Genomic DNA, 51,100 nt, shown 5'->3' on the forward strand with positions numbered 1-51,100 from the left:
AAACATTAGTTTCTAATGTTCAAGAAATAACTTTAATTCTTATATTTTTATTTTTTTTAAATGTAGGGACTAAACTTTTAAATGGTTAAAACTACAGTGATTTAGCTGTATTGAATTAAAGTCCAATAACTAAATTTTAACTACAAAACGATTAATTTTTTTTAAAGTAAAAAAAAAATCACTTGGCGTGTTTGTGCTAGTAAAACTAATAATCAATAAATGAAAACTACATCTGATGTTTTAGCTTCTCATTGCAGACCACAATCTGACTTTGAATGCTTCCTTAACATTGGGGTGTGGTTCAAGAAATTCTGCAAATGAACAGGTATTGAACATGTTCAAGTAGCTTTTGCTGTTCACATGTAATCTTGACCTCTCTCTCTCTGCGGTATGATTGGCAGGAGCAACAAGTTGGAGATGAGAAAAGTGAAGGGAAAACTACGTTTTCTGTCACTAAGAAAAGGAAATTGAGGGAGAGTTTTAGGAGAACTCTTCTTCCAAGATTACCCATTGATTTTTTCATTTTCTGCCTGCCACCTCCCTCCATTTGTTCTTATACTTGGTTGTAGTTTTAAAATTTTTATATTATTATATGTTTAACAATTTTATAAATAAAATTTAAAATTAGATAAAATGATATGCAATTATATTTTTATTCCATTAGTAATATATAATGAAAATTATATAAAGAATATATTAAAATTTTAAGTTTTATTATATCTAAATATTTTTTTACAAATATTAAGGTTGTTATTATCCATATAAAATTAACCATTTCTTCTTTTTCCTTGTTTGGCCAAGCATAAGGAGAGAAAGCACACAGGGAACCAAAATGAGCCTAACACTGCACAATGAATTTCAATATAAGCATTTTTTTAATATAATCATATTTGGTTGATCATAAGTATGATTATATTCCCATAGCAATCATGTTCCTTAAATATTGGGAATTTAGATTAATGACTTTATACCTATCAATTCTCATCCCAGGTGAATGACAATTAAGGACTTCATAAAATTACTAATTACAATTAGAAATCTTGAATAATTGAAATTTCAATAATAGAACAAGGTTCTTATTTGAAATTAAAAATATATATGATTGAAATTAACAATAGTCACAACATAAAAAACATTTGATTGAATCTCACTTAGAAAATAAAAAAAAGACATTACTAAAATGACTATTATAGGTTATGACTATTGTAAATCTTAATCACAAACTATAACACTTGAGATCATATTTTTTCCAATTGAGATTTACAATTATCCAAACCCATTATAGTAATTTTAGTAATTTCTTTTCTTATTTTTTTCAATGATTTACTTATATATTGACAAATATAAAAATTCACAAGTGCTTAGCTTCATATTCAGAAGTAATTTTGGTAAATTTTTAATTGACTATCGTATATTTACAAGTGTCTTTCGAATGTTTCATAAGTGAAATTTAGTTTCATATTAGGAAACAACCAATTCTCAAATATGAAATTAGTTTTTCCAACTAAGGTTTACACTATTTCCATCCTCTAATAATTTTACTAGTGTTTTTTCTTAATTTTTCAAATGAAACTCCATTAGCTATTTTTCTACATTTACTCGAGCAATTTTGTAAAATTATATATATTTTAAATTCTAAATAAAGAGCATGATTTATTATTGAAATTTCAATAATTTAAGGTTCTTAATTGTAATTGACAGTCTCATGGGGTCCTCAAATGTCATTTTTCCTTCTCATCCCTTTCTCCTTATTAATCCATTGATTTCTGTTGACAAAAATTTATATATGATCATTATGATTTTGGTTTATTTTATTCTTTATCAATCAATTCAATTCCTCCCAACAACCAAATGGCCGCACAAAATTAGATGAGTGAGATTAAGTTCACATTGATAATTATAAACTAAATATATTTAGGCTTTTTTCAGCTTGATCTTTTTAGGCTTAAGCTCTTAACGGGCTAACTTGTTTTTTTAGCTCTAATTAATTCTATTAGATTTCTTCTGACCCAAATGTATGACATTTTCTAGTAGCTAATATTAGTTCAAAATGTATGACACTTATTAAAAAGTCAATAACATAATTTTTTTTTTACAAATGCCTCTATTAACTACTATACTGTAGAAATAGATTGTATAAAAAAGAAATTAAAAGTAATTAAGATAGGTTGATTTTAATTGGAGGGTAATTTTGAAAATAATGATAATTTTTTACCAACTTAATTATGCAAATCACTTTTAACTAATGTTTTTAAAAAGCTGGATAAGACGCTAAACCACAAAGGTTGAATCTTAGCTTTCATGGTCTAAGTCATTAAATTGATGGTCAAATTGAAGATGAACTAATAAAATAAAAAATAATATTAAATGTATATAAAATATATATATATAGAGGAAGTAAATTACTGTATGTCTAATTGTTAATAAAATATCACCGCATGACAATAAGTAAAAAACATTATAAGTTATAGTTTAATAATTTCTCAATAACAAGTGGATCTTGATTAAATCAAAGGTAAATAAGCAAATTATGTTCTATACCATAGATTTAGAAATGTCTAAAATCCTAAACTCATTTTTGTAAATTTTTTTTGACTTTTGAAAATAGTATAATTTGATCCCTATTATTAATAAAAGTTAACTTTGACTATTAGTTAACCAAAAAATGACAGAAAAAGACTCAAAAAATTATTAAAAAAACCAAGGAATTTTTTGGTCCTTCTCTATAAATTTTGGGTTCTTTTTTTGTAATTTTTGAAGTTCTTTTCTATTATTTTTTAGTTAACTAATAATCAAAGTTAATTTTTATTAATGTCAAGGATTAGATTGCATAGTTTTTGAAAGTTAAATGGAAATATTGCATAAAAGATAAATTTAGGGTTCCTAACATTTCTAAACCTATAGTTTAGGGAGCAATTATTCTTGCTTAAACAAAAATAAGTTCAACCAATGGGCGCTTGACCACAGTGGTTGGAGCTTGGTCAACATTCTTTGGGATCATGTGTTCGATCCTTGGGGAGTGTAGCAGCGATAAAAAAGCCTCTAAAGGGCTTCCCATAGGTACCTGTACCGCTGTAAGGTCCCTTTAAAGCAAGATTCAAATTAGTTTGGGGGTGAAGCGGGCAAAGAACCTAGATTCCCTCTCAGGATACTGGATGATACAATTTAATTTCAACATGTATAAAAAAAAGAATAAGTTCAAAAATATCTATATTTGCACTTACAATTGTTAAAATCTTAAAAAAAATCATATATCATATTACATACACAAAAAAGGTTTAAAAAAAATGAAGTTTGCTCCTAGAAAGGTCTTATTTTATTTTATTTTGGTTTTTTAGGTTTATTTAAACTTTTTTTTATTAGGTTCAATTCTGTCTGCTTTTTATAAACTGGTTCAGTTTTTGACTCAACTGTGAAAATTATTCTAGTCACGATTCAATTAGCCCTTTTTTTTTTTGGAGCTGAAAGTCTGATTAGTTCTTAAAGCAATACTTTTAAGGGAAAATAGCATCTAAGGACCACTATACAATATTTGAATTCCATAAGGACCAAATGATTTGATAATAGCACTGCAGCCCTTTAGTTCTTCTGACATATTAATTCCATAGGCAAAAAAACCTAAATACCCCTTATAGTTAAAAAAATAAAAAAAAGAAACCCCACAGTCGCTGGCTATTGGACCTCTGCCGATAGTGAGGTCACTAGAGCCTCTGCTGCTAGTGGGGTTGCAATCGCCAAAACTCCGGCACTAGTGACATTGTATTTCATAACTAAGGTTTTCAGGTGGTTAAGAGTGGGTTTGATCCCATGACCCTTGGCCACCTAAATAATGGTCACCAGGCCCTTTAATATATATATGGCAAAAAAAATTATAAGTAATAAACCAAACACAAAACTACTTTTATGTAATAGTCTAATGTGTATTGTTAATTTTTGAACAGAACTTGTTATTTAATGAATGTCACTTGTTAATCTGACTTAGACAATTACAAATTGAAGATTTCAAAACTTCACTCATTTTACTTGCTAAACATCCTAATGTATTGTTGTCATTCACGAATAAGTTGTTGTCAAAACCAAACGAATACTTGTCAGTGAATGACTAACACGCACAACTAAATCCTTCCTATCATTTTTTCTAACTTGTTAAAACCATAATAGATTCTTATTAATTTCAAATGAATTATTGTTATTTTACAAATGTCACTTTTTAATCTGATATGGACAATTACAAATTGAGAGTTTCATAACTTCACTTATTTTACTTATTAAACGTCTCAATGTGTTGTTGTTAATCACGAATAGGTTGTTGTCAAAATCAAACAGATACTTATCAGTGAATGACTAACACATACAACTAAACCTTTCCTATCATTTTTTTAACTTGTTAAAATCATAATAGATTTTTGTTAATTTCAAATAAATTGTTGTTATTTTGCAAATGTCACTTGTTAATATGACATAAACAATTACAAATTGGGCGCTTTAAAACTTCACTCATTTTACTTATTAAATGTTTCAATGCGTTGTTATCAATCACGAATAGGTTATTGTCAAAATCAAATAGATACTTGTAATAAAAATTGATAGGAAGGGTTAGTACAAGATGAGTAAGTATTAGTCATTTACTAACAAGTATCCGTTTGGTTTTGACAACAACCTATTCATGATTGACAATAACATATTGGGATATTTAACAAGTAAAATGACTGAAGTTTTGAAGCCCCCAATTTACAATTATCCATATCAGATTAACAAGTAACATTTGTAAAATAACAACAATTCATTTGAAATTAACAAGAATTTATTATGGTTTTAACAAGTTAAAAAAAATGATAGGAAGAATTTAGTTGTATGTGTTATTCATTCACTGATAAATATCCGTTTAATTTTGACAATCACCTATTCGTCATTGATAACAATAAATTAGGACATTTAACAAGTAAAAGAGTGATGTTTTGAAGCCCTTAATTTGTAATTGTCCATGTCAGATTAACAAGTGACATTCATAAAATAACAAGTTTCGTTTATAAATTAACAACGTACATTATGTTATTACATGAAAGTGATTTTGTATTTGGTTTACTACTTATAATTTTTTTTTGTCATATATATATATATATATATATTTTAAAGGGAGCAAGCTTTTTAGATGGCCAAGGGACATGGAATCAAACCCACCCTTGGCCATCTAAAAATCTCAGTTATGAAATAAAATATCATCGACGTTAGAACTCCAGTGACTGGCCGCTAACGACCCTGCCTATAGCAAGGGCTTTGGCAACTTAGCTAGTAACTGTGAGGGTTTCTTTTTTTGTTTTTGTTTTTTAACTATGAGGGCATTTTAATCTTTTCACTTATGAAATTAATATGTTAAAAGGATCAGAAGACTACAGTGCTATTATTAAATTATTTAATCCTTTTAAAATATAAATATTATACAATGGTGTTTAAATATTATTTTCCTTACTTTTAACTACCTTTCTCCATGCTTGGAAAGTACAGTTAAAAAATGTGCCGTATTTTGGAGTGAAGGGATTGTAACAATGATGACTTATCAAACGTTAATCCAGTGACACGTGGCACAAGGAACCTTGCAGACGAAACACACGGTGAGGACGTAGGGGAAGGAGTCAACAATAACAGTACTAGCGGGGGATGAGTCATGAGAGGTAAGAGATGTGTGTAAATATCTACAGGGCAAGGACGATACACTTGAGCATCAGCACCACCGGGAAGTGTTGTATAAGCGTGCCTTTCCTGCGATTCCCTCCTCATTTATTTCATCGCTCCATTCCTTTCAAACGCATCTCTTCGCTCACGTGAGTCTCTTCTCTCTTTCTCTAATATTCGCTTGTTCCGTTCACTTCTATGACTCTTGCGGATTCTACTTTACTCTTCACTCATCATCTGCTTGGTATGTTTCATGATGAATGATATTTTCAGTTTCATTTCAACTTTGAATTGATATATTGATTGCTGATGATAGTGTCATGCGTATATGCCCTTTATTTGTCTTTTTGTATATCACTGAATGGCTTTACCTTGTATGAGTGTTGCTTCACTGAGCCAAATGCGCTTTGGTCCGGCCAATTGGTGGGAGTGTTCTTGTTTTGGCGACGGGATAAAGCAAAAGAGCATTAGAAATATGATCTTATACCCACTATCAGCATTAATGAACTACTCATGAAACACTTACGACTAAATTGTAACAATTTTTTTACCGCTGTAGATTGAGAAGAAATCTATTGTTTTTGAACTGGATTAGTAGCATAACTTTGGTGGACTAATCTCATTTGGTTTAATCCAACTAAAAATAGTATTTTTATTTGATTGATTAATGTAGCACAAAATTATGAAGAAAACTATACGCGGACCTTGTGTGCTGCATGGAGTTTGAAGAACAAGCCCTACCGTAGATAACTTGTAGATGAATTAGTTCTACTTCTAACGTGTGTGCACGCCACTTATTTTATTTTTTAAAAAAGGATGTTTTCAAGTTTAACCCTTCTTTTTATTACATTTTTTTAGTTGTTGATTATTGAAATGCATATTCTTTTTATTACATTTTTTTAGATGTGGATTGTGAGCAGTCATGATATACATGCATGTTTTAGTGACATGGCATATGACTTTCTTTTTATGTTTATTGATGTCAAATTTTTTGTTATGTAATTTCAGAAAAAGATTTCTGGTAGCTTTAGCAATGGATGGTCCAAAAGCTGGTGCACCTAAGGAAATGCCACTGGGTTTTGATGATACGACTGAGGAAGAATATGCTTCTCAGTCTAGTTTACTTCAAGAATTCAATAGTATCTCCAACATTGACAACGCATGGATTTTTAATTCTGACAGTGGTAAGTGCACTGTTTTTGACATTTTTGTTTTTCCTTATGTCAGTCTTCTTTGCATCATTCAAGTTAGATTTATTGCTATTGATTTCATTTCTTTATACTTATATATTTGCCGCAGCACTCGCCTCTCAGGGAATGTTTTGTATTAGCCAACCAAATCTTCTCACAAACAAGAGAAAGAAGTTCATACTATCCTCTACAATATTTAAGGAAAGTAACAGCTCTGTAAAATTTCACTGGGCTCCATTTCCCATAGAGATGTCTGGAGCATCTAAAGTTGTTCCATCACCTTCTGGCTCAAAACTTCTGGTAGTTCGAAATCCTGAGAACGAAGGTCCTTCTCACCTTGAAATATGGAATTCATCTCACTTGGAAAAGGAATTCCATATCCCCCAGTTAGTGCATGGCTCAGTATATACTGATGGATGGTATATTATCATATGTGCTTCTATATTGTTCATAGCCAAACAAATAGTTTTCCCCTCAAGTTAGTCTCTGGTATTACTTGTTTGATTTCAAATGTTCTACCACTTTTTAACTGTAGGGGGGAAAAAGGGCATAGCCTCTGCACAGTGGCAATGTCTAGGAGGTTCTTAACACAAGTCAAAATTTTTATGTCTTCTTCTATGATATAGGTTTGAGGGAATCTCTTGGAACTTGGATGAAACTTGTATAGCATATGTAGCTGAAGAGCCATCCCCTGCAAAGCCTAATTTCAATGATCAGGGCTACAAGAAAGGTGGTTTGACAGATAAGGACAGTGGTAGCTGGAAAGGTCAAGGGGATTGGGAGGAGAACTGGGGAGAAACATATGCAGGAAACAGGCAACCTGCACTTTTTGTTATAAGCATCAAAAGGTTATAAATCATATATATATTGATACAAATTATAAGGGGTTTATGTTTTTTAATAATAAACCTAACTGAAATGATGTTTCTATAGTGGAGAGGTACAACCTGTTAAAGGAATCGACAAATCTTTGAGTGTTGGACAAGTTGTGTGGTCTCCATCAACTGAAGGCTCAGCACAATATTTAGTATTCGTTGGATGGTCATTTGAGACAAGAAAACTTGGTATGAAGTACTGTTACAACAGACCTTGCGCATTATATGCTGTTAAAGCCCCACACCATGAGTCAAATGCTAATGAAACAGAGAATCAGTGAGCTTCCTTATTTTAAATTCCTTTTTTTAACTGAATAATTGTTACATTTTGTCATTCTCCTAAATTGTGAAGTCATGCTGAAGCAGCTCAACTGAAGATTTCCAGGCAGTAAACCTAACCTGGACTATAAATAGTGCTTTCTTTCCACGGTTCAGGTAAGATGGTGAACTCAAATAATTTGTAGAATTTTTAACCATTCTTTATTTGTTGGACTTGATCTCTCTTTGTTTCATATTCTTGATCAAGAAGGGGTTTTTCTTGGAAAATGGAACATTTACATTTTTGTACACCTTTTTCTGTTTTTGTGATTTATGCAAAATATAAATTAATTACAAGATGATATGAAGGTTAACTAATGATGACAAGATCGCATAAATGTATTCTAAAATTGGATTTTAATTTTGAGAAGTAACTTCTTATGTTTGAATTTTCTTTTAAAGGACTTTAAGGTCTATTGCATCAATAAGTGAAGAATATATATGATATATTCTGGTAGCTACTTTTTGCTTAAACAAGCATAGATTCTCTTTTCTTCAGTTAGATAATCTGATAACTCATAAAAAGGGCTATCCTGATGCATGAAACTTCTGCTATGCACAGGGTCTAGGGAGGGTTGGACCTAATTTGAGTCTATTAATATGCACCACCTTACCTTGCATTTTAGCAGGAGGCTGTTTCCATGGCTTGAACCTGTGACCACAGGTCATACGGCAACAACTTTACCACTATGCCAAGGCTCTCCCTCTATATCTAACAAGTCATGCTGATTAAAATTTTTCTGTGTAGTGTAATTTTTTAAAAACTTTTTCCTGATATAAGTGGCCAAAGTGTTACAGTACCTTGTCAATTTACTGTTATATATCTGTGATTCTGAAATAAATGAATTTTAGGTAGTTAGTTACAGTGAGTTAGGGCTGTTACCGTTGCTAGCCGTTAATTTACTAGTTAATTAAACTGAGACATTAGGCTACCTACATAATACCCTATGTAAACATTCTGACTACCACTACCTTAATGAGAATTATTCATGCAGATTATTCAGCAAAGCCTCTGGTTTCCCTATTCTTCTATCTCGTCTATCTGAACCTCTCTTCTGTCCTCTGTTTCTCTTTTCTTTTTCCCCTCTTTCTCTCTCTTTTCTGAATTACAAAGGGCTATATTTACCCTCCGGCTTCACATAGAGTTTGATCCTTTCTTTTCATGGAAGTTAAAGAAATTAATTATCATGATAATTTTATGAACTTTATCATATGCTGAATACTGTGCATGAATGTTATACCAGCCCAGATGGGAAGTTCCTTGTGTTTTTATCTGCAAAATGTTCAGTGGATTCTGGAGCCCACTCTGCAACAAATTCACTCCATAGAATTGATTGGCCCACTGACTTGAAGGATTACAAATCTTTTGAAGTTTATGACGTGGTAAGAACTTCATTTGTGACTAGTACAATCTGTATGTGATTATTTCAATTGAAACTTTTATTATATATTGTTGTCTGTGAGTTCTTAATTTGCTCATATCAATATCAATATATGCCAGTAAATATAAGATACAAAATTCATGGTAAGTTGCAATATTCACAAGTTGTGAATTAACAAAGAGCCCACCTAGTTAATCATAAAATTTAGGGAAACTATAATTGTTGGTTCCTATACTTTTAACGTGTTTTGATATTAGTTCCTATACCTTTTTCTTTGTAAGTCCCTTAAGTTTCATCTATCTGCAATGTTAATCCTTATATTTTTAAATATGACCACAAGGACTTAAAGTGGCTAATATATGCATAAATTTTTTACTTTTTGTGTTGACTTGTTAAAATTATGATGAGTTGTATAAAAAAAGAGTAAAAAGAGGGGGGGGGGAGTAGGACATTAAAGCAAAATCCTTTAACACACGATGAATGAAGCTTCAAAGGGGGGAAAAAAAAACCCAACTAGGGTAAACAAGTAGAAAGACTGGTAATCATTTGATTCATACCATGTTCAATTCATCATAATTTTACCATCTTGGTAACAAAATTAAATAGAGTTATATACACATCAGCGGATTTAACTATCAGTGACGATGAGGACTAATGTTGTAGACATGAAATCTAAGGGACTTGAAGCAGGGGAAAAAGTATAGAGGTTAGGGACTAATACTAAAATATGCTAAAAGTGTAGGGATGGACAGTTGTCCTTTCCTTAAAATTTAGCTTCTTGGACTTTATATGCTAGCAAACTCAAACAATGATGGAATGCTCATATAAGTTGAAAACTAGAGCATGTTGTTACGCCTTACATCAGAATTGCCTCATGACAAAGTGGTATCAGAGCCGGACTTTGGTTTGCTTAGTTGATAGGCCTCTCTAGTGGGCCACCAGTGACAGGGGGATCATGGATTGGTTGGGGGAGCTATTACGTCTCACATCAGAGGAACTTGGGGAGGGTTTTGAGCATATAAGTGGGTGTGCTGCACACCCTACTGAACTAGATTTTTGGGGAGAGAGTAATGGTCTCGTGACAATGTGTTGTGCTCTACTTTGTTTTGGTTTTATACATAATATTCTGATGATAGAATGCACTTGAGTTTAAACAAAATGACAAAGTTTATTCTCTTTTAAGGGTTGATTTTGGGATTGGCCTGGGTAAATTTTACGCACTGATATCATCAGTTTTTGGATTTTGGGCATTGCTTGTACATCTTATATGTCCTTGTTTCTTTTGAGTTTGATAAGGTTGTTTGCTGTGTTCTCGACTCTCTAGGAACCAGATATGTTTTGAAACCTAGATTACTAGTTGAATTGACAAGATTTTTTTCTTCTGCTTGGGCATTGTTCACTGGAATAAGGTGCCGTTGTTTCAAAGCAAAATTAATTAGACTGGTATTCTTCTGTTTGAATGTTGTTCAATGTAATAATGCACCCTTCTTTGGAAAATTAGCTAAGAAATTCTACAATGTGTTGATAAAGATTTTTCATAGTTATGTTAGAAGCTCAGCTATAGGAGAAAAGACATTAGTTGAGACACTTATTTAGTTTCATGTTCATAATTAAATTAGATTCTTAGTTTCAAGGACCCAGCTGGTTTCCCATGAGAATGAAAAAGTTTTTGATCTAGAGAAATGGTTTATTCAATTGTGAGTTGCACTATATTAGCCCAACTCAGCATCAGTAAAGATCAAGGGCTCAAATCAGTGCATGTACTTAGTTCCACCACTCCTACACAGCACACAGTGAGTTTTCAATTTTACTTATTGTGGTTTTCTTTCGTCAATTTTGAAGATCCCTGTTGTGATGTGCGCTGAGGATGGTTGCTTCCCTGGGCTTTACTGTTCAGCTGTCCTTTCTAATCCTTGGCTTTCTGATGGATGCACTATGATTTTACCGTCTGTTTGGCATAGCTGTCAAGTTTTACTTTCAGTGAACGTGTTGAGGTAACTATTACCATAGAATCCAAAAAAAAAAAACTATTACTTTAGGAATGCATTTTTACTTCCTTTGTGCAAATCTTCATGCAACTTTTTATGATCAACTCCATCTATTTTCATCATACATAGTGGAGAAGTATCAAGGATCACCCCTGCTGACTCAAATTTCTCATGGGGTCTTCTTGCATTAGATGGGAACAATATTCTTTCTGGTAACATCAAAAGTTTAGCTTTACTTTTATTTTTATTTTTTTGACTTTCCTATTGAAGTAGGGGAAAAACATGTCACTTTCTTCAATTTTGTTCAACTTTATCCAGTTTTGAGCAGTCCAGTAGATGTTCCTGAAATCAGTTATGGCACCATTATTGAGAAGGAAAATGATGCTAAGGCTTGGAGTTGGTCAAATGTATCAAGTCCCATATTCAGATGCTCTGACAAGGTTTATTTAATTTCCTTTTGGAATTTTATTATTGACTTTTGCAGATAAATGATTTATGATATCCTAAAAAATGTATTATTTGAGTTTACAGGTCAGATCCTTGCTGTCCTCTCTTCAGTTCAGTGTAATGAAAATCTCCGTGAAAGTTGCTTCTGATAACCTAACCAAAGGTGATTGTTGACTTGGTTATCTGGACTAGGATTAAATAGATAGAATTCTCTTATTATTACACTTATGTTTTTAGGGTCACCACAGATAGATTGAGTTAAGAACTGATTGCATCTTGTGGCATTGGATGCATACACATATTTTTGCAATGCTGAAAGAAATCCAAGAAAGTTCTGTTCATTGAGGATTTCAGTTACTTGATTTGGTTTATAAACTTTATATCTGTTCATTGAAATGCTTTGCTAAGTGTAACCGCACCTGCAAGAGAAAACAGTTAACATTGAGAAACTTGATGCATAACTTGTTATGTCTTACATGAGGGAATCAGTCATAAGTTAGAAGCTCTTGTTCATATTTACAATAAATTTGGTGGCTGGGCTGAGTACTTATAGAGCAGTCTAACATATAATCTTATTTACTTTCTTTTTAATTATAGAATGTAAGATTACACTGAAATTTTGCTGGAGGAATACTTTTCATATTTTCCTTAAATTTTTACTTCAATTCAGGTGCTAGGAAGCCTATTGAAGCTATATTTGTGTCATCAAAAACCAAGAAAAATGATACATGCGATCCACTAATTGCAATCCTTCATGGGGGACCCCACTCTGTCTCTTTGTCAAGTTTTTCAAAGTCACTGGCTTTCTTATCTTCTCTTCGATATAGCTTGTTGATTGTAAATTACAGGTAAATGAAATTCTCTTGGCATTCTAGCATTCATCAAGGCCAGAAATTTCAAACATTATCGGTTTGATGTTTTTATCATAATTTATATTCTTTTATTAATTTGATCAAAGAGATGGGTTATCATTATCTCAGTGATGATAGACCTTGAGTTAGTGTCCAGGAAGTGCTGATTGGTAGGCCAGGGGAAAAAGAAATAAAAGAAAAGAACAGAATCCCTTGAAATCATAAATTATCCAGGTCTGTTCTCAGGAGTTTGATGGAAACAGAGCTAGAAACGTATTGTTCAATCACAAAACTCTCCAGAGAGTGGAGATCTAATGGAGGAATATACTAGTCATGAAAAACAATGACAGCTCCTATGCTTTCGAGAGGCATAGGCTGTCCCAGAAACAGGAGACGTTTCAGTCTGTTTCTCTCATATTGGGTTTATCTCAAGGGAATCAATGAAATTAGTGGAGAAGTTGCTAGAGTCTGGTCTATCAAATCCCATGATGAATGGAGTTACAATAACAACAAGCCTTATATCACTAGATAGGGAAAAAAACGCACCAGCCAGGAATTGAGCAAAGAATTCCCCATCACACTCTGTCACGTGAACATGGGATGGGATATAGTTTGGTTTATTTTATAATTCAGTAATTTAGGTTTTAGATTTTAGTAATCATTTTATTTCAAAAGTTTGCTTTAGTCTAAATTATTTTAAATTATGATATTTACGTTATCTTTTATAGAAGTTTAAATTATTTTAAATTTTATTTTTATTTTTAGTTATTATACTTAGGATAGCCCTTGGATTATTTGATGTCAGACCTACAGTCGCCCTTGAAGAATATACCTTTTCTAGGAGTCATTTTTAAGGTACCAAGGATTTATACACTCTTGCAAGTATTTCTCATTCTGTTTGTTCATAAATGGACCGGCTACAAGCACAAAAACTAATCTCTTGTCAAGTTTGAGACAAGTAAATCAACCTTTGCCCAAGTCTCTAACAATTGAAGGATTTTCATATTTAAGTTTCAATTAATAGTTAGCCTACCTTAGAGTGTCTACAAGCACAAAAACACTGCAATATGCCAGTTTCTTCAAGAAGATTCAGAGTATGTTGCGTCCTCACTGCACCTTCATTGTTGTATTTTATATAAGTTTAAATAGCTGTAAAAAAAATGTTGTAAAAAAAAAATGTGCCAGTTTCTCGATTTTGTGACTGCTTGCTTGGTGTGGCCATCTCTGAACTAGTGATATGTGCTTATGGATGGTGGCATAAACTAATCCTTGTACAGAATGCGCTCTATGTTGGGTGTTCTGGTTCAAAACGGTTAATTAGATTAGCAATTATTTACTATTTTTTCTCAGAGCTATAATTTGTTATCATGCTGAATTCTTTTCTTTCAAGAAAGAATGACATTGCACCTTTTATGAGATGCCTGGATATTTAATTATAGTTGAAGAAATGTCTAATATTAGTCCTTTTGCATGCTTCTTACTTAATACTGTTTGTCAGAGGTTCAATAGGATTTGGCGAGGACGCATTACAATCTCTCCCTGGAAAAGCTGGTTCTCAGGTACCTATTTGTTCACTTGTTTCCTGAAACAGGTCGGCAAAGTTATTTGATAGCCATTCTTCTTTCAAAGCTAGTTCTATGATTGGGAAGCATGGACACTAACAGGAACACAGGACATGACACTGATACTAACACCACAATTTGACAATCTAAATATTTAATTTAAGGTGTCATGTATCATCTAACACAAGTGTTTGATGTGTGTTAGACATGGACAAATCTCCCTTTTTAAATTGTGCTTGCTTCATAGTTTTATCACTTTTTGGTTGGTCACTGATGTGTTCATCATGTATAGGATGTTGATGATGTAATCACTGCCATAGATCATGTCATTAACTTAGGACTTGCCAGTCCATCAAAGATCGCAGTGCTGGGTGGTTCGCATGGTGGGTTTCTGACAACCCACCTGATTGGCCAGGTGCAATGTAATTAAATGACCCTACATATTGTGACTTCTGATCAATGTTTTTTTCTATAATCCTTTGTTTTCTTTAAAAATTGTAATTCCAGTCTATTATGAACTTTGACCCTTGGATTTGATTTTCTAGTATATCTTAATCCTTGAATGAGTTTTCATGCTGAAAATTAGACTGCCATAAAAGTGTTAGTTCACAATGTTTAGTGCTGATTACTCAATCTTAGTAGCAGTGCTATTCTTATTGTCATTAAGGTGTTGCCTTTGATACCTATTTAGTCCCTTTAGTGCAAAAGCTGGCAATATAACTCTGATTTTCTAAAAAGATCTAATTTTGGCCCTCTGTCACATCTCCATCCATACAGTCTGCTGACTTGAAAGCTGAAGCCAAGTGAGTTAACGGTTCCACATGAGTGATGTATAAATCAGCGATTTTAAAAATTAGATGTTAGATTTTGGATGGATGATGTGACGCAAGAGGCAAAATTGGATCCTTTTTGAAAAACTAAGGGGGTAACATTTCCTTTTTTATTTGTCCCGGGGGATCAAAATGAAGCTTCTATGAAACTGTAGGACCAAAAGTGTATTTAAGCTTGTAATTTACTATTTCTGTTGATAATTAAGTGTTGCACAAGTACATGTACTAGAAGCAGGGATTTTTAAAGTCTAGTGATTGGCTAATGGGACAAAAATTATTAATATCAAGAATTTAATGAACATTATTAATGATAAAAAAGGATGTAGGAATTCCAGTCAAGAATCACACAAATATTAGCATTAACAGTGAAGGTAATTTTGTCTAACAAAACGTTGTCTTCAGCTGTCAAAAAAAAAAAAGTCTTTCGCAATATTATGTCTATGTTAGACGATGGCTTTTGATTGTTACCATTTTATTTTGCCTTCCTAATTGCTATAGGCACCAGAGAAGTTTGTTGTGGCAGCTGTGAGAAACCCTGTTTGTAACCTTTCATTGATGGTTGGTATAACTGACATCCCTGACTGGTGCTATGTGGAGTCCTATGGGATAGCCGGGAAGGATAGGTATACAGAAGCACCTTCAGAGGAGGATCTCACTCTATTTTACAGCAAGTCTCCTATTGCATATCTCTCAAAGGTTTGTTAATCGAAATTAGCATTTTGATAATTCAATTACGTTAGTAATGCTCCAGTTTTGGAGGCTGTTCCAACGGAAAAGCCGAATGATTGGTATAGTTCCTTGTGTGCTTACTATTTGATTCTTCAACGCACATGTAAACCTGTATGTAATGAGATCTAATCATGTACTGTTATGAAAACACGATGATAAACAACAAAAGGTATTTTTTGTCTCTTGATAATCATGTCTAAGACTATCTTGGGCTTAGTTTTTTGAGCAAACTGCATTAGCTAATATATTTTCTACTTGCAATTAGGCTTCTATAGTTTACAACTTCTTCTTCACTTTCTCTCCTTTCGGACATTACATTTTTTTGTTTTCTGATTATTTGTGTAGGTAAAAACACCAACGCTTTTCCTATTAGGTGCTCAAGATCTTCGTGTTCCAGTTTCTAATGGATTGCAAGTAAGTACTTCTATTCTACCCTCAATCATGTGCTTTATCAATTACTCACTCTATTGTAATGTTTAGTAGGTAGAATTTCTAGAAAGAAAATGAGAAATGTACATATCCCATTTTCTTTTTGGGTACATTCATCATTTCTTTTCTAAAAAAACTTTTCCATATACCAAACATTGCATAAGTGTTTGATTGGTTTTTGGAAAGACATGGAATGGGTTAATAGAGAATAAAATAAACAAAAATAAGGTTATAGATTGATAGAGAGGTAAGAATAATAGAAAGAGAGGAGTCATGGAATGATAGAGAGGTGGAAATAGGGATTGATGACCTTATTCATGTCACACCCTAATTCTGACTCCGTCACTCCATGGCTTTCCTCTCTATGTTATTACCACTTCTCTATCAATTCATGACATTATTTTAGTCTATTTTATTCTCTATCAATACATTCCATTGCATTTCATTTCTTTCTAATAACGAAATGGGTACTAAGGGTATTTCACTTAAATCTCTCTCTCCTCCTCTATACTTTTGAAGGACTAAGGGCTTATTTGATTACCCGTTTTTAGAAAAGTTTTTTTGTTCTGAAAAACAAAAATGTATTTTCTATATGTTCTAAAGAACAAAAATTAAAAGTTGTTTTGAAACACTTAAAAAATCAGAACATCTTTTAGATGTTTTGTTACTTTTTATTCTGCAAAATTGGTGAGAAGGCAAAAATTATCATGTTCTCATTGATGACAATTACGTTAATAAAATAAGTTATTATTTCACCAAGTTAGTTATGTTTTCCAAAATAATTATTCAGATAGATTTTTTTTTTATTTTTTGTTTCCAAAACTTGTTTTGAAAAAATATTCTGCATAATTGTTTTAAAAACATTAAAACATAAAAGAAAACCGAACAAGAACTAAATATGTTTGAGTGACAATTGCTGAACTTTTTGAGGGACTGATTCAATGTATAAGTGTAATGGTTGTAACTATGGACGACTAATTTTAAAATAAGTCCAAGGATTGGAGAGTAAAACGCATATATTTTTGGGACCTATCTTTGTATTATTCTTGAAAAATAAAGGATCTAGGACTGTGCAAGTTAATTTTAAATCCTTATTAGCAATCACTAATTGATTAATCCCATGCAAAATGAAACTTTCCCTTTTCTTGCGTCATGTATTTTCCTTGAAAATATACCTTGAGCTGATTGCATTCTTATTCAAATTGTGTAATGGTAAAAACTTTTTTATGTATTAATTGTAGTATGCAAGGGCCCTAAAGGCCAAAGGAGTTGACACCAAAATAATAGTGTTTCCCAATGATGTTCATTCAATTGACAGGTAGATAAATCCTTCATAAACTTATTTCCTTTCATGAAAACAATCATAAAAAATTATAACATAACAATATGGTTTAACTTTTTTCGTTTTTTGCAGGCCACAATCTGACTTTGAAAGCTTCATTAATATTGGGGTATGGTTCAAGAAGTATTGTAAATGAGCAAGAATTTCCAAATGCCTCCTGAATTTAAATATTGTTTTCCTTGATCTTACATCATATGAATATTTGAATACAAGCTCTTCATTTGTCTTTTTTTCTGCATTGTTATTTCTCTTTCCGATTTTTTCCCCTTTTCTTTGTATGCATCCCAATATCTGCAATTATTGGGGGAGTGACAGTTTGAGTTAAATTCCAAAGGAGTAAATTAATGACAATTAAGTCCTCTACCAATTTTTTTAAATAATGAGTTGCAAGTATTGATTCAAGTAATTCTAAATTCAGAAATTTCAATTGAAAATAAGGTATTTAAGTTTATAAATTTTGTTCATTTTTAAAATTATGTATTTTTATGTCTTTTGTTAAGGCACTTAGGTTTTTTTTTTTTAAATACTATTATTTATGCATGAAGTCAAGTTCTTATATTTTAGTTATTATTTTTGTCATCCTTGCTTAAAATATTATATTATTAAAAATATAATCACAATCAGTTTTCAATCGCTAAGCCAAAAGCTAATGCCCTAACCAGTTCGTGACTCTTTCAGTTTTTTAACAAATACATTTATTATTCTTGATCTTTTTAATGCCTCGAGTCTTAAAACGATGCTGAATGATATCTTGAGAACTATCAAACCCCCTTCATTTTGGGGAGTGTCATGTAACTTCAACACTCAAGTACCAAATTCTACCGATGAGATTGAGAACTATCAAATCCCCTCTTTTTTTTTTTTTTCATGATCGGCGAATTCTTAACCAATGTATACAATATAGAGATATATATATATATATATATATATATAGCGTGCGAGATCAAACTCGCTGAAGCAAGCTAGGTTGGACTTGAGATTAACTGTTCAGCTAATTTTGATGGGGTTTGTTACTTGTGAAAGCCTCATCGGCAATGATCAAGGGAATTAAATTATGAGATTTTTCATATATTTAGGCTATCATCCTAATATAACCGCTAAACTAATGGGTATGTGGAGAGAATTAAACTTTGTTGGAAGCAAAGTTTACCAAAATCAACATCTATTCAGATTCTTTAGAAGTTCTGTCATTGATTATCACAATTTCTATTAGGGTCATCCTCTCTTTAAGACTATTAATAAAATTACGAGAGATTGAACAATAATTTTCTATCACCTTTCTAAATAAGTAAATAAATATAATGATCTTCTAGCCAATGGGCTTCTAAAGACATTATAATGACCGTCGGATGTAGAAACTTTATGATTTCCGTTGTGACCTGATTTATCTTTTCCCTATATGTTTTTGCTGTGGCCTTGTACTTAAAAAGAAAAAAAAAAAACAAATCCCAGCAACTTGATGGGCAAGGATGAACCATGTGGTAGTAGACCATGAAGCCATCGAGAAAAGGAACGTATGTTTTTGTCTATGGTCTTACATGATCATTGGTGGCATTTTGAAGAATTTCCACTCAACTAAATTACATTTATGTTTGGATTTGTATGAACGAGAATAAAAAGTTGTGTTTAGAGTTGCTCAATATGACATAAATAAAGGAGTTGGAACATCAAAAGGAAATATAATTATATGAACGAAATCGGAGTTTAAATGCATGTCCATAACTGGCATTACATGAAATTCTTGCATAACCTGTAACTTTTTGTCGGGTACTACTATAAATAACTTATAACTTTGAATGTGTATTTATGTAGAAAGACCAAAATATCCTTATTCAAATTGTATTTGTCAGGGAATATTTTGATCCCTGTCCTGCGAACCAATTTCAAAAATTAAAACTATAGCCATTTTCGGAAGTCAGCCAAACAAGTAACCAACTATTTTGAAATATCTGTTGACAGGTTTGCTTCTGATTCTTTGTTATAAATATATACAAATTTCATCCTCATAAAAATTACAAACTTCCTCATTATTTTTAAAATACAAACAACTGTCTCCGAAAGACTTATGTATCCTTATCAAAATAATTTTCCATAAATTCTAAAAATGAAACGAATACTTGCACAATTTTAACAAAATTCAAGAGAGGCATGTGTACAATTTCAATATTAAAAAATTTAAAAAAATCTACATACAATTTCAAAATATTTATCTAATTTTAACAAAACTTTGGTGGGGGCGGGGGGAGCATGTAATTCATTATTTTTAAAGCCAGCTGATATCATTAAGTATAGATAAAATAGAATTCTAATTTAATGGAAGTCTAAAACCCTTTCAGATGTATTCCTATATATATCATCTCACACTAAGTATAGATTGCCTTGTAATCCTGAGACTCTTCTTCATCTTCTACCAGATCATCAATCATAAAATGAACATCCGGTACATACCCAGCCCAGTTCATCTCATAAAGAAGCAAATGAATTTTGTCATATATCTCTTCACATCTTGGATGCGCCTTGTCTCCAACAATAAATGCATTTACCTTGTCTCTTACCTCAATCCAGCTGCAACCAGGCTCTTTCTTTAACTTATATTCCTTCATTATTCTTCTTATCTTTGAAACCTCAACCCACATCCCTGCATCAGCATAAATATTTGATAGAAGAACATATGCAGAAGAGTCTTGAGGGTCTAATTGCAGTAAATAACTTGCTGCTTTTTCTGCCACTTCTACATTCCCTTGCCTCTTGCAAATACTAAGCAGAGTCCTCCATATGATCTCATCAGCTTCAAAAGGCATGCTTTCAATAAGCTTCAAAGCTTCACTCACTTGGCCTGATCTACCAAGTAGATCCACCATACATGAGTAATGCTCTAACTCAGGATTCAAACCATAGTGGCTTTGCATTTTCTGGAAGTAGTTTAACCCTTTGTCTACATAACCCATATGTGCACAAGCTCTGAGGACTGAGATAAAGGTCGCCCGGTTTGGTTTGAGATTCAGAAGCTGCATCTCCTCAAATACTTTAATGGCCTCTTCTCCAAGACCATGGCAGGAATAAGCACAAATCATGGCATTCCATGTAACGTAATCTCGGTTAGGTGCTTTCTCAAACATTAATTGGGAATCCGGCATTTCTCCACATTTTGAGTACATATCTACAAGAGTGCTGGCTATGTATGCATCTGAATGCCATTGTAGCTTGAGGATTTGAGCATGAATCTGCTTCCCAAGTTCAATAGTAGCCAAATCAGCACAAGTATCGAGAATTGTAGCATATGTGAAGGTGTCGGGTGTTACACCCATTTCGAGCATGTGACAAAAACACATCTGGGCATTTTCACTTTGCTTCTGCAATGAGAACCCTGAAATGATTGCATTCCAAGAAACGACTGTCTGCTCTTCCACTCTGTCATGGATTTTTCCCGCCTCTTCTAGCATTCCACACTTGCAATACATATCAACCAGTGCGCTTGCAGTAAATGGGTTTAAACCCATCTCAGATTTGATAATTCTTCCATGAATCTCCATGCCACGCTTTAAATTTTTCTTGCCAGCACAGGCTTTTAGAATACTACCATAAGTAAACTCATCTGGTTCCATTTTAGATCGCAGCATTGACACAAAAAGTGGAAGTGTTTTATCCAATTCTTCATTTTGCTCATGAGCAGCAATTATTGCATTCCAAGACACTGCATCCCTCATTACCATCTCATCAAACATTAGACAGGCTTCAGTTAGAGCTCCACATTTACCATACATGTCTAAAATGGCATTTGCAACACAGATACTAAACATTAAATTACATTTGAATGCCAATCCTTGTAGTTGAATCCCCTCTGAATACCCTTTGATCACGGCACAAGCACTAAATGCACCAGACAAACTAACTTCATCAAAGCCAAGACCAGATCTCTGTAAAGACTGAAAAGTCCCCAGAGCTTCTTTACCTTGATCTTTCCTGGCATATCCGACAATAATGGCATTATATGATGGTCGTCCAGGATTGGGCAACAAATTAAATAGCTTTCGAGAATCTGCCATGCTTTGACACTTGGCATACATGTCTACTATGGCAGTTCCCACAATGACATCATATTGAAAGTTTGCTTTTGAAGCATGGGCATGCAATTGTGTGCCTAGTCTAGTTGCAGATAATTCTGCACAAGCCCTAAAAATACTAGCATATGTTGATTGACTCACTCCAATACCTTCTCTTTGCATATCTTTGAACAGTTCTAGACCTTCAACAAGCTGGTGATTCTGAACACACCCTGCAATTATAGCACCCCAACATACACAGTTTTTTTCAGGAATTCCATAGAAAACCAGAGAAGCCTCATCTAGCTTCTTACATTTTGAATACATGTCTACCACAGCACAACTTGTTACCACATCATCAATCAAACCCAATTGAATAGCAAGGCAGTGAATTTGTATCCCTAAATTATAGTTTTCCACACCAGAACACGCTCTCAGGACAACAGCAAATGTCGTACGGTCTGGTTGCACATTCGCCGTTCTCATTTCAATGAAGACTTCAATTGCCTTCTGGTCAGACCCATCCCGTAAATAACAAGAGATCAAAGTATTCCAGGAAATCACATCTCTTTCAGGCATTGAGTCAAAAAAGGACTGTACAGTCACCATGTTTCCACTTCCTGCGTAGCCAAACATCATAGTGTTCCAAGAGATAGAGTCTCGATGAGGCATTTTGTCGAACACCTTAAAGGCGTAGTCCATGTTAGAGCATTTTGAATACAACTGAATCAAACAATTGGAAACAAAGATAGTGGGGACAAACCCAGATACAATCATCTGACTATGGGCCTGTTTACCAGGATCCAGAGCTTTCAGATTGGAACATTGCTGGAAATATTCAGAAAATGTTCTCCTCGTGGGTTTTGTTTGGATTGATGTAACCGTGCAAAATGCACAAGTCTGTGATAGAGAATTGAAAAATGGCTTTTCTTGGGGAGAGAGGAGCCTTGAATACCGAAGGCGAGAGACAATGTAAAGTAACATGTGACATGAATATACTCTTAATTTGTCTTCCTGGGTCTCACTCAGCAGCTATAGCTTGCTCCCAAAAAAAAAACTTGATAATTTCTGGGTTTTGAGCAACACTAAGCTGATTGATCATCACAAGTCATATGGAATCAAATCACCTTAATTATGGATTCTTCGATTGTTCCAGAAGTACGTAATTATCCACAGTAGGATTCATCCATGGCTGCCTGGGAAGAATCATAAACGATAAGATGACAGCACAATACTACACGCACGCACGCACACACATACTGTCTATATTCCTTTACTGCTTCAACATGCATAACACATTCAAAAGCACCATGCACAAAATCAGAGTCTTCAATATCAATACTTGGTGAAGATGATTTCTGGTTCCCATTCAGTATCGAAAGCACCATACTCGAACCTTCAAAGCAAGATTTAGAAATGATTTCTGGTTCCCATTCAAGCTAGTGGGGGGAAAAACAGCTGTGGCAAAGTCTTTTTTATATCTAGTTTTTGTTTTATTTTTAATATATCTTCTTTATTAATAAAAATGGGGAAAGAAAAATGCACTACGAGAAATACATTCATTTATGATTTATGATTATGACTCTAAGCAGACAGAGGCGAAAGGGCATGAAGAACCAATATTGGATTTCGAACAGAGGTCCTGGTTTTGGGTGAGATTGCTGCTGCGAACATGATTGTATCCAATAGAAAGTTAATAATAAAAAAATCAATCTTCTTAATTTTTAAAGAAATAAAATTTGTGTTTGTTTTTAAGTTTAACTTTTGTTTTAGAATATTTTATAAAACTTATAATTTTAATTTTTTTATAAGTTTCATAAAATGAATTGTTTAATTGAGATAAAATAAATAAATATTACCTCCATTCAAATTATAAGATAATTTTAAAGGTAATTTAATATTTCCAAATATACAATAATTGGCAAAAATGAGATTTTATTAAATGTATTTTTTTTTTTGATATTATACTTCCCTCCTTATTACTCTATCTCTCATAATTTAAAATTATATTAAATAAAGATATTTTTTAAAATATACTTTAAAAAATAAGAGAAAAAAGTCTATTTAATATACTTTATTAATATATTTAATTTTATCTATATTTATGAGAGGAGTAGCATGACTAGCATCTTTCCATCTAAGTGGGCCTGTTAGAATAACTGAAAAATATGAACAAGATTTAATTGAGCTAAAATTTCAATGGATCAAGCCCAATAACCTAAAGAGGAAAAACTATGGATTGACAAATTCAGATCCACAAACAGAGAGCTGTGGGGAGAGAGAACCTTTTCGGCCGAAGACGATTCTGACCCCAAAATACTGAAATAGAGAGCCGAGAGCGAAAATAAGTATTGACAGCTTCAAGCCTTCAAGTGCGACTGAGCCGTGAGCGAGCGAGACGCTGAAGTCTGAGAGAGGGATTTTGACGAACCACAGGGCTGAGATGAATGCAAGGAAGAACGGTATATTGCTACGGCGGCGACGGCGACGGCGAGATTTGACAGTGAGGACTGAGGAGAGACTACGGTCTGCGGCGAAGTAGTGGAGTGAGAGGATTTGGAATTTAGGGTTGGCTTTCAGATATTTTCAAATTAAAAATACTCATTTTAAAATGAAAAAGTATATAACAATATTTAATTTCCTCAATGAGGAGGTGACAGTAAATAACACCGCTTTTTTTTACCTCATTACAGCATAAAAATTTGAGCCAACTTGTTTGATTAAACTATTAAATTATTAAATCAATGTCTTACGATTGATTTGATTATGATTCAATTATGTTCTTTTTTAAAAAAATATAAAAGATCTTACAAATTTATGATTGGTTTGATTAATTGCTTTTGTCATTTATTGCCCTTTAAAAAAGGGCGATGAATGATTAAAATACTTAAATTGACATCTAACCTGTAATTTGACTTTGATTTTTAATATTAAATGACTTGAATAAGTGTTTAATTATATCATTATTCTTATTTTTACTTATCTAATTAAAAAAAGGAAGGTTTATTAAAGTACCTTGAGTTTGAGCTGGAGTTTAGTTAAAGTTAAAGTTTCAAAAAAAAAAAATACATGTAAGATTATGAAAGGTATTGTTTAGGTTTGATTAAGGTTTTAAAGAAGAAGAAAAACTGAAACTTGATTCAGTCGCACTAATAAAACCATCCCAAGTTTTACTAATAATTGAATTTATTCGATTTTTATTGAATTGATTTAGTGTGGTCAGTTTTATTTGATTTTGCTTACCATTGTCTTGTAATATGTATTATTGATTCTAAAATAAAATTGGATGAATCTTACTGCATGTCAATTGTCAACCCACCAGATAAATAAGCTTATCAAATTGTCCAAATTTTTAACTTTGGAGTTTGTTTTGTTACTTTTCCTTTTCTAAATCTAATAAAGCCTTACTTGTCGGCTAAAAGGGATATGAAGAGCATAAAAAAAATAAAAAGATAAAAACTCGAGAAAACATAAACACCTTATCCCTTTCATTTCACTTGTCATTTCTTACTTCATGAAGGATTAGATTTAAAATAATAATAATATTAATAAAGGAGACACCTGAAAAGTTTCAATCTAATAAATTAAAAAAAAATAAAAAAGTATCAGTGATAATTTAACCATATAATTTTTAAAGAAATCAATTTTTAATATAATTGATAATTAATTTTACTATGTTAATTATCAAGTTTTTAACTGCCATTTGTCTCTTAACGTGTACTCATAATTTACCAATTAGTAGTCAAAGTGATATTTCTTGTAGTCAACATTTGTTGATTAAAGGTATATCACATTTCACTTTTTTGATTCTTTCTCTACAATACTCTATCACATGCAGATCTTTTTAATTTTTCGCCAATTCATATGCTACATATCACGTGGATACTACGACTAATGAATTCATGTCAAATTAAGATAATTAAAAAAAATGATTAAAATACGAAAGAAAGAAACTGAGCATAACCTTGAAAACGACACTTGAAGAGTTAAGATTTATGGAATCATGAATTTAATATTTTACAAAATAATTTAAAATTACAGAAATCAATTATAATTATTTTTTGTTGATTTTACCACTTCATAGTTTCTTTAATATTAGATATATTTTTATTCAAAATTAATATTGTTTATATAATATTATGAGTAATACTAGTGGTAATTTTCTTATATATACACTTAAAAATTTTAGTTTTTTTAAAATTCATTGATCATCAAATTTATAAATTTTAAGTACTTACGTATCGATCAATTTTCTTTTTCTTAACTTTTACATGTAAATATTTAATTGGTGTTCAAAGGGATATTTTTTCTTGTAATCAACATCTCTTCACTAAAGACTAAAGAGATATATCACTTTACACTTTCCCCTCCTTACACGTTGAGCCTATTGAAGATATTTCAATTAATCTTCAGCTTTATCTTTTTTATTCGAGAAAATTACGTTAAGATTGTCACGTCTTCACAACATAATTAAATATTACAAGATTAATTGACAATTGAGTATAACAAAAATTTTCTTTGAAACTCTCTGCCATATTATGCACATAATTTTGCTTCTCACATTCAGATTTTTGTTTCCTTTGAAGTTTGATTTATTTATGCCATTCATAGGTGTTGTTCCTTATAATTTTTACAGATATATTGATAATATGCATGTGTGTTTTTAGTCTTCACATGAAATTAATCAAGATAATGAAAACATAAATATCTAAAATTAACTAATTACTTTTCAAAAAATAAATTATTATATTAGCGACCGTGCTTTTTTCCTGAAAAATTATATACTCTTTCTAAATATAAGAGTTGGTAATAATTAATTCACATAAATTTAAAAAAAATAGTTATATTGTTTAAACAATACTAAATTTGAATTTTTCTAAACAATAAGATAATATTATAGAAGATTAAAGTAAATTGAGGTCTAACATTTATTATCAAATTAAATAAATTAACTAGCTCCTTTATTTAGGAGCGGAAAGAGTAAATATTATTTGTGACTTGTGAGAGAATTTAAATAAACCTCAATAGAAACCTTAACCATAAAACCTAAAAAGCGAGCTTTTCTTTTAATTAAATGAGCAAATTACTCTTTAAATTTTAAATTTAATAGCATCATAGATTCGTTTATTATGTAAATTGTTCAATCAAGTTTTAAAAATAATTATTTAGCCTATATTATTAACAAAAATTAATGTTGATAGTTAGTTAATCAAAAAATGATAAAAAATGTCAAAAATCATACAAAAATGACTAAAAGTTTTTTTGGCCTTTTTCTATAATTTTTTGAGTTAAGTTTGTAATTTTTTGGTCCTTTTTTAATTTTTGAAATTTTTTTATTATTTTATAATTAATTAATGATTAAAGTTAATTTTTATTAACAGTAGAAACTAAATTACACTATTTTCAAAAATTAAGAGAATAATTTGCATAATAAACAAATTCAGAGTTTATGATACTATTTGACTTAAAATTCAAGAACTAACTTGCTCATGTACCTTTTTTTTTTTTTTTTTAAGCAAAAGGGTGCAAGTTGAGCAGCTTAAAAGCTAATGAGATCAAGCCCCCCCCCCCTCTCTATATATATGTGTATACATATACATATACATAACCTTACAAAGGTAACTCAATTCAAATCTATGAGTTAACTCATTATTTAGGCAGGGTTATTGACACGCCTAAATAATGAGTTACCTCATCCATTTTCACCAAACAAAGCTAATAAAGAAAATAATGTTGAATGACTTATGTTAAGAGAGTCAATTATCTTGAGGTTGTTATTTAACGAAGGTGCTTATTATTGTTGTTGTTGTTGTTCCTTTGCTTTGCTTTTCATATCTTCGTGGTCATCATGTTAACTACTTTTCCTCATTCTATCGTTTTGCAAAGACATTGAAAGATTACGGTACTTTTCAATGAGCTTAGGAAATAAAAACAAAAAGCTGTTCTTCATGTTTAATGGGATATTGTGTTTTAATTTCCTTTCTTTTGCTTCCAAATGTTAGGCGAGTTGAAATGGAGGTTTATTCTATATATGAATATATATTATCTATTAAAATTATTCTGTTGAGATTTAAGAAATATTTTATATTCATTAAATATTATTAGAATATTCATTAGTTATTCTTATACTCAGCTATATATTGCACATCTTGAATATAAAAAAAGAATGATGTTTTTTTTAATCTCTTTTATTTTTCTTTTGACTTCTTTCGTAGCATCTATTAAGAGAATAAATATTTCTCTTAACAAGGCACACTACAAGAATATATAGTTAAAATTTGGATTAATAAAATCTTATTTTTGCCAATTTTTTTAATTCAACTCAATTGAAACCTAAATTGGTCGTTGCTGTCAAATGTAAAATAGTTTGTCAATAACAAAAAATTTAGGCATAAGTGCCTTTACATTTATGAAAATCCGAAGCTATCAAAATAAATGAAACTTATAGGTTGGTTCATTTAATCTATTAATTAGTGAGTAGATTTAAAACTTCACCTCAAAAATCTTTTGCAAAAAAAAAAAAAACAATCAAACAAATTAACCTCACTTGACTTAACTTATCCCATAAGTGTACTAAAAAATTAGATTAGTTATTGAACTGATTAAAACACTAATTTAAGAGTTAACTATCATAATTGTAATTGAACTATGATAAGACCAATCATGAGTAAAGTATTTTATTGAATCAATTAATTGTTTATCAATTCAACTTATCAAATTAACCCAGTTTTGAATATTATTTATATAAGTTGGATGGAATACTGACTTGTGTAATCCTTTACAACTTATTTTCTTTTAAAAAATATAACCTCAAATATAACAATTCTCTCTCACATTGTTACACACACACACACATAGCCAGTAATATGAATTGAGCCAACAAAAAATTAATGGATTAGGTTGTAGAAAATAAGTAAGATATTAAAAAAATTAGATTAGTTATTGAACCAATTATAATACTAATTTAAAAGTTAACTATCATGATCATAATTGAATTGTGGTCACTAGTACAGACAAGCTAGTCTACAGTGGTCTTATTTACACTGGCTCTACAAGTGGTGTAGATAAAATTAATGTAAATATCATAACATTATCTATATTAGTTATTTAACTGATGTAGTTATTGAATATTCTACATTGATTATCAACTTGATGTAGATAACTAATGAGGAAATTATGTTTGTTTGTTTTTTTTTAAAGATTAGACTATCTACATAGGTTACTAATTAGTAATCGATGTATATATCAATATCATCTACACCAGGTTATATTCATAATTAGTGTAGATGCATTCATAACCAATGTAGATAGTTTATTTAAAAAAAATATTTTTTTTCTTTTTAATTTTCCCCCAATCATAATAGGCTACAATTAAAAACCTACACTAATCAAATATCTAACAGCCAGACAATCAGGCAAAATCCAATATAATTAAATATCGTTCAAATCAAATGAATTTAAAAAGATGTATGATATAAGATCGATCATGAACAAAATATTTTATTAAATCGATTAATACTTTATCAATCCAACCTACCAGATTAACCTAGTTTTTAATCCTATTTCTATAAGTTGGATGAAATAATGACCCATGTAATCCATTATAACTTATTTTCTTTTAAAAAAATAACCTCAAATATGACAATTCTCTCTCACGTTGTTACACAAATATATACATACACAGACATATATAAAGTCACATTAGATATACAATTGGGAAGAGTATATCCCAAGGATATACTCATAAAATTCCTCTGTTTCGCTAATAACATCACAAGTGGCCAGTTTCAGTTAAATCTAATTTGACCTTGACTCAACAATTTACTTTTTTTTTTGGCCAAATATAATTCACAAAATTAAATACATAATGCTTGGAAAACTTTTGTACCCCCCGCAATAAAGTCCAATGTGAACTCAAGCTGTACATTTAAATTGCCTTAAAGTTGGCACTTTTGACCCAAGTGCGAATGTGCATTACTTGCGCCGTTTTTATTTTTATTAGATAAATTAATATTTTATTAATATTTGAGAGAAAAAATAAAAATATTTCAAGTGTGGAATGGAGTCCATGTGAGGTAACCATAATTTATGTCTCATCCCAATTTTGTCACAATATAGATGCACGAAATTTTTAATAATATTCAGGTCCAAACTCAACATTAAAAAAATAAAAAATAATAATTTTTAATCCTTAAACAGTTCTTTTAATTATTAATTTAGTTTATAAACTTTCACTCAAAACACCCCCAATCCTTATAGCTTATAGAATTTAAAAATTATAGAAATTGAGTTATAAAACTATAAGGACTAAATTTTAAAGAAACAAACTATAGAAATCAAGTTGGTTCAAGTTAAATGTCAAGTACTAAGTCAATAATTAAGAAAAAATTTAACGACAAAAAATATATTTTCTTTAAAAATAAATATTTTAAAATAAATAATTCAATTATATATAGTAATTCTATATTTAATATCTATAATATATGTATAAATAGATTATTTTATAAATCACTCTTTAACTTTAATTACTCTGATTGTATTTCATAAAGTCAACAACTCTGTGCCACAAGTCTTATTATTTAATTGGTAGTAATTAGTATTGTGTGTGAATGTAATATTCCTTCTGTCTTAAATTATAAGAGTCTTTTAAAAAAAAATTTTATTTTAAAATATAAGATACTTTAAGTAAATTAAAGTTTTATTAAATACATCATTTTTAATATTATCTTTTCTCTTTATATAATTAATTTTCATTCATTCTCTTTTTAATATATTAAATTATAGGCATTTTTAAAAATTTATATTTTTTTAAAAAAATAAAATTGTTAAATATATTTAATAAGATTTATTGATATATAAAATTTTGTTTAAAAATATTTTATAATTTAAGAGAGAGAGAGAAAGAGAGAGAGAGAGAGAGTATTAACAATTGACAACTTGGTTTTAAGTTTAACAACCATAATATAGTAGAAAACGTGGCTTTACCTCATGCCGCCTCAGTCATCAAATCAAAGTAAGCATCAAACCAGTGACTCTCAACGCACTGACATGAGCTGAGTTTTGCTAAGCATCGTACAAGTGGACTTTTCCATTATTGGCTCACGAGCTGACCAATGAACCTAAACCAATTCAGCCCAACAACAGTGTCCACCTACATTTCATTGAAGGAAATTAATCAATCAATGACTACAGCCAATGAGATTGTGTGTTTAAATTTCATTGTCAACCTAAAAATTTTATTAATAAACAATTTGTAGGTAATTCTGTAAATACTCTTTAAATATATGAAGGTGTGCATTTATCTTAATGAGTTTTTAGGAGGTAACTTATCTGAATTTTTTTTGTATAAAAAATGAAATTAATCATCACCAATAAGTGTTGATTATAACAAAAGAGAGAAATTAAAATTTAAATCTCGTTGGAAGAAATGCCATCAGTGTTTTGGACAAGATTACCTATAATTTTAATGGGTTTTTTGAAACTCAACCTTCCTTCTTTTTTTTTTTATTCAAAAAAAGAGGGAAATCTACAGTTAGAATTTACTTTCTGATTGGAGAAGGACTTTATGCATACATTTCATTTGTCTTCTTCAAGTGCATGAATGATCAAAGGGTGATGTATCAGAGCTAAGAATCTAAGAAGTTTCATCTTATAAACAAGTACCAATAAGGAAGACGACACTGAAATTTCTTCTGGAAAAGGAAAACCAATATCATTCATCATTACTGTCATTCACATGTACAAAAACCAAAAACAAGAATTAAAATCAACATTCAAAAAACAGAAAGCTCTGAAACCCCAGGCCAACACAATAATTAATAACACCTATTTATTATTATACTTTTAATACCTAAAATTAAAATTTGTCTCTAATTTCAAACAACCTTCATCACCATCTTCATCAACCTGCACTTCCAATTCCTTCATCATCTGGATTTTTTTTCCTTCCTTCTTCTTCTTCTTCTTCAATTCAGCCTTTGATGCAGATCCTTCATTTGAGAAGAAAATTCAGTGACAAGTTGAAGTTTAATTACCTTGCTAACTAGCATATATATATATATATATAATATTCACAGTGATTCATTGTGCCATGAAAGAACAAGATCTTGAAGCCCAGATTTCCAGTTTCCCCAGTGAAGCTCATCAAACTCAAAACCACCATTGATCACTTTCACAGTGACCATCAACAACTCAGTCACGATCTCAAAAACCTCAACCACAAGAATCACCTTGCCTTTCCCTAACCCAATAGCTCCATTTTTGCCTATCTCGACCTTGAACCCTAAAATTCCTCCTAATTCCTTCACTTTCTCTTCTACTACTTGTAACGAAGCATTCGATGTGAATCTCTTTTCTCTCCTGTAGTTGGTACCCGACGCCGTTTCGAACAAACCCGTCAGGTCCAGACCTGACGACATGGAGATTATGTCGAACGCGTTGACGCCAGAACCCATCCTTTCGAGCTTCTGGTAAGATTTCGCCGTCGGACCCGACTCGAATAAGCTCTCGTCGGGTTGGGGCTTGAGCGATTTCTTGAACCACGAATTTTGGTATAGAGATTCTAGGCTCATCCGGTTTTTCGGGTTCGGGTCGAGAAGTCGGTTAATCACGAACCGCGCCGGCTTGGATATCCACTCCGGGAACTGGTAATCGCGCCGGCTGATCTTCTTGCACATCTCAGGGATATTTGCGTCGGAGAAGGGGAGATAGCCAGCGAGGAGGACGTAGAGTATCAGCCCGCACGACCACGCGTCGGCTTTCGAGCCGTCGTATCCGCGCCGGAAGAGGATCTCAGGCGCCGTGTAAGCCGGCGTGCCGCAAGCCGTTTGGAGCAACCCGTTCTTGAGCTGTTCGGGCAAGGCGGAGAGTCCGAAATCCGAGACCTTTAGATTCCCTTCGTGGTCCAAGAGAAGATTCTGTGGCTTCACATCACGGTGTGCGACGCCGTTTTTGTGGCAGAAACACAAGGCAGAGACCAATTGCTGAAAGTAACGCCGCGCCACCGGCTCTGTCATCCGGCCTTTACGCGAGATTTTCGAGAATAACTCCCCGCCGGCAGCGAACTCCACTATCAGGTAGATCTTCGTCTTCGTAGCCAAGACCTCATGGATTTTGAGAATATGAGGATGGTCATGAAGGCGTCGCATGGCATCAACCTCACGGACAATCCGAGGCTCCATGGATGCATCGGTTTTTGACTTGTCAATAATCTTCACGGCGACAATGGAGCCGTCGATTAAGGATCGAGCTTGGTAGACCTTGGCGAAACTGCCACGACCTAGAAGACGAATCAATTGATATTTTCCGAGAATGGTGACGGCGGAAGAGGGTAAAGGTGAGGCCGGAGGTGACGGAAATCGCGGCGGTGAAGGGACGCCTGGTTCCATGTCTGAGTGGGTTGACGAGAGAAGGGAGAGCAAAAAGGAAGGAACAACCCACAGAGTGTCACGGGACAGAAGGCTGTGAGCGTTGAGAGTCGAGTTTATATAGCGACTTCTTGTAGCACACAGGGACCAGTTGGCTTCCACTTGAATTTTGTTAAAAGCGAGTGGTTTTCATTCTGCCTTACGAAATCCCTAAATTATCCTCGTCTTTTCTTTTTATCCCCTATGAGTCCTCTCCCAGCTCATGATGAATTCATCACTTCCGGAATTGTCCTTGGTCTTCTATCTATAATCTCCCATTAAAATTTACTCCGTTAAAAAAAATTTTTTAAAACATTTAATATTAAAAAAATATAAGACATTTTTAATATTTTAAAATATAATTATTATTTTTTTAAAGAACTCCTATTAATAATAATTTTATATTTATTATAGGGTATTTAATAGGAGTAAATATAAAAAGATATGGTTAGTTTGAAAGTAGGTAACTACTTTATTGAGATGTGAGATTTGATTAAAAATATCTCACATTTTTTGATAGAAGAAATATTAAATAAATATATATTTGGATTTTTTGCAACATAGTTAAATATTAAAGTTAAATTACATTTCTTTTTTCACATCACGGCCCTAAACTAATGCCTACAGTTCGCGGCTATTTTTACCAACTAAATTAGTATCATGGGGCAAATTATACTATTTCTTAAAAATTGTCAAAATTATATTATTTTATTTTAAGAATATGTAAAAAAATGTTATAAAATTAAGAAACAACTTACACATATATTTTTAAATTTTTATTAAGATGTCTGGTTTCACATGCATTTAAATCATGAATCGTGACCGGTATACTCCCTTTATTCGAAAATATAAGATATTTTTAATGAAATCCTACCTTTCAATAAAGTAATTATCTACTTTTTAACTAATCCTATTTTTTTATAATTACCCCCTATTAAATACCCTACAATAAATATAAAATTATTATCAATAGGGATACTTTTAAAAAAATAATAATTATACCTCAAAAGACTAAAAATATTTTATATTTTTTAATGGAGGAAGAAACTCATTTCATATCTTGTGTTAATATACATTGATATTGATTATACAAATCTTTACTTTATTTTTATTAAATATTTAGATTAGATTATATTATATTATATATATTTTTTGAAATTTTTGATTTATGTGGAATTTGAACAATTTAAAAAATCAATTGCACTATGTCTCATTAAGAAATTAGAAAACTATACTGTCATGCTCAATACATTTTAAATATTTTGTCTCTTTTGATATAATTTTGTTCTTAGATTTTACCATGCGGGTCAATCTCTACTAGCATGCTCCTTTTCCAGCTGGCACTAGACATTCCAAAATATCAAAGCGGTTTAAACCGAGTCAAATGATCAAATCACGCTTTATATATTTTCCATAAATTTCAGCCTTTTAAATTTTAATTAAATTATTTCTGATTTATTTAATAAATGTTTCTACTAAAAAATAAGACCTAAAATAAAAATATTTTCTGAATGACAAAAATGAAAATACTTGAATTTTTTTTAAGAAAATAGAACTGTTTAAATTAAAATAAACAATACAAATATATTAAAAATAATATTCTCTCTATTCTAAATTATAAGATAATTTGAAACAAGATAAGGCATATCAATAAATTTTAATAAAAATACTTTAAAAATTTACTTTTTAAAATAAAAATATAAAATTTTAAAAATATCTTTTATTTTATATAACTTTAAATCTACATACTTAATCATTAAATTACAATTATTTCATTTCTCTTTGTAAATGAAGGATAATATTGAAAATGTATAGTCAATTAAACCTCATATTTCATCAAATTGTCTTATATTTTGAGACAATAAAATATCTTTAAAGTTATCTTATGCCATCTACTTCTTAAATTATAACATACTTTTGGAGAGAATCAGCATTACAAAATATAAGGCGCTTTGAGAAGAGCAAGATTTTATTAAATAGACTTATTTTAATATCATTCTTTCTCGCCCTATTTAATTTTCATCCCCTCTCTTTTCAATATATTAAATAATGAGTATTTTTAAAAGTTTATATTTTTTAAAAAAAATTATTAAATATATTTAATAAGATTTATTGATATGTAAGATTTTAATCAAAATTATTTTATGATTTAAAAGGGAGGAAGTAATTTTGAATGTAGGATCTCGAATTATTTAGACTTACTGTCTAAATATGCAATTAGTTCAATCGTACACTGATATTAGTTTTTTTTTTAATATGGTTACAAAATTTTTGCTTATAGTTTTAACTTTTAACCTTTTTCATTGGGAAAAAACTTTTTAGTAATTTCTTTTGTTTTAGCCAACTAACGTGGGGATCTTATAGGTGAATCATCGGACTTTAATTAGGTTAAAATGTCCAAAACATGTATAGTATCTTATAAACATTTCTTGTCAGTGACTACGTTAACAAGAAGAATCTAAATTTGGAATATTCTCCTTTTTTTTTTTTAATAGAAATGAATGTAAATAGTTGTAACCACTCAAACTTTTTTTGTATGCCAACCAAAACTAATTGTACGTTAATTTGCACTTGAGAGGGAACAAAAAACGCATAAGGACGTTTTGGAGGCATGGTTCATGCTACTAATAAGAAATGGTGGCTTTATAAATAATACTCCCTTTTATTATATTTTTAAATCATTTCCAACATACATATTTTACTCAAATAATTGAAAAGTTTAATACTCCATTCGTTTGAAAATGTAAGGTATTTTTTGAGGAGTTAGATGTTAAAAAATGTAAGACATTTTTAGTCTTTCGAAATGTAATCATTGCTTTTTTTTTCAAAAATAGCCCTATTAATAATAATGACTTTATATTTATTATAAGATATTTAATAAAGATAAATATAAAAAGATATGGTTCATTTGAAAGTAGATAACTACTTTATTAGGAGGTAAGATTCGATTAAAATTTAAAAATGCTTTTTACTTTTTAACGGAAGGAGTATTAATTAATTTTATTCAAAATTTTATAAATTTTTAACTTTATCCGTATTTATAAAGAATATTAAGAAGTGTAGGAAAATTTTTAAATTATATACACCCACATTTAATGGGGATAATAGAAAAACTTGTGATAAAAAATTAATAACATGCATGTTTTAAAATTGGAAGGGAAAAAAAAAAAACATCTTTCTATCTTACTATGCCCAATGAATTGGATTGGCGGGAGCACCATATAAGGAGAGGGGTAAGTTTGAGTTCCTCCTATTTACCATTCACATAAAGTGATTTTCTATTTTGTTTGATATTTACTAAATCTCAATTAATTGCAGTACTTCATATTAAATACTTATATGAATAAAAAAATAAATTTGTAGAATAAAAAATTGAGATATGAATGATGCAATATATAACATATATGAATAGGACAGGAGCGTAATTTATGGTAACATTTATATTTTACATTGAAATGTGGATTATTCACTTCTTAGCCTAGAAATACCTGTATCATTTACTATATATTTTATTAAATACTGTCTCTAATTGTAAGACATTTTGGAAAAGATTTGGTGTTTCAAAATACAAGACATTTTAACAAAAATAAAATTTTATTAGTGATATTTTTCAAATATTAATGATTCTTTTTAATACTATTTTTTTATAAATAGAATACTAAATGAATGGTATTTTTATATTTTTATTTTGAAACAATAAAATTGTAAAATATTTTTAATAAGTTTTATTGATACATGTAATTCTATTTAAAAATATCTTATAATTTAATATGTTAATGATAAAAAATATGACAATGTTAAATATTAATATCGTTTTTATTTTCATATATTAAAAATAAATACCGTTGGGTTGATCAGAAAGAAAGAGAGACAAGTACAGCTAGAAAAGAAAAGTGACCAAAAAAAAAAAAAACAAGGAAGCACTAGTAATATTGTAATAATGTAATATAAAGAAGAGTTAAATATTGAAGATATTTTTTTTTTATATAAATTAAGCGTATCCGAGGGAAATCCCCATGCAAGTTGGCCATTAAAAAAAGATTCACAAAGCAAATTCAAAACAAATAAAAAATACCAAAAGTGGACAAAAACCACTAAAGCAAAAGCACCATATACTTATAATAATGTATAGTTAATCAATTTTATGATCTATCAAACAATAATAATCAATAACAACATGAGTAATAGAATAAATTTGGTTAAAAAAATATAGCACTTGTTTGGTTTTGTTTTCTGTTTTTATTTTCTCAAAACAATTATATATAATTTGGATGAAAAATAAATAAATGTATTTTTTATTAAAATTTAAAATATAAATTATAAATTTATCATAATAAAATTGCTGAGAGCTAAATTTATAAATTTATGAACTTTCACATTTTAAAATTTATTTTAAATTAATTAATTTTTTTTAAAACTTATCTGCGAGTCTCTCAAATAAATACTCTCTCTCCTATGAGAATATAGTGTTTTTTTTAATTATTTTTTATCACGAGGTAAATTACCCCCAGGTCTCTGCCGCACCCCGGAGAAAAAAAAATGGCGTTGGTCTCCTCCTTTGAGTCTTTGACCATTGAACTTTGGAGGATAATTTAGTAATTGTATTCTTATTTTTAAAAAGAAAAGAAAATGAAAAGAAAGAAACACTTTAATTCATTGGCTTCATGTGGAGACATCGCCAAATTTTTAAACAATAATATCTCTCGACACCTTCCTCGTCACACTACCTATTTCTTACCGTTGGTCAGGTCAGGGAGGTCAGCTTTGATTTTGCTTTTTTGTTATTTTTCTGGGAAGCTGCTTTATATTAACACCTAAAATTATTTGAAATATATAATTATGAATTTTCTAATTTCGGTGACTGACCTCCAACCTCAACAGACCATCCCGCAAGCGCGTGACAATCTGGAATCAGAACATACACAATCATGTATTGTTCAGGGCCAGTGATTATTATTAATTAATTAATAATTAACAAATACTCTGATTAATAATATAATACAAAAGTGCTACTTGATGCTTTTATAATCTACTATTTCGAGCTTTTAATATAAGGCTGGGTTTGCACTAAAAAACTGTTTTTATAATTGAGTCAGATTGAACTAAAGTTAGCCTGCTATTAAGTTGAAAATAAAAGTTGAATTAAAAATTGGAGTGATTTTGAAAAACCGGACAATTTTAAACGTAATATTAAAAAAGCTTAAAAATTTTAAAAAAGGACTAAAAAATTTAAAATTAGATTCTAATAAAAACTAACTTTATTTTTGAGTAATTTATATGTATAAAATATAATCTAGGATCTTTTTTTAAAGATGTTAACAGTTATAAATATAAATACAAATACTTTTGAATCTACTCATATATAATTTAATAAATATTCACTTATATTTGATAAGTAATAAAATAATAATTTATAATATTATTAATTTAAAGTCATGTTATGTTGTTTTTTTAACATATTATAAATTTTTTTATATTTATTTTACGTATAAATTTTATTTTTTTATTTAATTGTTATATCATTTTTTCAATCACTAATTAAATCATAAAAATTAAGAACAACTAAGATTTTTAATTCAACATCGGTATAGCTTTTAAAATATTAGTTACTTCTTATACTCGCCTGGCCGGAAAAAATTAAATCATAATTCTTTGGATAAAAAATAAAAAGAAATTATAAGATTTAGGTGAACGACATTAACGTATCATTTACTAATTCATAAAGTTAGGCGGTCAAACTCAGGGAGTCAGACGGAACCGAAGGGAGGACGACGGCGGTGGCAAGTCTTTTCAATAGAGTGGAGGGTACTCTGGTAATTGGCAAACCATGAAGAGCCCCGAGAAATTTGGAATTTTACAAAAAAAAAGAAAGGACAAAAACAGGGGAGATGACGTGGAAGAGAGAAGGCAATAGAATCAAAGAAGCGTTTGTGGCTGCGCCAGCTGTCATAAGGTGGGGTTGGTAGTGGCAGTGGGAAGTTGGTGAAGAACTGAAGCCACGAGAAGCGGGAAGGAAGGCGTGAACCTCTTGCCTAGCGAACCGTGTCCCAGTCCCACGAAGTTTCTCTTTCCACCTCTTCTTGACCAAAAAAAACAAAAAACAAAAAACAAAAAACAAATATTTCATCCTATTTACTCTTTCCATTTAAAAATATAAAATATTTTTGACAAAATTTAATCCTCAATAAAATAATTATTTATTTTTAAATTAATTTTATTTTTTTATATTTACTCATATTAAATACTTTATAATAAATAAAAAATCATTTATCAATAGAGATACTTTTGAAAAAAGGATATGATTACGTCTCGAAAGATTAAAAATGCCTTATATTTTTAAATATTTAATTTTTAAAAAAATATTTTATATTTTTTAATGGAAAGAGTATAAGGTTAGAGAATTTTTTTTATTTATAAGTTATATTATTAAATTTTTTTATCATGATTTTTTTTACTGCCTCCCATTAAATGTCAATGAGAGAAAGTACATTATTAAACCACTAGATGCATGGATTAACTAGCTAGAGGTTGTTTTTCTTTAACTAGAAGAAGTCTTGAATTGGAAACTGAATATGCAATAATGATTAAATTTTTTATGGGAATTTGGGAGGTATGCTCCCTAAAGACGTGCTGACAAGTTACTAACCATTAGTTTGGGTTAAAGACATGAGATATCATAGTGAAAGCAAAAAAATGTTATTAAAATATATATAATTAATATGGACAATGTTAAAAATTTATTAAATTTTGTACATAATAAAATATTTCTTGATTATATTCTGATAAAATATATTGAAAGTAATTTATAAATAAGATCGAAAAAAGTGTTGTAAAATCTCAAGAAGCCTGTGCTAGTTTATGGTTTCTAGGAGAGCTAATATAACCTTTAATTTAGTGCTTAGAGTGTTGATCATATTTCAAATAAGATTAACTCCAATAAAAAAAATTATATGTGTGTAATAAAAAAGAGAGATCTTAAATGTAATCTTGTTTGTCTGTCTACTTCCCCACCCCCCAAAAAAAAAAAATTCTCTACTTTCCGTGTAATTCCAAAAGTATACTCTCTTTATTAAAAAAATATAAGGCATTTTTATGAGGTAAAATATTTTAAAAAATATAATACATTTTGAGTCTTTCAAAGTATAATTAATGATGTTTTTCCAAAAATATCTTTAATTAGTGGTTAATTAATAAGGTTTTCTAATTGAGACTCTATATTAAATAAGAATAAATATGAAGAGAGTGTGTAATTTTAAATACAATGAATTAACTCATAGAAAGGTGTAATTTAATTAAAAATGCTTTATAATATTGAACTAGTAGAGTATAAGTTGGCATGCTACACATAACCTTAGTTAGTGTATGTACAATTTGAGACAACTTCTCTAATAGTAACAATTTATGTTAGTAAAATTTAATGTTAGTTATGAATGAGCATTAATTTAGTGGAGATGATTATCGCTACTTAAACATGAAATTTTGAGTTTAAGTTTGTGTTCATGTGGGAAAAAACTCTTTTGAAAGAACTGCTCAATCAATAGTCATATAGTTGAACATGTTCAAAGAGCATTGAACGTCAAATATTCTCTCCAAACTACAATATATGTCATTATTAAATGATCTATAGTTTATGAAAAATGTTGGTTGAATCTGTATTTTTTAAAAAATGCTTATATCTTTTCATTTATATCTTTGCATTTTCTAATAACACATGGTCTTTAAATATGAAGCATTTAAAGACAATGATTAAAAAAGGGTTGTAAATGAAAAAAATAAAATTTACCCAATGCTCTATATTTTGGATTAAGGGATACTTCTAAAAAAATAACTTATATTATAATTTGGAAGGAGTATTTATATTAAAAAACTAATGTTATATGAGTTAAACATTCTTTTTGCTTTTACATTCAACTACTGACCACCATGAGCAATCCAGATCAAGGTTCAGTCGGTTAAATATGTTTATCCAATAAAAAAAGAAAGTTTATTTTAAGATGATTAGACTAATGTTTATTACTTAATTTCAAAAAATGACTTATGATTATTACCATTAGTACTGGAGGGTAAAATTGTACAGAAATAATTAATATCCACTAAAATTTCAAAATGATAATTTTTTTTGAAAAAATAAAGTGATAGATATTTTAAAACAGAGGTAGTATTACAAAACATTTTTTTAAAAAAATTCTTTTTGTGTTTTTATAAATATTTATTGCTTTAAAATTTCAAGTAGATATTGAAAAGTCCTTATATGGGTGGTTAACCCAACCTGCAGGGGAAACTGCTTGCAAGCAACAAGCAATGCAAATGAGTCTTTTTGGATGGCCTTTGATTAGCTTAATTGAGGAGGCAACCATCAATGTTAGGAAAAGATGCCCATCAAGCAAAATTCTTAGTAGCTTAAGAATGAGTGTTCTCATTCTGATCTTGGTCATATGTGTCAATTTGGTACAAAAATATCTGCAATACAATAAAAAAATTATTTGAGAATAAAAAAAATATTTGTACCAATTTAGGGTGGTGTGTAAATTTACCTAAGAAGTGTGAACTTTTTTCTCTCAATACTTTGATGGATATTAATCTTCTTTTTTAATTGCTCATACGTAGTTCTCTTAATGGAGGCAATTATATTCAAAATACGATCAAATATTAAATATGGACACTTCTCTCAATGAGAATTTGTCTTAGCTTGCTATATTATGAAAAATTAACCTCTTTTAATAAACTCAACCCTTATTAATAGGAGATATTAGTCTTTATATTATTGACAGACAATACTCATGTTCCATGCAAAAAATAAAATCATGACTTTTTATTAACTTACGTTGGTGTGAGTGGTATGAGCTTTTTTTTTTTTTTTTTGCTCCTCTGGGAATGGTGGGAAGTGAAGATTTTAATTAATGAATTCAATTTAAGAAAATTGGAGAAGTGGAGTTAAAAAATTTAAATTAATTTTCTTTACTCATTTATCTTACTTCTTCTCTCTGTTAAATCAATTAATTAAAATCTTTCCTCCTCTCCCTGCCAACTAAATAGGTGTGAACTATAATGGTTGGGACCTTGTTTCCAATCCTTTTGCTCTTGAGTAAATTCAGTCTTAAAAAAAAAAAAATCTACCTTCTACTATCAATATTTTGAGAGAGTTATTGTTTATTATTAAAAAAAAGAATTTTTGGCTAAGTATTATTGAGAAAAAATCCTCATGATTTATATTTTTTTATATCAAGAGAAAAGTTAATAATTGTACAGTAAAAAGTTATAAAACTGAAACATTTCAATACAACTAAGAAGAGAAACTTAAAAAACCAAGTAAAAGAAATGCTCCTGAACAACTCGAAAGAGAAGAAGTTGTAACCTATGGAGCAAATAATTAATGTTCAAGACGATGGTATCAAATCTGAGGCTTGTGAATGTTGCTGCAGAGAAATATAGCTTATGAATGCTGTTGATTTACCGGAAAGCCAACCTTAAATGAAGACAAAACTTAGAGGAATCTTGAAACCAGTGGCGGACGCACTTATGATTGAGGGCAAGCAAGTGCTTCCCTCAACTTGGGGAAGATTACCAGGAGGAGGTAGCGGTTTTTAAAAAACTTTCCCCTATTACCCTTATAATTTTGAACCCACTAAATTCAAATTAAAATATAATTGAGTTTAAAAATATTTGAATTTTTTATATTTCATTTAAGTCCAATGGATTTTAATTTTAAATTTATTATATTTAAATTTAGATTACTTTCATAAAAATATAATTTTAATTTTTCTTTCTAATATTTTACAAAACTAAAGTTAAACTAAATAATAAATATCCTTAATATAAATTAAACATAAAATTTTAAAGCATACAAAGATTGAAAGAATACCAAAAGACAAGAAAATGGAGAGGCCTTTTACTAGAGAACAAAGTCTGAGATGAGAGATGGAGTAAATGGAGTAAAACTGTGTGAGCATGGGATTGAGATTGAGAAATTGAGGGTGAGTTTCAAAAAATAGGTTAAAGAAGAGAGAGAAATAAGAAATTTTTACTATTGTTTAAAGTGGTCTCAAGTCCCAAATTTCTTCTTTTTTTGTCAATGAGCTAATCATCCAATAATTTAAAAATATAAAGCCACATAAAGAAAAATTTTTAAAATATATAAATATTTATTTTATATATTAAATTTTTATTTTTATATTTTATACTCCCTCCATTCTAAATTATAGAGCACGTTTAAAAGAATTTTTTTAATCTCAAAATATAAGATACTTTGTTTAGATTAAAATTTCATTAAATGTGTTAATTCCAATATTACTTTCTCTCTTTATAATTAATTTTTGTCCATTTTTTTAATATATTAAATGATTGATATTTTTAGATGTTTATATTTTTATTTTAAAAAAATAAAATTGTTAGACGTATTTAATAAGATTGATTAGTATGTAATATTTTCTCTAAAAATGTTTTATAATTTAAAATAAAAAGAGTATAATTTATGCCCACTGACTCAAGATCCTGCATTTGCCATCGCTTTTCTCACTAGCCAATCTTGAGAGTTGAAGCTGATTGCCACGAAGCAAAACAGTTTTCTATCCTTCTTGAATCAAATTGTCCATAAATCACAAGTAGGATCCTCATGATTTATATGATTAGGGGGGGAATATCGCAGCCTTCTATTTCAAGAAAACTTTGTTATCAATTATTGTAATGATTAGAAATTAAAAAAAATGAAACTTTCTATTTTAAGAAAACTTTATTACATATTATGGTAATAATTGGAAATTTGAAGGGAAAATAAGTGATGAGAAAACTGCCGATGGTGAAATGAATACGGTGGGAAACATGGTGGAGGCAGCAGGAAGGAGCATGCGAGAGCGTGGGCATGTCGTTAGATGCGTTTTGATGGGACTGTCCTTGTCGTTTATGCGACGCGTGGCATGGGTTTTGCCGTCCGCCCTCACAATGTTCTCATGTTCTTCGCAACCGCATCTTAATTATTCGTTTGTACCCGACAAAAACGCCCCTCTCTGAAAACGACAGCTTTGATTCTTTTCAACTTATTTTATTGTAGAATAATTACCTGAGTTCCTTTTTTTCCGAAAACATTACACCTAAATTTTATAAAAGAAAATTTGTTATTGACAGATCATATAAAATTCATAAAATGCTATCAAATTTTAAATTTTAGGTATTTATGATTTGGCAAATGATATTTATAATTGAGTAATAGGTATTACAAGTTGTCATTTTCATTTGTAAGTTATAATTGCTCGTTGTGCTGTTGTAAATAAACTTTGCTAAGTGGTAAATGCATATAATTTAAAATTTAAAAATATTTTTTAAATTTTATAAAATTCTTTGACAATAAATTATTTTCTAAAAAATCTAAGTGTAATTTTTCCTTTTTTTTTTCTAACAAGAACATCATCTATTCATCTAAATCGAGTGTACGTGTTCATAATATACTTCTTCTATTTAAAAATGTAAATTATTTTTTGAGGAATTGGATGTTAAAAAATATAAGGTATTTTTAGTTTTTCAAGGTATAATTATTATCTTTTTTTTTAAAAGTGTCTCTGTTGATAATAACATTATATTTATTGTAAAGTATTTAATAGAGATAAATAGAAAAAGACAGGGTTAGTTGGAAAGTATGTAACTACTTTAATAAGAGATAAAATTCAATTAAAAATATTTTACATTTTTAAATAGAGGAAGTAAATGAAAAATTATTCTACATATCCTTATAATTTTATTCAATTTTAAATTAAGTTTTAAGAATTTATTTTATTTTAATCAAATTTTTATAATTTAATCTATTATATGTGTTGGAACATGAACTCAGTTTGAACAGAGTTATAATGAGTTTTAATATATATTTTTATTCAAATAAAATATATTAAAAATAATTTATAAATAGGAATGGAAGAAACATATCAATATGCAAAAGTTGTCTTCTGATTTATAAAATATTTAGAATTAGAAAACTCACCTATTGCTATTTCTCTTGCAATATATATTTTGAATTACAAATTATGTTTATTTTTTTTGCAATAATCTTATGGAAAACCAGAAATCTAGAGGGGAAAAAAGGATTAGGAAAATCCCAATTAGTGTAATTGCATGACATTGTAAGAATTGTTAGTGTAAAGCCAACGTTCTACCTTTTTTTTTTGGCCAAAACCTTGCTTGTATTACATGACATTTGATATGTAAAATTTGCAGATGAAATAAAAAAAATATTTCACATGCCATATATATAAAGAAACTTATATATAAAGAATTGTGTGGGACCGTTCTTGCCAAGAACAATATCATGGCATATTTATTTAATACAATTATATATCTTAAAACATAAACTTGAAACCCATGTCTTTGAGATAAAAAGCCAACTCAACTCTCTCAACTAGTTGAATTAAGCACCATTTGTTATGTTGTATGTTACAATTACAAACTTACATGTAATAAACTTCATTTTTAAACTACCTAATTAACAACCGGTTAATATAAAGGTTAAAAGGGAAAACAAATATTAAATAAATACATGCATATAAAAAAGTGATAAGGATCTATTAATACAAAACGATTATTTCATTAAAATTATTAAATTAATTATTATCGAGTGTGTATTAGTATATGATTTTTTTTAATTGTTTAACAAACTTTCTTCTGGAATCAACAAATAAAAAATATTCTGCTAACTGAGCTACTCGTGCTTATTTGATTAATTAAGTTGATTACAAAACATTTCTAATATTAATAATAATAAATATTAAAAAGTGGACTAAGTAGTAAGTTAGAATTGACAATGAAACTGAGTTTTGCTATTCTCAAACGGCAAAGACTCACGCCACAGCTTATTTGCGAATTGGTATACGTATCTCTAAAATAATAAATTATTACTATATTATATATTATTATATTTTAAACTCTGAAGCATATAAATCTCGTGGTTCATCTTAAATTCTTAATTAATCAACTCTCTCAATTTTCTTGACAAACGGCATCTTCGTGCGCATGATCCCGAACATTAATATTAATATTAATAATAGAACTAACACGAGTTTGTGTGGGGAAAATATAATTAATAAAAATTAATTAAAAATATATTAAAGAAAAGAGAGATAAGCCATCTTATTGGGCTGAGGCTACCATATCGAATATTCTTTTATTGAAGCTAATTATATTTAAGATATAATCAAATATTAAATATGATTACCTCTCTTAAGAGGGCTTCAAATATTAATTTATTAGGTTATGAGAAATCATCCTTTTTGTTAGATCTAACCATCATTGGAGCAATGCTTGTAGGAGAAATACTAAAGTAGATTGAGTGTACCACGTTATTTATAGTTTGTTTAAGTAAAATGCTTGAAGTAATAATTGAAATAAAATTTTGTATGACACTTTTTTAATTGATTTTATTATTATAATTGAATGTATATTTGATTTATTCTCATAACCGAATGCATATTTAATTTCTTACATTTTTTTTCTCTACTATCATTAATATCATAATCAAGTTATATTTAATATTATTTAAATGTCATGTTTTTATTAGACAGATAACAAATAATGTGGTACACTTGATCTACCTAAGAATTTCTCATGCTTGTAGTCTATTGCTATACTACAAAAAATATTTTGTAGAGATTTTATAAAAAGTTAACATTATTTTATATTTGGTTACTATAATAAAAAGTGATTATTAATTAGTTATTTTTAAATTTTATGATATCTTTTTTAATTTTGATTTTATAAAAATAATTTATTATTTAGATATTTTATAATTTTATGATATCTTAGTGTATCAGGCATTTTTAAAATATTCCCTTTCATCTATCGTCTTAGATTAAATTTTATTATATCTCTTTTGATTTTTTTTAAACTACCAACTTAATAACTGGTTAAGATGAAGGTTAAGAGAGAAGACAAATATCAAATAAATACGTATAACGGATGCATAAAAAAGTGATGATATTCTATTAATACAGCGCTGCTTATTTCATTAAAATTATTAAATTAATTATTACTAAGCGTGTATTATATTAGTATTTAATTTTTTTTATTGTTTAACAAACTTGCTCCTGGAATCAGAAAATACAAAAATTCTGGTAATTGAGCTAGCTACTCGTGCTTATTTAATTAATTAAGTTGATTAATTAAAAAACATTTTTAATATTAGCTATACTAAATATTATTAAGTGGACTACGCGGTAAGTACGTAAGAATTGACAATGAAACTGAGAGCGGAGAAATATCTACCAGTTTGATTCATATTGATTTTTTTTTTTTTTTGGGCTAATAAAGGAAAGAGAAACATATTGATTAATTTTGATTCCACGTGCTGTGGGAGTTTATGCACAAAAATCAAATAATCAGTAGTCTTTTCAAAAACAGTTAAACACTGATCCTAAAATTACACCATTGAGGATACATGCTTATGATTATGATTCTGGTATCAGTCACTTTCATTAGATCATTACAGCACTAGTAATAATATAATAGACTCAAATTACAGAATTAGTAAATTCTAAAATTTAATCAAGTCTGTCTTATCATAGTTCAAAAGTAAAAAATGACTAGCCAGCGGGTAGATAATTATTTTTATTCACCATGTTCACCTTCACACAATTCCACTTACCTATTCTGGTGAAATGTGGTCTCCATTAATTTTTTTTTGGACAAAGTAAATTTTAAAAATTAAAAGGAAAAAGATCACTTGAGAATCATTGGAGGTATTTTATCTCAAAGAAGGACTTTAAGATTCTATTTTTTCACTGCACCCCCTTGAAAATAATTTTTTTATGAGAAATGACCTAATCATTGTCGCTCTTAATGGAAGAGAAACAATTAAACAGGAATTCATTGTTAACATTCAAATGTATTATTCTCAATCAAGAATTAATTATTGTTAAAATTTGAATGGCTTCTTATTTATACAGGGTGAACACTTGTTTCATTGAACTTGTACTGTCATTGTTTTAATCCTATTAAAGCTCAAATGTGTTGTTTTAATCACTAATTAATTGTTGTCAAAAAATTTATTATTTATGAAAAGTGAACATTTATTTCATTAAACTTGTGCTGTTAGTTTTTCAATCTTGTTAAATTTTTAATATGTTGTTAATCACAAATTGATTGTTATCAAAATTTAAATAGCTTGTTATTTATGTAGGATGAATATTTGTTTCATTATTAAATTTGTGTTGTTAGATTTCAATCTTATTAAATTTTGAATGTATTTTTGTTAATTATGAATTTATTGTTGTCAAAACTTGAATGGTTTGTTATTTATACAAGGTGAATACTTGTTATTTTAAACTTTAGGGATAATTCAATCATTTTTTATAAAAACTTATTTTTAGCTAAAAACCAAATGGGTGCAGTAAAAAATCAGAATCTTAAGGCCTTTCGGTGATATTTTCCCAAATTAAAATGGAACTTTTTTTACTTTGGAAAATCAATTTAAATTATTCATTTTTGGGATTGATTAATATACCTAGTCGCTCTCTTGTATTTATACATATGAAAACCAACTTTAAATAATTAATATTTTTTTTGTTAAAAAATATAAAATATTTTTTTAGGGATTAGATGTTAAAAAATATAAGGTGTTTTTAACTTTTTAAGATATGATCATTATCTTTTTTCTAAAAGTACTCCTATTAAATATATTATTTTATATTTATTTTCGGTAGAAAAATTTTATTTAATAAGGATAAATTTGAAAATATAGGATTGGTTAAAAGATAAGTAATTATTTTATTAAAATAAAATTTAATTAAAAATATTTTATATTTTCAAATGGTGGAGTACAAAGCAACAACTATAACAATAACAATAGCTCCTTTTCTCCAGTGACAATGAAACTGAGTTCGGCTATTCTCAAAGGGCGAATTGGTATACGTATCTCTATAATAATAAATTATTATTATTTCATATATTATTATATTTTAAACCCTAAAGCATATAAATCTCGTTGTTCATCTTAAATTCTTAATTGATCTACTCTCTCAATTTTCTTAATAAACGCCATATTCGTACGCAAGATCCCGAACATCAATATTACTAATTAATTAACACGCATTTGTGTGGAAAATATAATTAATAAAAATTAATTAAAATATAATATGTTAAAGAAAAGGCTGCAAAAATCGTTAAAGGTAATAATAAAAAAGAGTAGAAATGAGAGATAGGCCATTATTGAAGATAATTATCTTCAAGATATAATCAAATATTAGACGTGAATACCTCTCTTAACAAGACTTCAAATTTTAATTTATCATGTTATGAGAAATAATTTTTTTAGACCTCTATCATTGGTACAATGCTTATTGTCTATTGCTATACCATAATATTATATTTTTTTGTCAAAAAATACTAGTACAAAGAGCCATCTCTCTTTTTTTTTCTTGAAACAAAGTTAGCACATAAAAATGTTTTTGCAAATTATTTATCAATTATGAATTGGGTCCTTGTATGGACAGATTTTTTTTTTAATGAAAAATGATCAAAAGAGATGACAAATTACTAGACAAACATGTAATTTAAGGCACAATTCTTTTATCATTCACCACTTTTTTAATGATATAACACTAAGTCAAGAATGCTTCTACTCTTTTATATATCTACTTTTGATGTATTGAAATTATGACATTGTAAGACATAAGATTAATTCCCATTTACTAGCTCAATTCATTTCTTTTTTTTCATGAGTAGAGCCAAGAGAAAATAATATATTTAACATTGATCTATCTATTTATTTATATAATAAAGGGCCCAGTTTAGGGGTAATTTAAATTTTAAACTCATATTTAATACATTCTAAACTTTAAATAATTAAAATTAGAGCAATTTTGCTCTCAATATTAAATTAAAACAAACATCCGTTATTTTTTTTAAAAATGAAGCTTAAAGTGTGATTTTTACTAAATTTCACTCTCACTCTCTCTCCTATCCTTATTTGAAGAAAAAAATTGCACGTCAAGCCCTATTTTTTTTAAAGTAATGGACGTTTGTTTTAATTTAATAGTGAGAATGAAATTACACTAAATTTAATTATTTAAAATTTATAATGTATCGTATATAAGTTTAGGATGTAGATCCCCTATGAACTTATACTTCAAGTTTAAATTACATATTAACCCTTTAATATTTAATAATTTTAATAACAAGTAGAGTTTGTTATGAAATAAATAATATTTCAGAGGTCTACATGTCTTAGTTTAACTAAAAATAAATACTTTAAGTATATAAAGCTAAGTATATAAATTTTTTCTTATAATAAAATGCCAACTCACATATGAGGAAATCAAGAAAAGTATGGAAGAATAGAGTTTCTCAATAATCAGAAAGTTTAATGGGAACTAGAGGGAAAAAAAAAAAAAAGTGAAATGACAATTCTCATGGGGTGAATAATACGATTTTTTTTTTTTGCGTTAGAAATAAATTATTTTAATTTCTTGTATAATGCATGATCAATATAATTTATTTCTCACGTTTCATACACTATATAGGAAAATGTCACTATAGTTCATACTAATAAAAAAAAATTAAGAAGAGTACGATTAGAACTAAATCTGAACTTTTCAGTATAGTTTGAAGAATAATTTGTTCTTGTTGAGAAGAAGATATCCGCAAGATTAAATTTTTATTAATATAATCAATGCTAATCTCAATCCTAAAGATTATAAACTGATAAATTCAATTAAAAAGCATTCTTTCTGCACTATGCCTTTCATCAATTGTTGACCTTTAGGGCTTAATTAATTATAAGATTTTTTTTGCACGTTTCTTCGATCTTTTTCCCCTAACTAATAATTAGCAAAACCTTCAAAATAAATATTCTTAATGGTTAAAAATTATTCATAAATGCACATTTGTATTTTTTTTCTAATAAATATAAAATGATATTAGTAAAAAAAATATTTGTGTTAATTATCAACCTTTGTACTAGTTATGTGGGGAAGAAATAACAAGAAGAGCAACAACAATAATAATAAAGTCCATATGCTATAATCATACATCTATGCATTGAAAAATAAATAAAACCAAATA

The 51,100-nt window shown here is 29.4% G+C and overlaps 3 protein-coding genes across 9 annotated transcripts; 1 reads left to right on the forward strand and 2 right to left on the reverse strand.

Moving 5' to 3' along the window:
• The first annotated feature begins 5,633 nt into the window (after positions 1 to 5,633).
• LOC129319973 (acylamino-acid-releasing enzyme) lies at positions 5,634 to 17,846 on the forward strand. Of its 3 annotated transcripts, none has more exons than XM_054965091.1 (18): positions 5,638 to 5,822; positions 6,682 to 6,857; positions 6,973 to 7,282; positions 7,490 to 7,711; positions 7,797 to 8,015; positions 8,102 to 8,173; positions 9,301 to 9,439; positions 11,281 to 11,432; positions 11,556 to 11,638; positions 11,745 to 11,866; positions 11,958 to 12,036; positions 12,544 to 12,721; positions 14,223 to 14,283; positions 14,579 to 14,701; positions 15,615 to 15,812; positions 16,191 to 16,259; positions 17,516 to 17,592; positions 17,689 to 17,846. In XM_054965091.1, the coding sequence occupies exons 1-18, from the start codon at positions 5,680 to 5,682 to the stop codon at positions 17,750 to 17,752; spliced, it is 2,487 nt and encodes an 828-aa protein (XP_054821066.1). In that variant the 5' UTR covers positions 5,638 to 5,679; the 3' UTR covers positions 17,753 to 17,846. The 3 variants fall into 3 exon arrangements, with proteins under 3 accessions (XP_054821069.1, XP_054821066.1, XP_054821067.1); XM_054965092.1 differs by having other exon boundaries at positions 8,105 to 8,173; XM_054965094.1 differs by lacking the exons at positions 16,191 to 16,259; positions 17,516 to 17,592; positions 17,689 to 17,846 and having other exon boundaries at positions 5,634 to 5,822; positions 14,579 to 14,708; positions 15,615 to 15,814.
• A 2,047-nt stretch (positions 17,847 to 19,893) lies between these two features.
• LOC129319369 (pentatricopeptide repeat-containing protein At3g02330, mitochondrial) lies at positions 19,894 to 24,175 on the reverse strand. 5 transcript variants are annotated; one of them, XM_054964417.1, is made up of 3 exons: positions 23,945 to 24,175; positions 22,787 to 22,855; positions 19,894 to 22,343 (listed from the first exon to the last, which is right to left on the reverse strand). In XM_054964417.1, the coding sequence occupies exon 3, from the start codon at positions 22,329 to 22,331 to the stop codon at positions 19,980 to 19,982; it is 2,352 nt and encodes a 783-aa protein (XP_054820392.1). In that variant the 5' UTR covers positions 22,332 to 22,343; positions 22,787 to 22,855; positions 23,945 to 24,175; the 3' UTR covers positions 19,894 to 19,979. The 5 variants fall into 5 exon arrangements, with proteins under 5 accessions (XP_054820392.1, XP_054820391.1, XP_054820393.1 ...); XM_054964416.1 differs by having other exon boundaries at positions 19,894 to 22,744; XM_054964418.1 differs by lacking the exon at positions 23,945 to 24,175 and adding an exon at positions 23,002 to 23,299.
• A 7,170-nt stretch (positions 24,176 to 31,345) lies between these two features.
• LOC129319360 (CBL-interacting serine/threonine-protein kinase 4-like) lies at positions 31,346 to 33,124 on the reverse strand. The gene has a single exon (XM_054964407.1). It carries the CDS (start codon positions 33,044 to 33,046, stop codon positions 31,730 to 31,732), a length of 1,317 nt encoding a protein of 438 aa, XP_054820382.1. The 5' UTR covers positions 33,047 to 33,124; the 3' UTR covers positions 31,346 to 31,729.
• Between the last annotated feature and the right edge of the window lie 17,976 nt (positions 33,125 to 51,100).

This window comes from Prosopis cineraria, unplaced genomic scaffold (genome assembly GCF_029017545.1).
Source record: "Prosopis cineraria cultivar Desert tree isolate PC_DT_omini unplaced genomic scaffold, ASM2901754v1 PC9, whole genome shotgun sequence".
NCBI classification, from domain to species: Eukaryota; Viridiplantae; Streptophyta; class Magnoliopsida; order Fabales; family Fabaceae; genus Prosopis; species Prosopis cineraria.

Coding starts and splice junctions, on each gene's coding strand:
- LOC129319973 (XM_054965091.1), top strand. CDS start 5,680: ATGTGTGTAAATATCTACAGGGCAAGGACGATACACTTGAGCATCAGC. Junction 12,722..14,222: donor TTGTTGATTGTAAATTACAG/GTAAATGAAATT, acceptor ACTGTTTGTCAG/AGGTTCAATAGGATTTGGCG. Junction 14,702..15,614: donor CAACCCACCTGATTGGCCAG/GTGCAATGTAAT, acceptor TAATTGCTATAG/GCACCAGAGAAGTTTGTTGT.
- LOC129319369 (XM_054964416.1), bottom strand. CDS start 22,643: ATGTTACTTTACATTGTCTCTCGCCTTCGGTATTCAAGGCTCCTCTCT.
- LOC129319360 (XM_054964407.1), bottom strand. CDS start 33,046: ATGGAACCAGGCGTCCCTTCACCGCCGCGATTTCCGTCACCTCCGGCC.